Source organism: Sus scrofa, chromosome 1 (assembly GCF_000003025.6).
Source record: "Sus scrofa isolate TJ Tabasco breed Duroc chromosome 1, Sscrofa11.1, whole genome shotgun sequence".
NCBI lineage: Eukaryota > Metazoa > Chordata > Mammalia > Artiodactyla > Suidae > Sus > Sus scrofa.
This window is the reverse complement of record NC_010443.5, coordinates 74,131,572-74,203,660: the sequence shown is the minus strand read 5'-3', so window position 1 is coordinate 74,203,660 and position 72,089 is coordinate 74,131,572. Positions and strand designations below refer to the sequence as shown.

At 38.4% G+C, this 72,089-nt stretch overlaps 1 protein-coding gene across 1 annotated transcript; it reads left to right on the top strand.

The window, feature by feature from the left end:
* OSTM1 (osteopetrosis associated transmembrane protein 1) lies at positions 22,496-64,335 on the top strand. The gene is made up of 6 exons (XM_001927476.5): positions 22,496-23,045; positions 32,133-32,247; positions 47,423-47,520; positions 55,680-55,847; positions 58,330-58,495; positions 62,056-64,335. The coding sequence occupies exons 1-6, from the start codon at positions 22,641-22,643 to the stop codon at positions 62,109-62,111; spliced, it is 1,008 nt and encodes a 335-aa protein (XP_001927511.1). The 5' UTR covers positions 22,496-22,640; the 3' UTR covers positions 62,112-64,335.

The following is a 72,089-nucleotide window of genomic DNA, read 5'->3' as shown; positions in this document are numbered from 1 at the left end:
CTGTATAGAAATAGCATTTTACTGATTTATCTAGCAATCTGTGTATCAGGAAATTAAATGGATAACAAACAATAAATAATAAAACATATTTTAAAATTGTTAAGAGATACAGAAAACCTATAGTATATGGTTATCAAAAGAACTGAATGATTAACAAGATTTTAAAAATAGTGCAATCATTTTTCTACTTATAATTAAGGTATCCGTATTAGGGTTCTCTAGAGAAATGGAACCAATTGGAGATGCAATATAGATATAGATCTGTAGACACAGATATACACAGTTGGGGAGAGAGGGATATTTATTATGAGGAATTGCCTCACATGATTATGGAAGCTGAGAAGTGTTAAGATCTGCAGTGGGCAAGCTGGACACTAGGAGAATGGATTTGCAGTTACGGCCTGAGTCAGTGGTGAAAGTTCCAGTTTGAAAGCTGGCAGGCTCAAGACCCAAGAGGGGGATGTTGCAGTTCAAGTCCAGAGGCAGGAAAAAAGGTCAATGTCCTAGCTCAAAGCAGTGAGGCAGGAGGCATCCCCTCTTAACTTAGGCTTTTGTTTTATTTAGGTCTTCAACTGATTGGATGAGGCCTACACACTCTGGGAAGAGCAATGTGCTTTACTCAGTATATTCATTCAAACGTTAGCTTATCCAGAAATACCCTCACAGACACACCCTGAATAATGTTTGTCCAAATGCTAGGCACCCCATGGCCCAGTCAAGGTGCCACATAAAATTAACCACCATAAGTATACCTCTCGTCAACATGGCACCCATGCGCATCTCCTTAAAGCAAATTTAATCTCTAAAGATACAACAAGGTCATAATTCTCCCTATCATGATACAAATAACCTGCATACTGCCAAAAACACCCTAACCACTTCTGCAGAAGAGGAGGTAAAGTCCTGGAGTCATGTTTACTTTGTTCCTTGATATCCCGTAACTTAAATTCTATGATGTAAAATCAACAATACTTAAATTCTTTGACATAAAGCCAATATGTCTTATTTTTACATGATAAAGGAATAAGAAAACAAAGCTATATGAGATACACACATATTTATAACAAAATAAGGAAGACTATTCATGACAATTACAACCTCATTTCTATAACTAGTTACATGACCATAGCTGGTATTTATTAACTACCTTCCTCTAATACCAATTCTGTATTCCTTTTGTCTTCAGCAAGTACCTTAGTTGATCATGGTTTCTTTACCTGGTGGACTGACCCAAATCTTCATTCCTGAAGGGTCTGAGCCATTAGTAATCCTGTCGAGTGGGTTGGTGTTTTCCATTGGCCTTAATCACAGGGCATGGTGATAGTAAGCAATCTCCCATATTCCAGATATACTCTTCCTTATCTCCACTGTGAAGCAGTAGGCCAATTTTCCCTTGGTTATCAGGATCAATCACCCCGGCCACACCATAACTCCCTTCTTTGCTTATTAAGATGTATGAGGCACCCAAAGTGGCCAGGCAGTAGTCTTAAACCCCAGTTCAATGGAATAATTCTTGTGATTCCTGGTGGTAAGACCTCTAGGCCAGCAGAACATAAGGTCACAAAGACAGGAAGCAAAAATTTTGCTAGAAGGTCAGTAGGGGTAATAGTGAGTAGTGACAGTCCCATTTCTACCCCTTGATTCCTGGACCTGTGAATCCCAGCAATGGGAGAAATAGCATCATATGTTAGGTATCTGATTAACATAAGATTTTCCTACTATATTAGGAAATGGATTCAGTGATCAGAATTTGGCCAGATAATATAAAAATACAGAAGCACACATATCCATGTGTATTTCTATTCATTTCTTCATTGAGGTAATATTTATTTAAAAATATATTGACACAAACATAAAGTTCTAATAAGATCCATCTCTTAGAAATATATATTTACAACCAGTCTATAAAGTAAATGTGATTAAATGTCACTGTTTTAAAAATATCTTCTAATGCAGATGCTATAAAATATTCTATTTAGAGGTGGGAGATTTGGAAATGAGACTGGCCACCAGAATGAGTACATGAGACTCTTCACAAAGTGTCATGAATAAACATGATTTATGTGTTCCATGTGTTCAGGTCATTCTAGTCAGAATGCATACCGCATTTCTGCATATTAAAGAATTAGGAAAATAGAAGTGTAAGTTTCTACCGATGTATCAAAGGAAAAAGCATTTAAAATAGATGTGCATTTGCATTACATGAATTCAGTGTAACAAATGTACTGAGTACCTACTAAAGCTAGCTACTTCTAAGTATACAAATCTAAATAGGACACAGTTCACATCCTCCATGAGGTTATCATCTCATGGGAATGTCGGGGGTGGGGCATAAGAGATACCCTCTAATTACTTTAATGAAGAGTGAGCTAAAACACAGGAAACTGCCATTTAAGATAGCATGTTGAATGCATGATTAGATCTGTTCCTTCCTGAAATCCCACCAGAATGACAGTCAAAGGACTTTTTAAAAGACACACAAAGACATAGAGAACAAAAGGAAAGAAAACAAAATAAGAATACTGGTAGCTAGAAAGCAGATAGACTAAGGTGACTTAGCAGAACCAGGAAAGTTGAATCTTAAGCCTGCAGTCTGGGGGAAAAAAAAATCAAGTGAATTATATTATAGAACTCTCAACCCAGGAAGTGAAGGACCTCTAAAAATTCAGGTGGGGGAACTAAAAAGAAGATGATTGTTTGAAAGTCTGTTTATAATGCCCTCCTTACAACTCTGCCTCACTTTGATTCCCACAGAATACATTGGAATTCTGATCTCTGGAGAAGGTGAAACAGAGGGAGTCTGGACCAAGAAGTACAAGCATATTTGAGGGAAGGAGCATTTTACTAAAAATAAGGTAATTAAATAAATTAAATTAAGACTCACTAACAGACTGAGAAGACTGATCATCTTATTTTCACTGCTAGAATCTTAGAATGCTGGCAGCCAGATATCATCATACTGGCAGAGTCTTCTCTGAAGAGTATGATCTGTCCAAGAGAAAATATCTAAATAATTTGATGTTTTCAATACTTTATTTTGGTTGACCATTCTACGCATTGTAATATGTTTAGTGGCCTTCCTGGTCTCTACACACTAGAGACCAGCAGCACCCCTCCTCCCACTGTTTAAAACCAAAAATGTCTCTAAACATTGCCCATGTCCCAAGTAGAGAAGGAAAAATTGCCCCCAGTTGATTACCACTGGTCTATAGTGATCCTTACAAACAGCCTTATCCATGAGCTTCCATTTAGTACCTCTCTCTTAAATATATGCAGAAAGCCAAAGTTCACCAGGCATCCAAGGAAAAATGAAGAAAAAAGTAATTTGGAGGAACAGGCTATGAGGAAGAAGAACAAGAGGATGTATCAGCTACAAAACAAGAATTACTGGAAATTTATAATGTAGAAGCAGAAATGAAAAACTTAGAACTACTGGAGAACAAAGTTAATGAAATCTCCATCAAATTGGGTAAAAAGACACAGAGAAAGAAAAATAAGAAAGGGCATAGAAGATGAGAAAATTATAATAAGAGCCTAGGAGGACTATATTAAGAAGCAGCTTAAGTTGTCATAACAAAGAGACTCCAAAATATAGTGGCTTAAATAGCAAATAAGTTATTTCTCTGTAGCAGGTAGATGGCTTCACCTTATGACCAGCTGGCTCTGTCATGTTAAACATGCTGCATCCATATTCGTCCCTCATATCCAGGGCTGTTGTTTCAATTGTTAACATTCCCTAACCAGCAGGAAGGAGATAAATAAAAGTCACAGCTTAAAGGTCTGACTCATAAGGTACATGCATTACTTCTGTTTACATCTAGCTACAAGGGAGGCTGGGGATGTAGTCTGCCTATGTGGTCACATGCTCAGCTAAAACTCAAGAGAGAATTATTAAAAGGAAGAAGAGAAAGGATATTGAAGAAAGCTGAGCAGTTTCCATGATACATACAAATAAAAGGAGATCTGGGAGTCCCCTTGTCATGTAGTGGGTTAAGGATCTGGCACTGTCACTGTGGTGGCTTGGGCTGCTGCTATGGCACAGGTTTTATCCCTGGCCAGAGAACCTCCACATGCCATGGCCAAAACCCCCCAAAAACGAACAAACAAAAACAAATAAAAAGAGACGCAAAGAGAGACAGCCAGAGAAAATAATAGGGAAGAAAACAGAAAATATGTATTAGGGTGACTAGGTTTTATGCGGTAACAATCTCAATCTCAGTAGATCATAAAATAAAAACAAAGGTTTATTTCTTTTTCTTTCCCCCTTGGCCCCACCTGAGGGATACAGGCCAGAGATCAAACCTAAGCCACAGCAATAACCTAAGCCACAGCAGTGATAACTGCCAAGTTCTTAACCACTGGTCCATCAGGAACTCCAATTTCTTGTTCAAGTTGCACACCCATCACAAGTCACTCAGCTGGGAGTTCTGTGCCATGTTTTCTCACTTAGGCCCATAAAACTTCCATCATTTAGAAAAGTGTTAGTTATTGATGAGTTGGGTGGGTGGGAGGGACACCTGGGTAATCATACATACATCTTTAAAGCTTCCACCTGACATTTTTGCTGACATTTCACTGGCCAAATTAAGTCAAAAGGGTAACCTAACTTTAAGCCAGGGCAAACTTCAAGGGCACTACAAACTGCAATCCTATTATGTGCACAGCAGAAAAACTTAGTTACATGACTACCATAGGTCACCTAAATATTTGGTTCACTCTTCTTCCTGCAGGCAAAATATCCTTATCCCCCACCCCTCCCACGGGAGACTACCCTAAATGTCCCATATTCTCATTATATAAGTGAGTCTAGACTCACTTCTTTAGGTGACATGTGGCAATCTCCACAACAGGTTCAAATTTGGCTCTTTTTGGTCCAGAGACTTATGAGCTAAAAAGTTAAAATATCCTCATATACCAATACATGGTAGTGGAACAGGATCAATATAAGCTCAGAAACAAGAAGAATGGAGACACATAGTAGACAGTAGCCCACTGCAAAAACATAATAAAACAGTGGTTTCCAAACTATTTTTCCCCCAGTAGAAATTTTAAAAACAATATTATGGGAATTAAGTAGATCAAAATAAATTGCTCTCTTAGAGAATAGAATGCTGCCTGATTTTCATTTACCCTCAACTAGGGCTGCTTTTGATGAAGCCTCATGAAACCTTTAGAGGTCATGAAGCATAGTGGAAATGAAGTCACCTAGATTTTGTTAGTGCGAAGAGGAAAAGAGGATACTAAGGGAAAGGGAGATTATGGACAAGAGACTGTGACTTCCAAAGGACTGAGCAGAATAATTTGGGAAGGTGGGAAGGCAAGGGAAACTGGGTCAGGTGAGGAGATGTATGAAGTAGAATGCGCTCTGTCCTTTCATCATCCTGGTTTAAACAATGCCCCAACAATTTTAAGCTCAACCTTTAGGCTGCTCTATGCTTTCACCTGAACAGCTGATCACTGCTGAAGAGAACACATAATTAGGCCAACTGGTCAGATCTTAAAATTGCATCCATAAATCTCAAATAAGTATTTAACATTGCCTGGCAATCTTGTTACACTTACCTAATATGTTCACTTTCTCACTATTTAGGACAATGATTTTACCTTCTGTTCATGCCTCAAGTTTCATGTACTCCAGTCTCTCTAAATGAGATCATCTTTCAATAAATATTTACTGAACATCTATTAAGTGCCAAGCACTGTTCTAAGAACTAGAGATAGTGGACAAAACAGCTAGTCTTTGCTCTCAAGCAAAACAAACACAAACAAAAAACAAAATCAGTGGGGGATTAAGATAGCAGAATAGAAGGACTGGAGCTCAACTTCTCTTCTAAAAACAACAAAATTTACAACCAAATGCTGAGCAATCTCCAACAAAATGGACTGCAAATTTTCAAAAAGATATCCTACTCCAGATGACAAAGAGGAGGCCACATCAAGAGGTAGGAGGGGTGATTATACCATGTAAGCAACCTCATACCTGCCAGGTGGGAAGCCCCACAGACTGGAAAGTAACTTTTAACAGAGACTCACTTACAAGAGTGAGAGTTCTGAGCCCTACATCAAACTCCCATGCATGGGGATCTGGCACTGGGAGAAAGAGCCCCTGGAGCATCTGGCATTGAAGGCCAGTGTGGCTTGTGTGCAGGAACTCCATTGGACTGGGGGAAATGGAGATCCCATTCTTTTTTTTTTTTTTCTTTTTTTTTCTTTTTTTGTCTTTTTGTCTTTTGTCTTTTGTCGTTGTTGTTGTTGTTGTTGCTATTTCTTGGGCCGCTCCCGCGGCATATGGAGGTTCCCAGGCTAGGAGTTGAATCGGAGCTGTAGCCACCGGCCTACGCCAGAGCCACAGCAACACGGGATCCAAGCCGCATCTGCAACCTACACCACAGCTCACGGCAACGCCGGATCATTAACCCACTGAGCAAGGGCAGGGACCGAACCCACAACCTCATGGTTGCTAGTCGGATTCGATAACCACTGCGCCACGACGGGAACTCCGGAGATCCCATTCTTAAAAGGTGCACACAGACTTTCACGTGCACTGGGTCCCAGGGCAAAGCAAAATCTCCAAAGGAATCTGGGTCAAACCTGACTGCAGTTCTTAGAGGACCTCCTGGGAAAACAGGTGAATGTGGTTTGTTGTGGGGGAAGGACATTGGAGGCAAAGCCCTTGGGAATATTCAGCAGCATGCCTTTCTCTGGAGGTGGCCATTTTGGGAAAATCTGGCCCCACCCATCAGCGCTGAGAAGCCCCAGGCCAAGCAATACTCCACGTGGGAACACAGCCCCATCCCGCAGTAAACAGGATGCCTAAAGACCTCCCAAGGCACACATCCACCTCTAATCTCATACAGAGACAAAGCCCCACCCACCAGAGGGATAGGAATCAACTTCACCTACCAGTGGGCAGGCATCAGTCCCTTCCATCAGGAAGCCTACAGCAAGCCCCCATAACAACTTCAGGCACAAGGGGGGCAGACACCAGAAGTAACAGAGGCTACAACTCTATTATCTGTAAAAAGGTCACCGCACCAAAAACCTACAAAAATGAAAAGACAGAGAACTATAACTCAGATGAGGGAGAAAGAAAAAAACCCCAGAAAATCAGCTAAGTGAACAGGAGATTCTCAGCCTCCAGGAAAAAGACTTTAGACTGTTGATGTTCAGCATGATGATGCAAGACACTGGAAATAAACTGGAGGCAAAGATGGATAACTTACAGGAAACGCTGAGCAAAGAGATACAAGATGTAAAACTTAAACGAGATGCAAAATACAATAACTGAAATAAAAAATTCACTAGAAGCAGCTAATAGCAGAACACAGGAGGCAGAAGAATGAATAAGCGAGGTGGAGGACAGATAGTAGAAATTATGGATGCAGAACAGAAAAGAGAAAAAAGATTGAAAACAAATGAAGAGAGTCTCAGAGAACTCTGGGAAAACGTTAAATGCACCAACATCTTTATTACAGGGGTGCCAGAAAGAAAAGAGAGAGAGAAGGGGACAGAAAAAATATTCAAAGAGATAATAGCTGAAAACTCCCCTAACATGGGAAAGGAACCACTCACTTGAATCCAGGAAGTGCAAAGAGTACCATATAAAATAAACCCAAGGAGGAATACCCCAAGACACATTAATCAAACTGACCAAAATTAGAGACAAAGAGAAAATATTGAAAGCAGCTAGGGAAAAGAAACAAATAACATACAAGGGAACCCTGACAAGGTATCAGCAGATTTTTCAGCAGAAACTCTGCAGGCCACAAGGGAGTGGCATGATATACTTAACGTGATGAAAGGAAAAAACCTCCAACCAAGATTACTTTACCCAGCAAGGCTCTCATTCAGATGTGAAGGACAAAATCAAAAGCTTCACAGATAAGCAAAAGCTGAGAGAATTCAGCAACACTAAAACAGCCTTACAACAAATACTAAAGGAACGTCTCTAGGCAGAAAAGAAAAGGCCACAACCAGAAACAAAAATACCACAAATGACAAGGCTCGCCAGTAAAGGTATATATACAGTAAATATATAAAATCATCCATGTACAATTATGCCACCAAAATCAGAAATCATGAGAAGAGGTGGGTACAAATGCAGGACACTGGAGATGCACTTGCAATTAAGAGACCAACAACTTAAAACAATCTCATATATATATAGACTCCTATATCAAAACTTCAGAATAATAGCAAGCCAAAAATCTACAATTGATACACAAACAAATTAGAAAATTCAACTCAAATACAACAACTAATGATAGTCATCAAAACAGAAGAGGCGAGAGCAAGGGAAAAAAAAGAGCAACAAAAACAAATCCAAAGCAATTAAGAAAACGGCAATAAGAACATACACATCAATAATTACCTTAAATGTTAATGGACTAAATGCCCCAAGCAAAAGACACAGACTGGCTGAATGGATACAGAAATAAGATCCATATATAGGCTGTCTTCAAGAGACCCACTTCACTTCTAGGGACACATACAAATTGAAAGTGAAGGATGGAAGAAAATATTCCATGCAAACGGGGAACAAAAGAAAGCTGGAGTAGCAAGACTCCTATCAGACAAAATAGACTTTAAAATGAAGAATATTTTAAGGGACAAGGAAGGTCACTATCTAATGATCAAAGGATGAATCCAAGAAGAAGATAGAACAATTTCAAATATCTAGGCACCCAACACAGGTTCACCACAATATATAAGACAAATGCTAACAACCTTAAAAGGACAAATCGACAATAACACAATCATAGTGGGGGCTTTAACACCCCACTTACAGCAATGGACAGATCATCCAGACAGAAAACCAATAAGGAAACACAGGCCCTGAATGAAGCATTACAGCAGATGGACCTAATGGATATTATTAGGACATTCCATCCAAAAGCAACAGAATACACATTCTTCTCAAGTGCACATGGAGCATTCTCTAAGATTGATCACATCCTGGGCTACAAATCCAACCTCGGTAACTTTAAGAAAATGGAAATCATATCAAGCATCTTTTCTGACCACAACACTATACGACTGGAAATCAACAAGGAAAAAACTGCAAAAAACACAAACATGTGGAGACTAAACAACATGCTACTAAACGACCAATGGATCACTGAAGAAATCAAAGAGGAAATTAAAAAATACCTAGAAGCAAAGGCCAACAAAGATACGACACTCCAAAGCCAATGAGATACAGCAAAAGATGTTCTAAGAGGAAAGTTTATAGCAATACAGGCCCACCTCAGGAAACAAGAAAAAGCTCAAAGAAACAAGCTAACTTTACTTTTAAAACAGCTCGATAGAGAAGAACAGACAAGACCTAAAGTTAGTAGAAGGAAAGAAATCATAAAGATCAGAGTAGAAATCAATGAATCAGAAATGAAGGCAACCATAGAAAGGATCAATGAAACTAAAACCTGGTTCTTTGAAAAGATCAACAAAATTGATAAACCCTCAGCCAGACTTCTCAAGAAAAAAAGAGAGAGGACTCAAATCAATAAAATTAGAAATGAAAAAGGAGAAGTAACAACAGACATCACAGAAATACAAAGGATCATAAGAGACTACTCTATACAGCTATATGCCAATAAAATGGAAAACCCAGAAGAAATGGACAAATTCTTAGAAAAGTACAATCTTCCAAGACTAAACCAAGATGAAATAGAAAAGATGAATAGACCAATCACAAGAACTGAAATTGAAATGGTGGTTAAAAAACTTCCAACAGGAGTTCCCGTCGTGGCGCAGTGGTTAACGAATCCGACTAGGAACCATGAGGTTGCGGGTTCGGTCCCTGCCCTTGCTCAGTGGGTTAACGATCCGGCGTTGCCATGAGCTGTGGTGTAGGTTGCAGACAAGGCTCGGATCCCGCGTTGCTGTGGCTCTGGCGTAGGCTGGCGGCTACAGCTCCGATTCGACCCCTAGCCTGGGAACGTCCATATGCCGCAGGAGCGGCCCAAGAAATGGCAAAAAGACAAAAAAAAAAAAAAAAAAAAAAAAAAAAAACTTCCACCAAACAAAAGCCCAAGACCAGATGGCTTCACAGGCTTCGTATTTAGTGAAGAGCTAACACTTATCCTTCTGAAACTACTCCAAAAAAAAAGCAGAGGAAGGAACATTGCCTAACTCATTCTATGAGGCCACCATCACCCTGATACCAAAACTAGACAAAGATACCACAAAAAAAGAAAACTACAGGCCAATTTCACTGATGAACATCAATGCAAAAATCCTCAACAAAATACTAGCAAACTGCATCCAACAATACATTAAAAGGATTGTACATCATGATCAAGTGGGATTTATCCCAGGGATGCAAGAATTCTTCAATATCTGCAAATCCATCAGTGTGATACACCACATTAACAAACTGAAGAATAAAAACCATATGATCCTCTCAATAGACGAGGAAAAAGCCTTTGACAAAATCCAACACCCATTTCTGATAAAAACCCTTCAGAAAGTGAGCATAGTGGGAACCTACCTCAACATAATAAAGGCCATATGTAACAAACCTACAGCTAACATCATTCTCAATGGTGAAAAGCTGAAAGAATGCCTGCCGAGATCAGGAACAAGACAAGGATGTCCACTCTCACCACTACTCTTCAACATAGTTTTGGAAGTCCTAGCCATAGCAATCAGAGAAGAAAAAGAGATAAAAGGAATCCAAATTGGAAAGGAAGAAGTGAAACTATCACTATTTGCAGATGACATGATACTATACCTAGAGAATCCTAAAGACTCTACCAGAAAACTGTTAGAGCTCATCCATGAATTTGGCAAAGTTGCAGGATACAAAATTAATACACAGAAATCGATGGCATTTCTATACACTAACAATGAAAGATCAGAAAGAGAAATTAGGGAAGCAATCCCACTTACCATTGCATCCAAAAGAATAACATACCTAGCAGTAAACCTACCTAAAGAGGCAAAAGACCTGTACTCTGAAAACTACAAGCCACTGATGAAAGAAATCAAAGATGACACAAATAGATGGAAAGACATACCACACTCTTGGATTGGAAGAGTTAATATTATCAAAATGACTACACTACCCAAGATAATCTACAAATTCAATGCAATCTCTATCGAATTACCAAGGACATTTTTCACAGAACTCGAACAAAACATGTTAAAGTTTGTTTGGAAGCACCAAAACACCCAGACTAGCCAAAGATATCCTGAAAAAGAAAAATGGAGCTGGAGGAATCAGGCTCCCTGACTTCAGACTACACCACAAAGCAACAACCGTCAAAACCGTATGGTACTGGCACAAAGACAGAAACATAGATCAGTGGAACAGGACAGAAAGCCCAGAATTAAACCCACGCACCTACAGCCCACTAATCTATGACAAAGGAGGCAAGAATCTATAATGGAGAAAAGACAAACCCTCCCCATTCAATAAGTGGTGCTGGGAAAACTGGACAGCCACATGTAAAAGAATGAAATTAGAACACTCCCTAACTCCCTACACAAAAATAAACTCAAAATGGATTAAAGACCTAGATATAAGACCAGACAGTATCAATCTCTTGGAGTAAAACATAGGCCAAACATTCGCCAACATATACGAGAGCAGCATCTTCTCAGATCCACCTCTTAAGAGTAATGATGGTAAAAACAAAAATAAACAAATGGGACTTAAATATAAGAGTTTTTGCACAGGAAGGGAAACCCTAAACAAAATTAAAAGACAACCCACCGAATGGGAGAAAATCTGCAAATGAATTGACTGACAAGAGATTCATCTCCAAAATTCATAAATACCGCCTACCACTCAATACCAAAAAAACAAACAACCCCATCCAAAAAATGGGCAGAAGATCTAAACAGACAGTTCTCCAAAGAAGACATACAGATGGCCAAAAAACACATGCAAAGATGTTCAACATCACTCATTATTAGAGAGATACACATCAAAACCACTATGAGGTACCACCTTACACCAGCCAGAATGGCCATCATCCAAAAGTCTACAAACAATAAGTGTGAGAGAGGGTGTGGAGAAAAAGGAACCCTAGTACACTGTTGGTGGGATTGTAAATTGGTGCCACCACTGTGGAAAACAGTATGGAGACTCCTCAGAAAACTAAACATAGAACTACCATTTCATCCTGCAGTCCCACTCCTGGGCATCTATCCAGAGAAAACCATGACTCACAAAGACACATGTACTCCAATGTTCGTTGCAAAACTATTTGCAATAGCCAAGACATGGAAACAACCTAAATGTCCATCGACAGAGGAATGCATCAAGAAGATGTCATATCTACACACAATGGAATATTACTCAGTCACTAAAAGGAACAAAATCAGCATTTTTAGCAACACAAATGGACCTAGAAATGATCATGCTAAGTGAAACCAGCCATACAATGAGACACCAACATCAAATGCTTTCACTGACATGTGGAATCTGAAAAAAGGACAGACTGAACTTCTTTGCAGAACAGATACTGACTCACAGACTTTGAAAAACTTATGGTCTCCAGTGGAGACAATTTGGGGGGTAGGGGGATGCACTGGGGTTGTGGGATGGAAATCCTATAAGATTGGATTGTGATGTCATTGTACAACTATATATGTAATAAAGTCATTGAGTAATAAAAAAATCAGCAGAAGGAGACTAACTAACTAAATAAATAAATAGGATTTTGTATGGTGTTAAGTTCTATGGAGAAGAATAAAGTTGGTTGGGGAAAAGAGCATGCTGTTGGGAGTGGCACTATCCTTCTAGGACATATTGAAGATTTGGCCTTTAACTTTGAGTGAGATGTGTGGCCGCTGGTGGTGTCAGAGAATAAAGGATGATATAAACCAATTTAGGCTTTGAAAAGGTCACTCTGTCTGTTAATGGTGAGAGTAGACCAGCAGGGACACTGGTTATTAGCCTTGGTTTCTGAGCTCTTCTGATTATTTTGATTATCTTCTTGGCTTATATTCTTAGTTTCCCCCATTCCAAATGTTTTGAAGGAAAGAGCTGTCAACGTACAGTTTTCAAAAAGCTAAAAATATGACTCTCATAAAAATATACAATAAAAATCTGTCAAATATTTATTAACTCATTAATGTCTCGCAAACTGGATAAAGGCACTTGAAAAAAAGAAATAGTAATAGAATTAGGTGCTTGGTTAGATACAAAATGTGTTAATGTTCCTTAGAGCATCAAACTATAACATTTGGGATTATCTTTCATAGCAGAGAGAAATCTACACATTAACACAAAACTTCATAGTGTCTGAGCTCTAATTAAAAGTAAAGAGCTAAAGACAGGTTTATTCTGCTAGACTTGAAAATAAAAGAATTCCCATCATGGCTCAGCGGTAACAACAATGACTAGTATCCATGAGGATGCATGTTCGATCCCTGGCCTCACTCAGTGGGTTAAGGATCTGATGTTGCTGTGAAACTGTGGTGTAGGTCGAAGACAGGCTCAGGTCTTGCATGGCCATAGCTGAGGCATAAGCCGGCAGCTATAGCTCAGATTCACCCCCTGGCCTGGGAGCTTCCATATGCCACCAGTGTGGTTCTAAAATGACAAAAAAAAGAAAGGAAGGAAGGAAAGAAGGCAGGAAGGAAGAAAATTAAGTAATCTTTGCTTGGGCCTATTAAAAATGCCCCAGCATACCAACTCTCTTTTGCTTTACTTGCAAATTTTGGGTAAAGCTTCTTCAGAAATTTCCATGAAAACAAGTTTTTGAAAAGTCTCATAAATAGTCTTGATTCATGTTTTCAATGTCCTAGAGGAATCTGAGATGGTGCTATGGTCAATTTCTCTTCCTCTTCTCTGGGACTCTTGCCTTTTTTCTTTGATTTCACTCCTTTACTGTTCCAATAGGGTAGGGATGAGATGCAAAGATGCATTTAGGCCATGGCATTACTTTAGTTATTAGGTTTATACTCAAAGCAAAACTCTTCCTTGATCATATTCTTATATTCCAGGGATACTATGTATATCATCCATGAAAATAACCTTCTTTTTTTTTAATAATTTTTTTTTATTTTCCCACTGTACAGCAAGGGGGTCAGGTTATCCTTACATGTATACATTGCAATTACAGTTTTCCCCCCACCCTTTCTTCTGTTGCAACATGAGTATCTAGACAAAGTTCTCAATGCTATTCAGCAGGATCTCCTTGTAAATCTATTCTGAGTTGTGTCTGATAAGCCCAAACTCCCCATCCCTCCCACTCCCTCCCCCTTCCATCAGGCAGCCACAAGTCTCTTCTCCAAGTCCATGATTTTCTTTTCTGAGGAGATGTTCATTTGTGCTGGATATTAGATTCCAGTTATAAGTGATATCATATGGTATTTGTCTTTGTCTTTCTGACTCATTTCACTCAGGATGAGATTCTCTAGTTCCATCCATGTTGCTGCAAATGGCATTATGTCATTCTTTTTTATGGCTGAGTAGTATGCCATTGTGTATATATACCACCTCTTCCGAATCCAATCCTCTGTCGATGGACATTTGGGTTGTTTCCATGTCCTGGCTATTGTGAATAGTGCTGCAATGAACATGCGGGTGCACGTGTCTCTTTTAAGTAGAGTTTTGTCCGGATAGATGCCCAAGAGTGGGGTTGCAGGGTCATATGGAAGTTCTATGTATAGATTTCTAAGGTATCTCCAAACTGTTCTCCATAGTGGCTGTACCAGTTTACCTTCTCACCAACAGTGCAGGAGGGTTCCCTTTTCTCCACACCCCCCTCCGGCACTTGTGATTTGTGGATTTATTAATGATGGCCATTCTGACCGGTGTGAGGTGGTATCTCATGGTAGTTTTGATTTGCATTTCTCTTATAATCAGCAATGTTGAGCATTTTTTCATGTGTTTGTTGGCCATCTGTATATCTTCTTTGGAGAAATGTCTATTCAGGTCTTTTGCCCATTTTTCCATTGATTGATTGGTTTTTTTGCTGTTGGGTTGTATAAGTTGTTTATATATTCTAGAGATTAAGCCCTTGTCAGTTGCATCATTTGAAACTATTTTCTCCCATTCTGTAAGTTGTCTTTTTGTTTTCTTTTGGGTTTCCTTTGCTGTGCAAAAGCTTTTCAGTTTGATGAGGTTCCATGGGTTTATTTTTGCTCTAATTTCTATTGCTTTGGGAGACTGACCTGAGAAAATATTCATGATGTTGATGTCAGAGAGTGTTTTGCCTCTGTTTTCTTCTAGGAGTTTGATGGTGTCCTGTCGTATATTTAAGTCTTTCAGCCATTTTGAATTTATTTTTGTGCATGGTGTGAGGGTGTGTTCTAGTTTCATTGTTTTGCATGCAGCTGTCCAGGTTTCCCAGCAATGCTTGCTGAATAGACTTTCTTTTTCCCATTTTATGTTCTTGCCTCCCTTGTCAAAGATTAATTGACCATAGGTGTCAGGGTTTATTTCTGGGTTCTCTATTCTGTTCCATTGGTCTGTCTGTCTGTTTTGATACCAGTACCACACTGTTTTGATGACTGTGGCTTTGTAGTATTTCTTGAAGTCTGGGAGAGTTATGCCTCCTGCTTGGTTTTTGTTTCTCAGGATTGCTTTGGCGATTCTGGGTCTTTTGTGGTTCCATATAAATGTTTGGATTGTTTGTTCTAGTTCTGTGAAAAATATCATGGGTAATTGGATAGGGATTGCATTGAATCTGTAGATTGCTTTGGGTAGTATGACCATTTTTACAATATTGATTTTCCCAATCCAGGAACATGGAATATCTTTCCATTTCTTTACATCTTCTTTGATTTCTTTGATTAAAGTTTTATAGTTCTCGGCATATAGGTCCTTTACCTCCTTGGTCAGGTATATTCCGAGGTATTTGATTTTGTGAGGTGCAATTTTAAAAGGTATCGTTGAAAATAACCTTCTTTAACAATTATTACTCAGTGTCTCAATCTCCAGGCGACTTATTTTTGCCTCCAGGAACTCAATTTACAAATCTCTAACCCTGGCTACTCTACCATATACCAGATCTATAATTTAAAATGCTCCCTGAGCGTCTCTATCCAAAGCACCCTGAATTGACAATTCCAGTTGAATTAATTTTTTTTCTGTTTTAGTCCAAATGTATTCCACTCTTCCAATATTCCTATTCTAGTTCTGTCCATGGCAGCATCATTTACTCAGTTATATAAATTTGCAATCTTTGAGTCATCACTGGTTCACATTCCATATCTACATAACTGTCAATTCTTGTTCTTCTCTATCATAACTATCTCTTTAATCTAATCCCTCTTCTCTCCCACTTTCACCATAGTCTCCTTTAGGTCTTTACTGTCTTTAGTTATGCTTTATTCTCAGTACTGCAAAAAAAAAAAAAAATTCTCCATTACTGTGAGCCTTCTCTTCCTAAAATGCCTATATGATTATATCATCCTGCTTAAATCTTTTTTTTTAATGGTTCCCTATTGCCTACAGGATACAACTTAAGCTTTTTAGCATAGTAAATACCAAGTGGGTAGATTGCTTTTAGCACTATCCCCATAATATCCATCAGTAACCCTAATGAACATAAGCTGTAGGTAAAAATAGTGCGCTTGCCATGCAGATGCCACTGTAAGACAAGTTCTCCAGTCCTTCCTCCTATCTAGACTGCTGCCTCTAACTCCTTTGATAGAGACATTCTGGGATGCCACTAGGTGAATTCCTACTCATTCTATAAAACCCCACCACTCAAAAGTCACCTCCTCTTTTGAAAAAGTTTTTTTTTTTTGCTATTATAGGGCTGCACCCTCAGCATATGGAGGTTCCCAGGCTAGGGGTCGAATCAGAGCTATAGCTGCCAGCCTATACCATGGCCACAGCAATGCAGGATCCGAGCCTTGTCTGTGACCTATATCACAATTCACGGCAATGCCAGATTGCTCACCCACTGAGTGAGGCCAGAGATCAAACCCGCATCCTCATGGATCCTAGTTGGGTTCGCTAACCGCTGAGCCAAGAAGGGAACTCCTGAAAAGGTTTCTGTCTCTTCTCCAAATGCATAGGCAGTTAATTCAGTATTTAATGCTTCTAAAACATGTCCACATTACCTCCGTTAACATCTAATTTTATTGTACACATTTAATTTTATGTCTTACTTATTCTTTGAGAGCACAATGGTGTTCTAGTAATCTTTGTTTATTCTGGTGCCTACCTACCACAATGGATCACTGTTTTTTGTTTTGCTTTGTTGTTTGTCACATATCCAAAGATATGTGAGATAAAAAGCAAATTTAATATAACTCTTAAACTTGGAGGAAGGAATTTTATTTGGGTTTATTTTAAATCTATAGTTCTTAATCTTTTGGATCACAGAACCCCTATTAAAAACTATGATGAAAAAATGAAAAAAAATTAAATTAAATTTAAAAAATTTAAAAAGGAGTTCCCGTCATGGCTCAGTAGGAACGAATCTGACTAGGATCCATGAGGATACAGGTTCAATCCGTGGCCTCGCTCAGTGGGTTAAGGATTTGGCGTTGCCATGAGCTGTGGTACATGTTGCAGATGCGGCTCGGATCTGGCATTGCTCTGGCTGTGGTATAGGCTAGGAGCTGCAGCTCCAGTTGGACACATAGCGTGGGAACCTCCATATGCTGTGGGTGCAGCCCTAAAAAGACAAACAAAAAACAAAAAACAAAAAAACCTATGATGAAAGTTATGACATTCTTCTCAAAAAGACATATATACATACAAAATTCCACGAAAAAGTTTTGGAGGATTCACAAACGCCGTGATCCCACTGAGAGCTGACAAGTTAGGAAACTATTCTTTCATTCTTGTTAGGTTTTTTGTTTGTTTGTTTGTTTGCCTTTTCTAGGGCTGCTTCCGCAGCATGTGGAGGTTCCCAGGCTTGGGATCTAATTGGAGCTGTAGCCGCTGGCTTACCCCAGAGGCACAGTAATGCCAGAGCCACAGTTACGCCAGATCTGAGCCTCGTCTGCAACCTACACCACAGCTCACAGCAACACCGGATCCTTAACCCACTGAGCAAGGCCAGTGATCCAACCCGCAACCTCATGGTTCTAGTCGGATTTGTTAACCACTGAGCCACGAAAGGAACTCCAGTTTTTTTTTGAGTAAGAAGAATATTCACATGGAACAAAAATTTTAAAGCTCTATAGTTTACAATAAACAGTGTCACCTCTAGCTCTGTTTCCACTCTACTCAATTCAATTCCTCTTCTATCAAAATAATCAGACTTTGTGTATCCTTCTGGAGACATTCTATACATATGCATGCATGAACTTAAAAAATTCTTTTTTTGACACCTGCATTTTTCCATTTATGTTAGCAATTGTTCTACATTGAATATATAAGATTTCAAATTCACAGAATTCTACTGCATTGCTGTACCCATTGTAATTTTTCTACAACATATTTGAAGATTTTGAAACAATTTCAAGCTTACAAAAAAGTTGTTAAGCACAGTACAAATCATTTCTTTCCTGAACTGAATGTAAGTTGCTGAATCAAAGCCACAATGAGGTATCACATAATGGCTGTCATCAAAAAGTCTATGTATGAATAGAAGTTCCCATTGTGGCTCAGTGGTAATGAACCCAACTAGTATCCATGAGGATGTGGGTTCGATCCCTGGCCTTGCTCAGTGGGTTAAGGATCCAGCATTGCTGTGAGCTGTGGTGTAGGCCAGAAGCTACAGCACCAATTCAACCCCTAGCATGAGAACTTCCATATGCTGCAGGTGCATCTCTAAAAAAAAAAAGAAAAAGAAAAAAAGAAAAAAAAAGTCTACAAATAATATATGCTGGAGAGGGTGTGGATAAAAGAGAACTCCTCTACATTGTTGGTAGGAAGGTACATCAGCACAGCCACTATGGAAAACAGTATGGAGGTTCCTTAAAAAAACTAAAAATAGAGCTACCACGTGATCCAGCAAACCCACTCATGGGAATATATCTAGAAAAGATGAAAAACTCTATTTCGAAAAGATTACATGCACCCCAATGTCCACTGCAGCACTATTTACAATAGCCAAGACATGGAAGCAACCCAAGTGTCCATAGAGAGATGAATGGATAAAAATGATGTGTCATACACACACTGAAATACTACTCAGCTGTGAAAAAGAATGAAATAATGCCATTTTCAGCAATATGGTTGAACTTAGAGAATATCATACTAAGTGAAGTAAAGTCAGATAGAAAAAGACAAATATTATATGATATCACTTATATGTGGAATCTGAAAAATAATATAAGTGAATATATACACAAAACAGAGACAGACTCACAGACATAAAAAACAAACTTATGGTTACTTAAAGGGTTCAAGGATGGGGAGAGGGGTAAATTAGGAGTATGGGATTAACAGATACACACTACTATATATAAAATACATAGCCAACAAGGGTATACTGTGTAACAGAAAACAATATTCAATATATTCTAATAGCCTATAATGGAAAATAATCTGAAATACGTACATACATACAGACAGACAGATGTATAGATAGATAAGATAGTATACTTAAAGCTAACACAGTATCGCAAATCAACTATACCTCAAACAAAAAAGTAAGTTGCTGAACTGATGTCCTACACCCTTGAATGCTTTCCTGTGTATTTTATACAAATAAAAAAATCCTCTTACATAACCACAATACAGCTGTCAAAATCAGGAAATTAACATTATATATTACTACCATCTAATTTTCAGACCCCATTCAAATATCACTAGTTGTCTCAATAACGTCCATTGTATCAGGTGGAATTCCTTAATATTTTGACTCTTATAGACATAATATTATAGATTACAGGCTAAATATTTTGCAGAATGAAACTAATTTGACTTGTGTGATACTTTCTCACATCTAGAACCAGGTTATGCATCTTTGCTAGGAGTATAACAGAATTGGTGCTGTGTCTTTCTAACTGCATTCTATAGGTGGCATACAATTTCTATTTATCCCATTATGATGATGTTCATGTTGATCATTTGATTAACATGGGGTCTGACAGACTTCTCTACTATAAATTCACTCACTTTTTCCATTTATAATTAATTGTATTTTGGAGTTGAGGTGACTTCGAAAATATGTAAAATCTTAATCTTCATGAAAACATTCATCTTATTCATATATTTAAATATATCTCTACAGGTTTGTGGGTTCCATTTTATTCAATGTGTTATGACCCACTAACCATCATTATTTATTTTGATGCTCAAATTGTCTCAGACTTGGCCAGTGGGAGCCCAGTTAAGCTGGCTTCTGTGTGTTCTTGACACATTCCCATCATTCTTTGAGTACTTCCTTATTTTCTGGTACCTTTTGATCCAGGCTAAACTTGTGCTTTTCCTGTCCCAGTGCTAGAATAGCTATTTCTCCAAGGTTTCTTGATTCCTTTTAGTGAAGAATGATATTTGGAAGCCAAAATATGGGTACTATGTGTGCTCACTATTATTGAGGTATTTCTGCAACTAGGCCTTCTCAGTGGATGGAGCCAGGAAAACATACACACACACATATACTTTTATTATCTATATTTATTTCTATATCTACATGTATTTCCAGCCACTGATATTACTAATTCTAATACAATGCTACAGAGTTTATTCTACTTTTCTCTCCCTTCCCTGACAGTGAGAAACCAGACTCCCATTATCCTCAATATATTTACTTATTTGATCAATTCTTCTGAATGTAAGCAAACTTCTAGCCACTGCTATCCTCTTCTTAGCATGGGCGCTCTTCTTACCCAACTGAGGATCCAATACCCGGCATCCCTCCTACCACACCATGTCCTCCTTTTCTTACCTGTGCTTGTATACCCCTGTCTGGACCTCTGTCACCCCCACTCCACCAAGCATAGATGCCTATCTAACTGTTCTTGATCCAATGGCTTTGGGAGGGAACTGTTTTAGAAAGGGAAGGGAAAGGATGGTAAATCTGGAATTGAGCGGTTTGTCCTGGATTTTATAGGCTTTTGTACTGGATGCAGGTTTGGGCTGCACCCCAGGAACCCCTTCAGTCCCAAGCAAACCTAGACATTAGCCACCCCAGGAAAATAAGTTGTCTTGACTTTCTCAAATGTCATCCGGTAACTTTTTGGTCTTCCTATGTATTAGAGTTACCATTCTTAAGAGTTCTTTAGGCACCATTATGAGTAAATTGTTAAACCTACATGGAAAGTAATGTAGCACAATCAACATCACAAATGAACATACTCTCTGACCAGCAAGTCTACTTCTAGGAATTTATCTTAAATACATACTAACCTTGTGTAGATACAAGTATTACCTGCAATATTGTTTGTACTAGAACAATAAAAAATTATTTTATTCTTGTAAAAGAATAAATTAAAGGGACATGTTAAAGAAATGATAGATCCTTTCCCCTTCCCATTAGGAACACAAAACAATAATCAAACAGAGTGGCTAGAAAAGTAACTCTAACAACGCTCAGAAACATGAATTAGCACCATAATATGAACAGGAATTAGTACAGTAGCCCTGCAATTTACAAGGCAAAAATGAAAACAAGATGACATGAAACAGCAAGGAAATAATTTTTCTAACAAATCTGCTTATCAGATACTCCTCAGAAAACCGTTTTCCAGGTCATTAGCTTAAATTCTTTTTACAGCCCAGTAGTGGTATCAGGACGCTTTTCAGGGAAGGTCCCCGCAGCAACTGCCTTGGGCATGTCAGAAACTGGACGCGAGTTTCAAGTCCAGGGGTCTGCCCAGGATTTTCCAGGATTTCGCACTGGATGCACGTTTATGATGCACCCAGGAACCCCTTCAGTCGCAAGGAAACCTGGATATTTGCCATCCTAGGCCCAGGCTGCACAGTGGGTGAGAGAACTAAGACCTGCGCTGTCCAACGCAGCACAGCTAGTCAGCTGCGCTATTTAACATTCAAATTAAATAAAGTTTAACAATTCAGTTCCCTGGTCGCAGTAGCCACATTACAAGTGATCAGCAGCCACAAGTGGTTAGTGGCTACCACATTAGCCCAGATAGAGAATCTTTCCATCACCCTAGGAAGTCAATGGGTCAGCGCTGACACAGTTCGGAGTTAACAATGAGCTCGAAAGCCACTAAGCTCCACAACCAAAAATAAACAACCGCAATAAACTTTCCACATAGTTTGAGGGGGAAGTTATGCTAAGAAACGCCAAGGAAAAAACCTGCAAAGGCACCTGCCAGCAGGCTTTCTCAGAGAACTCACTCGTAATTCCCACGGCGGAGGCCGTCGGTCTTTCTGTGGTACCTAACTCCTCAGACTTCGAGAACGGATTGAACTTCCAAAGCGATGGGCAGCCGAGGGCAAGACCCCCGAGATTTAACTGCTCAACGGCAGACGCCAGTATTCACAGGGCGGGCGAGTCTTTGCTCGGTGTTTCACAGCCGGACGCCAGCGGGTCTCGCGCGCCCCTCTGTCAGGTGCTGGACACCCGCCGGGCACAAGCAGCCGCTAGTGTGTGCGCGCTCCCGCACGCGCGCTCGCCCGGCGGCGCGAGAGGCTCTCGGCAGCCAATGGGGCGGGGCGTCGCGCGCCGGGGGCGGGGCGGTGACGCGCGCACCTCGTGACCCGGCTCGCGGCCTGCGCCCAAGGAAGCCGGAAGCGGCGGCTGTCCAAAGGACCGACTCCGGGCAGAGAGGCGGAGGTCTGCGCCCTGGGGTTTGTGAACCCCGCGATGGACCCGGACGGGACAGTCGCGCGGCAGAGGTCATCGCTGCTGCTGCCGCGGCTGCTACTGGTGGCGTTGCTGTGGTCGGGGCTGGCTCTAGGCACCTTCTCCTTGGGCAGCAGTCCGCACCAGGTTCTCCACGACCTCTTGTCGGAGCAGCAGTTGCTGGAGGTGGAGGACTTGTCCCTTGCTCTGTTGCAGGGCGGAAGGTTGGGACCACTGTCACTACCCCCAGACTTGCCGGATCTGGATCCCGAGTGCCGAGAGCTGCTGCTGGACTTCGCACACAGCAGCTCAGAGCTGACTGGGTGTCTAGTGCGCAGCGCCCGGCCGGTGCGCCTCTGTCAGACCTGCTACCTCCTCTTCCAACAGGTCGCCAACAAGATGGACAACATCACCCGAGCCGTGGGGGTGGGTAGAAGAATACACCCGTGACCTCTGGCGTGGATGGTTGGGAAGGGAGGAGGATGTAATGATGGTTACCTCTGGGGCCTCAGTTTCCCCATCTGTGAGACAAAGGGGTTGATTAGAACTGTGGAGTTAGGGGCATCAAAAAAGTGGGTGGTATTTTAGAGCATGGCGTTTGGATTTTTGCCTCCCTGGTTCCTTTTGTGCATCTTCTTGGTACATGTTTGCAGATAGGAATGATTAGTTTTCTTGGGGCTTCTGCTCCCCAACCCTACCTTTTCTTCCCACTTTGCTACAGCTTGTTCCCATCTCCACCTGGAGTTCCCAGGAAGGACTCTTTCCTTTTGCAGTCCCAATTCAAGTGGGGAAACTACAGTGTGATGTTGGTTAGGAGCTTGAGCTTTGTAGCTAAACATTTTCAGATCACCACTTTCTCTCAGTTTGACTTTGGATTAATTATCTTGGAGTCTTAGTTTCCTCCTTTGTAAAATGGAGGAAAAACAGCTGCCCCATGTGACTGTTAAAAGAATTAAAAGAGATAATGCATCAAAGTTCATTTTAGTGATTTAGACTGTCTGGAGCTGGAGTTCCCATCGTGGCTCAGCAGTATCGAACCCAACTAGTAGTCCATGAGGACACAGGGTTTCATCCTTGGCCCCACTCAGTGTTGCAGTGAGCTGTGGTGTAGGCCAGCAGCTGCAGCTCTGATTTGACCCCTAGCCTGGGAACTTCCATATGCTGTGGGTGCAGCCCTTAAAAAAAACAAACAAAAAAACCCAAAAAAACCCCAAAAGAGTCAGTCTGGAGCCATTCTTCCAGACCACTTCTTTTCTGCTTATTAATGCTGTTCTCTGGGTAAGTTATTCTCTGTGCCTGTTTTCTCATCTGTTAGTGGGGGATGAAAGGAACTCTTAGAAAACTGGCACATAGTAATAATTCTCAGTAAATAGGAGCTAACATTTTACAAAACGGTAAATCTGCCCTCCATTCTTGATTATCTTTGAGCTCTTCTGGTCATGTGGTAAGTGCTGTGAGAGACAATTAAAAGGAAGAAGGAAAGAAAGAAAGAAAGGCACAGAGACATGCTCCTGTTCCTAAGAACCTTATAGAGTCCAGAGTAGGAAAGGATTAGTGTCAGGGCTGGTGGGAGTCATGAGATGTGGGCTGGATATGCCTTATAAAAGAAGAACCTCAGGAATAGACATTGGGATTATGGAGTGGAAAGTTCCTCTTGTATTGAGAAAAAAGTCGTGAAAATGTGGTTGGAATTATTTCAACAATCGTAAGTTGATTTGACAAAATATAAACATATATAGTTGCATCCTACTTTAAATCAGCCTGATGTTAATTGATATAAATATATTTTTTTCCATAAATAGAGGATTTATTTGCATTAAATAAATTCTGTGGTCAGGAGTTCCCGTCGTGGTTCAGTGGTTAACGAATCTGACTAGGAACCATGAGGTTGCGGGTTCGATCCCTGGCCTTGCTCAGTGGGTTAAAGATCCGGAGTTGCCGTGAGCTGTGGTGTAGGTTGCAGACACGGCTCGGATCCTGCGTTGCTGTGGCTCTGGCGTAGGCCGGTGGCTACAGCTCCGATTGGACCCCTAGCCTGGGAACCTCCATATGCCACTGGAGCAGCCCTAGAAATGGCAAAAAGACAAAAAAAAAAAAAAGCTATCATTTAAAAAAAAAAAATTCTGTGGTCAGTCTTTCTGTAATGAGCTAGTTTTCAGTGTAGTTTAAGTAAATTTAGGCTGATATGTAATATTTTTCAGGCATACTTCTGCTTTACTTTAAAATCATAGTGATTTATATAAAATAATCACTGATTTTAAAGTAAGGCACCTAAGGAGTTCCTGCTCTGGCCCAGCTGGCTCAGCTCCCTCTCCATAGTGCCCGAATGCAGGTTTGATCCCCAGGCTGGCCCAGTGAGTTAAAGGTTTCAGCGTTGCAGGTCAGACCCAGGAACTGTATAGCCAAAAATAAAGTAAAGCACCTAAGACTTGTCCCTGTCAACTACAGCAAGGTATGATATGGCCTCATATTCTGTTATAAGCAATTAGGTAAGTTATTCCATAGCCAGAATGATCATGAATAATGATGCAATCATGGATCTTTTGAGGAAGCAAATACTTTCCTTATTTGTGTAGTTACTGAGGAATTAAGAAGAAGTTTAAAAATTACCCCAGACTTGGGAGTTCCCGTTGTGGCTCAGTGGTAATGAACCAGATTAGTATCCATGAGGATGCAGTTTCGATCCCTGGCCGTGCTCAATGGATTAAGGATCTGGCGTTGTTGTGAGCTGTGGTATTGGTCACAGAGGGGGCTCAGATCCTGTGTTGCTATGGCTGTGCTATAGGCCGGCAGCTGTAGCTCCAATTCAGCCCCTAGCTGGAAACTTCCATACGCCTTGGGTGTGGCGCTTAAAAAAAAAAAGACCAAAAAAAAAAAAAAAATCACCCGAGACTTAGTAGTACAGTATTATGGGCATCTGTGGGCCAGTAATGGGCCAATTTGTGTATGAATTTCCACATAAATTCCCCACTGTCCATAGGAGACTTCCCAGTGTGGAGGTGGCAGAAACTTGCTTCCTCTGCTTTGTTTCAGATTCTACCAATGACCCTGGGCACCTGGCTCACTTCACTGTTGTGTGAAAGGAACAAGAGATAAAAAGAGGGAGAAAAACCCTTTTCCCATCTATATTTCTTCTCCAACTCATCCTAGACCTTGTTCCTCCCACCCCTTTCCTCAGAAGAGCTGGGTATGGTAGCTCAAAACCATGATTTCTCCAGTTCTTGGTACTTCATGGATTTAATAGCTTCTTCAGATTGGTTTGGGAATTGAACTATTTTGCGTAATAATCAACCTATGAAAAATGTGTCTGAGTTTCTTAGGAGTGAACTTGAAGGAATCAGTTGTCCTTTGTGTACGTGTGACTGGGAGTTGTTTCTGGAGAGTACTCTGTTTCCTTTGACTCACATAGACTCAGTCTTTCATTTAAATTAGTTTAATTAGCAAGAACATGCTACTCTTAAATATTGGGCTGGTAAAAGGATATAGAAGGAAAAGGAGGATAAAGTCCAGACCTCAAACTGTCAGTGTAATTGGAGAAATAAAATAAATATGTATTGAGAAAAACAAAAAAAGGAAAAAATGATCAATGTGAAATTTTATAATTGTACAATAGAATTTTAGAACAAAAGAATGAAGGAGATGCTGAATTCAAGGAGAGAACAGGTCAAGGAAGCGTTAATCAGAGAAAACCTACAAGTGGAATTATGAACAAGACATCCTTTCTCACCTCTTTAGGGTGAATCCATGTCCATGGGTTGATTGAGAGAGGAGAGGAGTATAAGGAAGAGAAAAAGATCAAATGTAGAAATCGGCAAGCTATTTCTGTGGCACAGCAAGGTGATTCATTTAACTGTAATAGTTAATCTGATGAGAATTCTATTTTCTAGTCACTTCCTCTTGGGATTACAGGGTCAAGCACTCCATATAGTTTTATTATCTCAAGGTAAAGAATAAAGTGATTTGTGAAAACGGAATAGTGGAATTAGCAGATTCCCTCTTACTTAAGAGTCATACTTTCTTCTTTTAGTTTAAACTGATAGGGATGTGGTTTCACTCAGCATTAGCAGAGCGGTTGCTAGACTGCTTTTCCCCTCCCCCAACACCCTCAAATTCAGATCACTAATCTCTATCTTATTCTACTTGATTTATTTAAAATTTATATAGGTAGATAGGTAGACATATAGATATTTATATGTTTTTTGAAGATGTGAGTGATTGGGGGTATGTATCTAGAGGTGTTCAACATAGTTTTAGCATAGATTAATAAATTCTGAGGAATATAGGGATAATGTTGGAACATAGCATGACATAATCTGTATCTTTCATTAGAGATCATAAAATATAATGCTTCTTATTCAGAAAAATTATTGAGTACCTATTAGGTGCAGGGTAATGGTAGTTACTAGGGATATAACTGAATGAGCAGAGCTTGTGGTCTGGTCGGGAGAACAGTCATTAAACATGTAGTTATATCAATATTTATTTAATTCAGTTGTGCTAAGTATTGCACACACAAAAAAATCCTAGATGCTATATAACAAGGGAGCTGATCTTGACTAGGGTTGGAAATATATAGAAGTGGTCAGTGACTAAAGCTGACACCTAAAATTTGAGACAGTGTTGGGGAGGGGAGAGAATGTACGCACATAAAGAAAGAGCAGGTGTGAAGACTCTGAGAGGGGAGTCTGGTGCTTTTGAGGACTAGAAAGAACTCAAAGCACTGTGAGCCAGGAGGAGACTGGTGATCTGAGCCTGAAGAAATGAGCAGGCGCCAGTCATATGGGCCTTGTAGGGTATGTTAAGGATTTTAGACTGATTTTAAAGCAGGGTGATGTTACTAAAAGGTTTAATTCTATGGAGTGACATGATCAGATTTGTACTTTTAAAGGGTCATTATGACTGTGTGAGAGAAAATGGAAGGGACAGGGACTGAGGAGATTAAGGGAAGAGTATGTTTAGGGAAATGAGTTAAGGGACTCTTGCAGTGATGTGAGAGATGGTGGTGGCTAGGCTACGTGGATTCCATTGTGATGAGGAGAAATGGATAGATTTCAGAGATATTTAGGAGGTAGAATTGACAAGACTTGGTAGTTAATTGAATATGAAGAGTGAAGGAAAGGAATAATGATTTCCAGGGTTTTAATAAGATCAGCTTAGTGAGTAAAGTTGCTATATACTAAGATGGAAGGAGTAACCTGTTTAGTGGCAGAAGGTCATGAACTTGATTTTTGAACTCGTTGATATTGAGATGTCTATGAGACATCTAAGTGGAGATATTGACGTGATTGAATATGTTTGTCTAGAGATGTGTATTGGAGATAATAGGTTTGGGAGTAGTTGGCTTAAAAGTAGTGTTTGAAGCCATGGCATAATGAGTTTGAGTAATAAATGAGAATGAATAAGAAATGCAGAAAGTCAAAGATTTACATAGAGGATAAAGTATCAAAGGAGACTGAGAAGGAAGCGTCACAGAAATTAAAAAGCAGAAGAGTGCACTGTCCTGTAAATAAAGGGGAAAGGAATGGGTGGTTATTTGTGTCAGATCCTGCTGAGAGCACCAGGAGGGCATCTGTGAACATTGGCTTCTTGGTGCCATAACAAGAGTGGTTTAGAGGGAGGGAGTGCTTGGTGGTGAGACTATGATTAAAGTGGATTAAATAGTGAATGGAAGATGAGGCAGTGGGAAGCGTGATCCTGCACAACTAAGAGTTTGGTCTTGAGGAAAAGATAAGGAGAGATCACTAAAGAGGAACTGAGACTCAGGGGTTTTCTTTTCATTTCTTTCTGTTCTTTTGTCCCTGCATTCCTCTGTCTCCTTTCCTTCTTTCTTTCTTTCCATGCTTAAATGCTGTTGGGAAAGATCCTGTAGGGAGTTGTGAAGATACAGGAAACAGTGGGAAAGTAAACAAGGTCAGTTTCCTGAGAAGGCAGAGCAAATGAGATCTAAGGCATCCACAGAGTAAGAGAGATGAGCCTTTGACAGGACGAGGCATTCTGTACTCTAACAGGAGGGTAGCAGGAGAGGTTGGGTGTAGAGGCAGGCAGGTCAGAGTTTCAGCTTGATAGCCTCTGTTTTCACTGTCAGATAGGAGGCTAGATCTTCACTTGAGAGTAAAGGGTGAGAGGATAGCAGAGATTCAGGGGGAGTTAAGAAGATCACAATAGTGCTTTTAAAGAGGGTAGAATGAATGAGCAGACAGGAAAGTGAGGAGTACCGTTTGGGATTATAATAGGCTTGGTTGTTTGCTTTTTTGCCAAACAGCCATAATGAAAGTGAATGGTTGGATTTATTGTGGTTAGGGTTCTGCTAAGTGGTTATGACAGATTTTAATATTAAGAGTTCTAAATATAAACCAAGGGCCAATGTATTTTTGTTGCATGCTGTGTGTTGCGAATACAAAGGTAAAAGACCAAGCTTACGTCCTAAAGGAACTTTTGTTCAGATGAGGAACCTAGACATATATAGGTGGATATAATGCTTTAAGAAACTGAGCTTCAGAGTGAGCTACTCACTCTGGGTAAGTTACTTGGGTAAGGCCATGCTTTGAAAAAAGCTGGGTTTGAATCCAGAAGTATATTACGATGTATTTCAGAGAGTTGCTATGAGGATGAAATGGGTTATACTTTTACAACATTTGGAACCAATAGGTATTATTATTTTCATCATTGGGATTATTCATCCCTTCCATTCTCACCATTGCCACTGTCTTCTCATCATACCTGAACTATGGAAAGAGTCTAATTAGTCTCCCTACCTCCTACATACTGTAACGTACATACTGTAACCTAGGCCTATGCTCTCCAAACTCTGCTTTCCAGGTCACTTTCATCAAAAATCTTAAAAAGTTTCCCACCGTCTGGCTGTCAGTAACACTCAAGACCCTTCAGGCTTTGCCCCAACTTCTCCTTCTACCACATCTACTTTCATAGGGAAACTTCCATTGGCCTCCTGAATACTCCCTGAATACCACATAATCTTTCCTGCTTTCACCTCTTGATCATTCTGTTTACTTCATTTCAGAACCTTCTTCCCTTTCTCAGTACAGGACTTAGTTCAAATCTTGCTTTCTCTATAAACTTTTACCTAATTCCCAGCAACTACACTGATGTCTTCCTCAATTAAACAGTTCCGCACATTAGCCACTCATACAGGCTGTTCTGTATTGATTTTTAAAATAGCTAATCATTCACTTAGGAAGATTCAACTTATATAACTTGTTACATTTAGTCAGCTCCGCCCACTTAGGGTACTTCCTGTTGGCAGCAGGTAGCTGGGTGAAATAGCATGTATCAATTACTTACTAGGTGCCAGATATTGTGCTAAGTGATTAATGTATAGTATTTCATTTAATAAAGTACCTGTTTAACTCGTGATTATGGAAACTGAGCCTCAGCTGCCCAAGATTACCAGCTGGTAGTAAACCAGGCTTATCTGGTTCTTTAGGCCCCACTCTGTTTTAAACCTGGTGACTAAATTATCACAAAACATTTTTTCATCTTCTATGAAATTTTCTTCTATGGTTGATAATTGCTCTAAAAGCAATTCCAAGAAAGGGACTTTTAAAATGTTTTGTTCAATTCACTGTTTTAAAAACAATCATTCAGGAGTTCCCGTCGTGGCGCCGTGGTTAACGAATCCGACTAGGAACCATGAGGTTGCGGGTTCGGTCCCTGCCCTTGTTCAGTGGGTTAATGATCCGGCGTTGCCGTGAGCTGTGGTGTAGGTTGCAGACGTGGCTCGGATCCCGCGTTGCTGTGGCTCTGGTGTAGGCCGGTGGCTACAGCCCCGATTCAACACCTAGCCTGGGAACCTCCATATGCCGCGGGAGCGGCCCAAGAAATAGCAACAACAACAACAACAACAACAATAATGCCGCAGGAGCGGCCCAAGAAATAGCAACAACAACAACAATAACAACAACAACAAAAGACAAAACAAAAAAAAAAACAATCATTCATTTGGTTGCATCTTTAATGAGGTAACCAAACTAAGCCCAGAAAGGGTAACCATCTTAAAATGTTCTTCAGAGATATTTTAAAGCAAGAATTAATTCTGCTGTTAAGCTCTCCTTCCATCTTTTCTTTTTGCCTTTTCGAGGGCCACTCCCATGGCACGTGGAGTTTCCCAGGCTATGGGTCTAATCAGAGCTGTAGCTGCCAGCCTACGCCAGAGCCACAGCAATGCGGGATCCAAGCCGTGTCTGTGACCTACACCACAGCAACGCCAGATCCTTAACCCACTGATCGAGGCCAGGGATCGAACGTGCAACCTCATGGTTCCTGGTTGGATTCGTTAGCCACTGAGCCACTACTGGAACTCTGATCAGTACTTTTCTTAAGTGATCTCTCTCTCTCTTTTTTATTACTCATCACACTATTTAATTCCTTATCTGTATGTCTCTGGGGAGGTTCTTGAAGCCCCGTTGTTGATGATATTCCCTTACACCCTTTGTATACTCAAGACTCTAGGATTCTTAAAGTGCCTGCTAAATGGTAGGAATTAAATAACCTTGAAAGAATGAAGGATCAGCAGGACTTAGTTCCTTGTTTGCGGTGGGAAGGAAATAGATAAGGATCCAATAATTTAGGAACCTGAATTTATTATTTCATAGTGTGAGTTTCGTTATTAACATTATTTGTGGAAAGCATATTCTTCTATGTGGGTACAAACTGGATGTGTCACATTTTCTTATGGATTTTAAGATTTTGAGCCAAAAATTGCCCAGGAGATGAAACAATGTTTGTGGTCATTTATCCACCAGATTTTATTTTATTTTATTTTATTTGTCTTTTTAGGGCCACACCGCCAGCACATGGAAGTTCCTAGGCTCAGGGTCAAATCAGAGCTATAGCTGCCGGCCTACGCCACAGCCACAACAATGCAGGATCCGAGCCATATCTCGACCTACACCACAGCTCATGGCAACACCAGATCCTCAACCCACTGAGTGAGGCCAGGGATCGAACTCGCGTCCTCATGGATATTAGTTGGGTTCGTTAACCACTGAGCTACGATGGGAACTCCGCCACCAGATTTTTAAAAAATTTGTAAATAGTATATATTCATTGTAGAAAAATTTAAACAATATAAAAGAGGCAAAAAAAAAAGAAATTTGCTCTATTTCCATTATTCAAGGATAACTACTGCTATATTTTGGTGAATAGCTTTCCAGAATTTTTTCATATGCATACAAAGTAAGAAATATTACATGTGAGCCCAAGTAGTTGAGATTGTACCATAGAAGCAAGTACTTATTTATTGAAGAAGAAAGTTTTTTTCCCTTGCAAGTGAACCTAGTACCAGTATTTGTTAGCTGCTATTGTTTTATTACAGTTGTTATTATTAATGACAGCCTTATTTGATTATATCAAACAAAATGTTAAAATGCTTATAATAAATATCAATTATTTTAAAAGTTTTTTTTCCTTTGCCTCAAGTTGTTGTTTGGGAAATCTAAAAATACTCAGATTGAATATTTTTATCTCCCTTTTCTCTCTCTTTTTTTGTTACAGAATTCTTCAGAGAGTCATGGTTGTGCCAGAAGCCTCTTAATGGCAGATAGAATGCAAATAGTTGTGATTCTCTCTGAGTTTTTCAATTCCACTTGGCAGAAGGCAAATTGTGCAAGTAAGTAATTCTTTCATTTTCATGTTGCAGTTATGGCTCAGACTGTATAGGTGTCAGATTTTATTTTCGTGAACTCTGAACTCTAAAAATTTTAAATACATTTTATTACTAAGTTTAAATAAACTGTGGTTTGCATCATGGTTTATTAGTGAGAACTACTTGGGCAAATACTGAAAGGCACAAAAGTGTAGCAGTTAATGGTGTGCTTTGCAGTCAGACAAATCTGAGTTTTATTCTAAGCTTTGTCATCTATTAGGCTACTGTTGTCAGATTTTAGATATGTAACTGGCTCTTGGAGCTTCAGTTTCCTCATCTGTAAATTGGTGGTAATAATGGAACTCACCTTGTTTTGAGGATTAAATGAAATAAATTATATAGTGTTAATTGTTTAATAGAAAAGTAATGTTTTTAAAAGTCTGTCAACTGGTGGTGGAGGAAGATGATAACATCTGTTATACTAGTTTTGCACTTATCTGTATTTGTATAATGAAATGAGATCTGTTTGCATGCATTCTTTGGAAAAATTAAAATCACTATCTCAATAAGTGTTTTGAATGCCGACTGTGTGCTAGGAAATTCTCATTTTCCATGCCTTATAATTTAGTGAGGAAGAAAGTTACAGTTAAAATATAACCTAAGGGAGTTCCCGTCATGGCTCAGTGGTTAAGGAATCCGACTAGGAACCATGAGGTTGTGGGTTCGATCCCTGGCCTTGCTCAGTGGGTTAAGGATCCGGTGTTGCCGTGAGCTGCAGTGTAGGTTGCAGACTTGACTTGGATCCTGCATTGCTGTGGCTCTGGCGTAGGCCCGTCAGCTACAGCTCTGATTCGACCCCTAGCCTGGGAACCTCCATATGCCGTGGGAGTGGCCCAAGAAAATGGCAAAAAGACAAAAAAAAAAATATATATATATATATAAAACCTAAGGCAGACAAATAAATGCTATAATAGGGATAGAGTCCTTGGGGAAGCTGAAAATAAATCAAATTGGAGAGAATTTGTAATGACTTCCTGGAGGAGTTACCTTTGATGCTACACCTTTATGGCCAGGTATGATTTCAGTGAGTGGAGATGAGAAGAAGGACATTACAGATAGAAATGCATCATGGACATAGAGATATAAAAGTGTAGTAGATGTTACAGAATCCTGGAAGTGCAGTGGGAGATAAAGTTGGAAAGAAAAGTAGGCCCCTGACCTATATGGTAGTTTATCATTTATGCCAACATTTTTCCTAGTGCTTAGAACACCATCATAGTATTGAGAAATGTTATGTACTATAATATCTTGGGAATTTACAATACACATGGAACATCAAAGGCAGTGAGAAGTACTACATGTTGAATTATTTATTTATTTATTTATTTTAGGCTGAACTCAAGGCATGTGGAAGTTCCTGGCCCAGGGATTGAACCCACACGGCAGTTGCAACCTGCGCCATAGCTATAGCAATGTGGGATCCTTAACCCTCTATGCCACTCAGGAACTTCCTATTTATTTAATTTTTTGGCCACGCCTGCTGCATGCAGAAGTTTCAAGGCCAGGGATCAAACCCAAGCCACAGCAGTGACAATGCAGAATCCTTAACCACTAGGCCGCTAGGGTACTCCTAAGAAACTTTTTAAACATCATTAACCCAGCAGTTTCTGAGCTTTTTTTTTTTTTTAACTACCAAGACCTTTTTTTTTTTTTCATGGAACCCCATTGGAAGAGGAAGAGAGAGACTGGTGAGAAAATCATTATACTGGTTTAGGCAAGAAGCAAAGAAAATATGAAGTAGGACATGGGCTGTGGAAGTGAAAAGGATAGAATAAATTAAAAATCCCTGTACATGTTAAGTCATTAAAGAGCTTATTTTTTCTGGAGTTCCCGTTGTCGTGGCTCAGTGGTTAACGAATCTGACTAGGAACCATGAGGTTGCGGGTTCGATCCCTGGCCTTGCTCAGTGGGTTGAGGATCCTTTTATTTTATTTTTTGTCTTTTTAGGACTGCACCCATGACATAAGAAAGTTCCCAGGCTAGGGGTCAAATTGGAGCTGCAGCTGTTGGCCTATGCCACAGCAACATGGGATCCAAGTTGTGTCTGTGACCTATACCACAGCTCACAGCAAAGTCAGATCCCCAACCTGCTGAACTAGGCCGGGGATCACACCCGCAATCTCATGAACACTAGCTGGATTCATTTCCACAGCACCACAATGGAAAATCCTGTTTTTAAGTATTCTTAGCCTTTAGAGAAATCCATTAATATAGTAAAAAATATGTTAACTGCAAATTATGTAAAATCATTTGTTTAGAATTTGTGGGGTATGTATTAGAGCTGACTTTTTTTTTTTTGCCATGCTGTGTCACGTGGCATGTGGAAGTTCCCAGGCCAGGGACCGAACCCACCTGTGCCACAGCTGCAGCAATGCCAGATCCTTTACCCATTGCTCCATAAGGGAACTTCCTTTTGAGGCAGGGGGAGGACTCTTTTCTTTTGACTAATATGCCTTAATTTATACACTTGAGGTATATATACTTGAGGTATACACACACACACACACACACACACACACACACACACACATACTTTTGAGGTATTTTAAGGTATTTATATACTTGAGGTATTTTGTAATGCATTTAGTAGTTCAAAGTAGCATTCTTCTCCAGTTAGTTTTGAAAAAATAAAGAAATAAAACATTTTGCTGCATATCTACTCAGTATAATAGGTATAAAACTCTTTAGAATAAATTCTTAGGTTACCTTTGTTTTCCCGTGAGGTATCCTATCTTGAAAATATTTCTTTAAAAAATTTTTTTATTAAACTATAGTTGAGTTACAATGTTTCTTCAACTTCTGTTGTACAGAAAAGTGACCCAATTACACACAGTTCCCTGTGCTGTATAGTAGAACCACATTGCTCATCCATTCCAAATGTTACAGTTTGCATCCACCAACTCCAAATATCCCATCCATCCCACTCCTCTCCCCTTCCCCCTGGCAACTACAAGTCTGCTCTCTAAGTCCATGATCTTTTTTGGTTTTGTAGATAGAATCATCTGTGCTATATTTTAGATGCCACATATAAGTGATATCATATGTTATTTGTCTTTTTCTGACTTAGTTCACTTAATATGAGAATCTCTAGTTGCATCTGTGTTGCTGCAAATGGCATTATTTTGTCTTTTTTATGTCTGAGTAGTATTCCATTGTGTGTATGTGTGTGTGTGTGTGTGTGTTTGTGTGTGTACATACATACCACATCTTAATCTATTCATCTGTTGATGGACATTTAGGTTGTTTCCATGTCTTGGCTATTGTGAATGGTGCTGCTCTTAACATAGGGGTGCATGTATTTTTTTTGAATGAAAGTTTTGTATGGATATATGCCCAGGAGTGGGATTGCTGAATCATATAGTAGTTCTATATTTAGTTTTCTGAGAAACAGTCATGCTGTTCTTCATAGTGGCTATACCAATTTATATTCCCACCAACAGTGAAGGAGGGTACCCTTTCCTCCAACCCTCTCCAGCATTTGTTATTTGTTGACTTGTTAATGATGGCCATTCTGACTGGTGTGAGGTGGTACCTCATAGTTTTGATTTGCATTCTCTAATAATTAGTGATGTTGAGCATTTTTTCATGGGCCTGTTGGCCATCTTTATATCTTCTTCAGGGAAATGTCTGTTTGGGTCTTCTGCCCATTTTTAAAATGGGTTATTTGTTTTTTTGTTGTTGAGTTGTATGAGTTGTTTATATATTTTGGAGATTGGGCCCTTGTCTATTGTATCATTTGCAAAGATCTTTTTCCCATTCTATGGGTTATCTTTTTGTTTCTTTTTTTGTTTGTTTTTTGTCTTTTCTAGGGCCACACCTGCAGCATGTGGAGGTTCCCAGGCTAGGGGTCTAAACAGATCTGTTGCTGACAGCCTACATCAGAGCCACAGCAACTTGGGATCTGAGCCACGTCTGTGACCTACACCACAGCTCACAGCAACACCGGATCCTTAACCCACTGAGTGAGGCCAGGGATCGAACCTACAACCTAGTCAGATTTGTTAATCACTGAGCCATGACCGGAACTCATCTTTTTGTTTCTTTAATAGTTGGCTGTGCAAAAGCTTTTGAGTTTAATTAGGTCCCATTAGTTTATGTTTGTTTTTATTGACCTTATTCTAGGAGGTGGATCAAACAAGATGTCGCTGTGATTTATGTCAAAGAGCATCCTGCCTGTGTTTTCCTCTAGGAGTTTTATAGTATCTGGCCTTATGCTTAGGTCTTTAATCCATTTTGAATTTATTTTTGTGTATAGAGTTAAAGAGTGTTCTCATTTCATTCTTTTACATGTAGCTTTCCCGTTTTCCCAGCACCACTTATTGAAGAGACTCTCTTCCACTGTATGTTCTTACCTCCTTTATCATAGATTAGTTGACCATAGGCGCTTGGGTTATTTCTGGGCTTCTATCTTGTTCCATTGATCTATGTTTCTGTTTTTGTGTCAGAACCATGCTGTTTTGGTAACTGTAGACTTGTAGTATTGTCTGAAGTCAGGGAACCTGATTACTCCATTTCTGTTTTTCTTTTCAATATCACTTTGGCTGTTCGGGGTCTTTTGTGTTTCCATACAAATTTTAAAATATTCTGTTTTAGTTCTGTGAGGAATGTCCTTGGTAATTTTATAGGAATTGAATTGAATCTGTAGATTGCCTTGAGTAGTATAGACAATATTGATCCTTCCAATCTAAGAGCATTATACATCTTTTCATCTGTTTGTGTCGTCTTTGATTTCTTTCATCATCGTCTTATAGTTTTCAGAGTATAGGTCTCTTTTTTCTTATTTTTTTAAAATTAAAAAATTTTTTTTTCCTTTTTAGGGCCTCACCCGCAGCATATGGAGGTTCCCGGGCTAGGGGTCAAATTGGAGCTACAGCTGCCAGCCTATGCCACAGCCACAGCAACTTCAGATCCGAGTCACATCCGCGACCTACACCACAGTTCGTGGTAATGCCAGATCCTTAACCCACTGAGTGAGGCCAAGGATCAAACTCGCAACCTCACGGTTTCTAGTTGGATTCGTTTCTGCTGCACCATGACGAGAACTCTGGTCTTTCGTCTCTTTAGGTAGGTTTATCCCTAGGTATTTTATTCTCTTTGATGTGATGGTAAATGGGATGGTTTCTCTGATTTCTCTTTCTAAACTTTCATTGTTAGCATAAATAAATGCAATAGGTTTCTGTGTATTAATTTTGCATCCTGCAACTTTGCAAATTCATTGATGAGTTCTAACACTTTTCTGGATTTTCTAGGTATAGCACCTTCTCATCTGCAAACAGTGATAGTTTTACTTCTTCTGTTCCAATTTGGATTCCTTTTATTTCTTTTTCTTCTCTGATTGCCATTGCTAGGACTTCCAAAACAATTGAATAGTAAAAATGGTAAAAGTGGACATTCCTGTCTTGATTGAACTTCTTTTGAAGACCAAATGAAATATTTATTTCCCAATTAAAATTAATTTGGAGAGTTCCGTGGTGGCCTAGTGTTTAAGGACCAGCATTGTCACTGCTGTGGCTCTGGTTCCATTCCTGACCCAGGAACTTGCAAATGCCTTGGCTGTGGCCAAAAAAAAAAAAAAAAAAAAAAAAAAAATTTTTTTAATTTGGCCAAAACAGATGGCCAAGCAAAGTACAAAAGTATGGCATCTTTTGGGGAATTAGATAGATGAGTGGGAAGGAAAGAAATGAAAATTTAGCTTTTCATTCTACTGACATTTGTACCCTTAGGACTGTATACCCTATGCATTTAATACCAATTCAAAAATACATGCAATTTTTAAAAATTTGACAAAATGTCCAGATCTGCAGTGAGTATTTATATGTTAGATGTAGTCAGAGAGATTGGCTGTTTTCTTTAACCAGATTATGCATTAAAAAAATTAGCTCCCACTCATTGTTTCATTCACATTTTAAATTGTTTCATTATTTATATTCTGTATTTTATACATAAATTAAATAGTTTTATGAATTTATACCCAGCTGTTTTCCCTTGGGCACTCTAAAATAATCATTTTACCTAGGAATGAATAATCTTTACCAAATTACTCGGAAACACTTGTAATTATGTTCTCTGCAAATCTATTTAATAAAGGTAATATGAACATTTTGTGAAAAATTTAAAGAATTATTTATAAAACTTTCCCATTTTTGCCAAAATTTAATAAAGCATTGTTACTTGAACAATCCTAATTTTCTCTTCAAAGTAGTGAAAAATTTGAAGGAAGGAAAAAAAAATGATCTAAAGAAGGTGAGTAACAAGTCGGCAATTAAATTAAATAATATTTCTCAATTTCATGACCCTTGGCTCATTTGAGCTTCACAGTAAGCCTTATGAGGTAGAATGAGGACCCAGAGAATATAAATGAACTGAAAATCAAAAGTCTAGAACTAAATTCAAAAGGCTTCAAGATTGTTCATCTGAATAGGCAGTGTTCATGTGTTAAGGGCTAATTTTGTTTTTAAAGTTCTGTTTGATAAATCCATTGCACAGTCTCCATTTTAAGGAACATAAATGCACTTTAATTAGCCCTACAAAGTTTAATATTTATGCTGTATGTTTGATATTATGGAAAACCTAGTCTTTTTCTAAAAATATAAATATAAAATATTCTCTTTTTATTGTAAAGACCTATCAGCACTACATATAAGTTGAAACTAGATAATGTGCAAAAAAAAGTTTTCAATAGAGTTGCATATTTTTAATGTTAACCCTCGACAATGATTAGGAATCAGGCATCAGGTCCTAAGACAGTCTCATCTCTAGCAACCAGATCTATTAAACCACTGATTTCATGGGATCCTTACTCTTTTATTTTCTTAATAAATGATGCTAAAGTGTACTCTTTACCTTGTGCTTAAAAGAAAATTCATTTCTTACCTATCCAGGCATTGTTTTTTTAAATCCTTGGCCTTTAGAAATAGGTAAAATAATGAATACAAAGGATATGTACTCTTTTAATAAAATGGAAGAAGGCAGTTATATCACACTACAATTTTTATTTTATTTTTTTAAATCTTTTTTTTTTTAGGGCCACACCTGCAGCATATGGAAGTAGCCAGGCTAGGGGTCCAATCGGAGCTGTAGCTGCTGGCCTTACACCACAGCCAGAGCAATGCAGGATCTGAGCCGAGTCTGCAACCTGCACCACAGCTCATGGCAATCCTGGATCCTTAACCCACTGAGCGGGGTCGGGGATCAAACCTGCATCCTCACGGATACTGGTTGGGTTCGTTACTCCTGGGCCACAATGGGAACTCCTCACACTACAATTCTAAATGAATTTGTGTCTGATCAGAAGTTTGCCTAGGATGTTGTCATTTTGTATTGCAGGAGACTAGAATGTGCCATCCCAAAATATCCCTCTTTGGCATAAGGATTATTTTAAGCTGATTATTTTGAGAAACAGCAGACACAAGAGAAGATCTGAAAACAAAGTAGGAATAACCATTTTTTTTAAGGGAAATTTGTCCCTTAAATTTGTAAGAGTGTCTCCCTTTCTGTACCAGGAAGAAAAATTTCTAAATTACAAAAGAACACAGGAACATAATGCTGTATAACCTTACACATGTTTACCTTGATTTTCCTGATCACTTCCCCATAGCTGATCTTCTCTACACCCTTCTTTCTTTGTTTTTAGCTAAAGATGATATTTAAGCCTGAATCCTAGGCCATTTCTTTGAGTTACTCAATTTCCCTTTGTCTTCCATGTATACACAACACACACAAGTTAATAAACTTCTGTTTTTCTCCTCTTGATCTGTCTTTTGTTACAGGTGCCTTAGCTGAGAACTTAGCAGAGTAGAGGGAAAATTATTACCGCCCCTCTGTTATATACATGAAAATCACAATATAAACATTAAGAAAAATTTGGATTATCTGCCTTTTTATTTAAACATGAAAAAGACTGATCAGGGGAGTTCCCTAGTGGCCTAGGGGTTCAGGATCCAGCTCAGGCCACTGTTGTGGCGTGGGTTTGATCACTGTCCCCCCCCCCAAAAAAAGGCTAGTTTGTTGTCTCAGAACTTGTTTAAAATTGTTAAATAACAAGCCACAAAGTCTTTGGTCTCAATTAACATTTTTTTTTTTTCTCCATCTACCTGCCCTTTCTTGAGCCACTCCCGCAGCACAGGCAGGTTCCCAGGCTAGGGATCCAATCGGAGCTACACCAGAGCCACAGCAACGCAGGATCTGAGCCGAGTCTGTGACCCACACCACAGCCCACGGCAACGCCAGATCCCCAACCAACTGAGCAAGGCCAGGGATCGAACCCGGAACCCCATGGTTCCCAGTCGGACTCATCAACCACTGAGCCACGACGGGAACTCCTCAATTAACTTTTTATGGTGATCTAGTTATTAAATTTGCAAATACAGAGCTGATAGGTGATGTCAGCAATATAGATAGAGTGTATTCAGTATAGTACCTAAAAGATAAAATGGGAAGGAGAAAAATCATGAAGGAAGAACAAAAACTACTGATGCATTTTAAAAATGTGTTTTTAGGAGTTCCCGTCGTGGCGCAGTGGTTAACGAATCCGACTAGGAACCATGAGGTTGCGGGTTCGGTCCCTGCCCTTGCTCAGTGGGTTAACGATTGCCGTGAGCTGTGGTGTAGGTTGCAGACGTGGCTCGGATCCCGCGTTGCTGTGGCTCTGGCGTAGGCCGGTGGCTACAGCTCCGATTCAACCCCTAGCCTGGGAACCTCCATATGCCGTGGGAGCGGCCCAAGAAATAGCAACAACAACAACAAAAAGACAAAAAAAAAAAAAAATGTGTTTTTAACTTGAGCCTTAAACCAATATATGATCCATTTTGTAAGAACATATCTCTTGATTTAAAATGACTATTCCTTTTTCATCCTCTGTGTTAGAAAATGTAAAACTGTAAACATATAGGTTAAAAATCTTTTAAAGTGATTTTAAGGAACTATTAAAATTTTTAAAATAATATTTAAAATATAAAACATGTAAAATATAAAAGCTAAAATACTGTTTAAAGAATATTATTAAAGTTAATACATTGCCAGAGTTCCCTGGTGGCCTTGTGGTTGAGGACTTGATGTTCACTGCTGTGGTATAGGTTTGATCCCTGACCCAGGAACTTCTTCATGGTGTGGGCATGGCCAAAAAAAATCAATACACTGCCAAAAATCACCTTTCTTTCTATTTGATCTAGCTGTGGGTTGGTACCTAGTCTTTGCCATTATTACTTGATGAAAGGAAGGCTAGAAATTCAATTAAAGAGAGTGCCATCCATTACCACTAACATATATTTTATCTTTAGACTTCCTAAGTTTTTGAATGATACTAGTCTTCTTAGAAAATGAGTTTTTGGAATCTGATTTAAACTCAAAAGGCGTGTTAAGAACACAACTTGTCCGGAGTTCTCATTGTGGCTCAGCAGTAACAAACCTGATTATTATCCTGAGGATGCAGGTTCGATCCCTGGCTTTGCTCAGGGGGTTAAGGATCCAGTGTTGCAATGAGCTCTGGTGTAGGTCCCAGACTTGGCTTGGATCTTGCCTGTTGTGGCTGTGGCGTAGGTTGGCGGCTACAGCTCTGATTCAACACCTAGCCTGGGAACTTCCATATGCCATGGGTGTGGCCCTAAAAAAGGCATACACACAAAGAAGAACACAACTCATCCAATTCATATCACAAATAACATGGAAACTGTGGAGAATGAGTGCTAAGAAATAAAGAATATATATTAACGGTTTTTCTTGTACACATATTTAAAGCTGTTATCTGAAGTGTATTGCTGACACAGGGATAGCCTGGTTATTGAGATGCTCTTGGTTTTTTTAGGCATATGACTGTTGACTGTTGAGTGACCAGATTAGATGAGACCATGAATTATTTTATGGCAAAGTGTTTTGGTTTTTTGTTTTTGATTTTTTTCTTTTTCAACCTTATTGAGATATAATTGGCATGTAACATTGTTTAAAGTGTACAGTATGTTTATTGGATATACTTCTGTATTGCAGAATGATTACCACCATAGAGTTAGGTAACACCTCCATCTTATCACATAATTACCACTGTGTGTGTGTGTGTGTGTGTGTGTGTGTGTGTGTGTGTAGAACATTTAAGGCTTATTCTCTTACCAACTTTCAACCATATCATAGTATTGCTAACTAAAATCACCATACTGTACATTAGATCTCCAGAACTTACTCATCTTACAACTGGTGGTTTATACCCTTTGACCAACATCTCTCCATATCCCTCCACCTTTGGCAATCACTGTTCTGCTCTCTGTTTCTTTGAGTTCAGCTCATAGTTTGCTGTATACGCAGGAATTTATTTCTGGACTCTCCATTCTGTTTGATTGGTCTCCGATCCTCCAATAGGATAAAATCACCCTTAGTTGATGAAACTCCTAGAGAAGAGATTTATGACAATTGAGTTTATTTTGGAGGATCTGTCTCCAGGCAGATAAGGGGAATTCACAGAAAGATTCTCTCTGCATTTGCCATTTTCCAAGTGTCTTCAGTTTAAAATAATCCTTATGGCAGAGAAGCCTATTTGGAAAGGCACATTCTGCCATTCTTCACCTATGTTTTGATTCTTGAAAAATCAATAATAAAATTTAATCATTAATCAGAAGATCAATTAATCAGAACTCATCCTTCCCATATTTTATCTAAATGGTAGCATACTTTGTTAGACCTACTTATTTATATCTTATAACTGAAAATGTCCTAGTTTTCATACTTATTAAACTTAATTATGTTGTTTAGATACAAAGTTCTGATGGTTTGTGCTAAATTTTCTGAAGCTTGACCTATTTTTCAGAAATTGGTGATTGTCTCTGTGGTTTTCTATAAAACTAGTTTTGAAAACCAGCGGAGATCTTTATACAGACTCCTAGTAGATGCCAAATACTTTATCTAAAGATGCATGATTCCTGTTATGATATTTTGTTGGTTACTGTGTAAAGTCTTAACTTGAATCCTTAACACCTTTAAAAATGCCTCTTGAGCTGATTCTTGAGTCCTCACTGAGAAAGAAGCTATGCTAATCTGTCCTTGATGAGGCTGCATTGATTATGTGAGATGAGAAAAATTCATAATGACCACTTCACTTAGTGCTTATAGAGAGCTTTATTATTACTAATATTTCTGAACTTACTAATTTCTAAAATATATAGCTTCTTACTATTATAACTTTATGCTCTCAATTCCTGCGCCAAGGATAAAAGAGGAATTTTATAGGAGTTCCTTTGTTTTAAATCAGAAAGTCAGGGATCTTTAATAATGAAGACATTTTAAATCCCATTGTATAAGTGAACTCCTTTGTGCTTTATAATATCACTGTCTAATGATCATTGAAAAAATTTTGATAGTTCTGTATTATGCAGTACTTAATAAGATGACCAGTCTATATTAGCTTTTGATTTAATTTTTAAATTATTCCAAGTGAAAAGGAATGGTTGTTATTAAAAGAGATTAAGTTCTTTGTTCAGAGACACTTCCTTCATAAATTATTTTTTCCTTTTGTTTTTATTTATCTTTTGTTATTCTATAAATTACTTTTTTACCAAGAAATTATTTTGGGAGTTCCCGTCATGGCTTAGCAATAACGAACCCAAGCAGGATCCATGAGGAGGCAGGTTTGATCCCTGATCTTGATCAGTGGGTTAAGGATCCAGCATTGCCATGAGCTGTAGGTCGCAGACGCAGTTTGGATCTGGTGTCACTGTGGCTGTGGTGTAGGCCAGTGGCCCCAGCTCCAATTAGACCCCTAGCCTAGGAACCTCCATATGCTGTGTGTGGCCCTAAAAAGACAAAAAATATATATTTCAGTTATGTACTTCATATGCAAGAAATTGCCATTGCTCTCTCATATTCATGCTTTATCCTATTTTGTAGGCAATACAGGGACACACATACCCCCATATTGTGTATGTCAATTGCCATGACATGGCTCATTTTAACACAGATGTACAATTGCTATGGATTAAATTGTATTCCCTCTACTCTCCTGCAAAATGTCAACTACAAAAACTGAAAACCTGTTCAATCTTGTTAGCCCAGTATGCTAATATTATACATATTTGTAGCTGTGTTTGTTTTTATTTGTGTATACTCTACCACATGTAAGGAGATTCAAGGCTACTTTGTGATGATGTTAAACCAGGATTATGAGAGGCTTATGTTTTGTTTTTTAAGAATTTAGTGTGAACTTTTTGAAAGAAGACAGAAAGAGTAACATTTTTAAATAGTAAAGAAAGATGGTATATTTAAGACAATATTTAATTGAGAGCCTGGAAAATATATTTTGTATTTCAGTGTCTTACTAACTTAATGTTTGATCATCAGTGTATCACTTTATTTTTCTGGCTATCTTCTAATTTGTGACGTGATCCCTCAGATTTTTAAGTGATAAGGTGGTCAGAACAGGACTTACATGCTTGAGAAGATAGAGCTGCGGAGAATGTAGAGTACATAAGTTCAGAGGGGGAAAGACTCTTGGAACAGGTTTGTCAGCAGGGCCCCAGGAATACCAGGTGCAGACTAAATCCTACACTAGGGGCCCGTCAGGGAGTGAATGGGGTTGAATTTCAGCTCAGGTTCTGGAGGTAAAAGTGCTTTTTGTAAAGACATCTATCCAGAGGGCACATCTTTTTCTAGTTTGCACAAAGGCATCTTAAGGTGCTAGTTGCTGCCGGTTCAATAGTTTTAGGCTTCATCTCAGCTGCCAGCACTGGTTAGTTAGTAGCTACTGTGTGCATTCCTGCCTGGTGTAAGGAATCTATGGGTTGAGGGAGGAGCAGTGGCAGGTATTTATTGACTCCCAGTATTGAACTTTAATTGATTGAAGTGTATATGCGAATATTGTGTTTATTTTGCAGTGTTTGAAAGTGCAACCTCATGAATCAGATTGAGTAGAAATTCCACAGTTTTAATTACCAGTTTTGTGACCTTGGGCAACTTGCTTAATTCCTCTCAACCTCTATTCCTTATTTAGAAAGTAGCGATAATGATAGTTCTTGCCTCATAGGATTTCTATTAAGAGTTGAGTAAATGTGTTTAAAGTACATACATAGCACATGAAACATAGCAACTGCTCACTTAAGGTTAGCTGTCATTGTGGTGATTGTTGTATATCTTAGAGTGTGTAGTATCCTAGTGTCTACTGTAGGGAAGGGGAAAAAAGTCTTTTTCCTCTGCCCACTTTAGGTTCTCTGTCTGGGACTCTCTAATTGGCAAAAGACCGAGTAACAAGAGAAAGCAGAAGTTTATTAACATGTACATTGTGCATGTGTATATGGGAGAACCCAGTGATGAGCAGCCCACAGGGATGGTTAGAATTTGGGTTTATGTACCGTTTAAGGCTAATAGGAGGAAAAGAGTTTTGGGTATCCTGGGTGGAGGAAACAGTGACAGAAAGGTGGCCAGGAAAAGTATGATAAACAGAATTGTTTAGTGATGTTGGTTATGTATATTTAAGTTAGAGCCTTCTGTACCGGTAAGAGTTAGTTGTTAAAGAATCCCTCTTTTTCTTTTACTTCAGAGAGAGATTATCATTTACAAATGGAAATTTCCTTTAGCAGTGGAAATTTTATTTACAAAATAAAAACTTGTGCCCTGTTTTTACAGTTTTTCCTAAAAGCTCTAAAAAGGGCTTTTAGCTCAAAATAATCCATATGCCAAAGAGGCATGTTTTGGGTTGGCATATTCTGGTACTCTTCGCTGCCTATTCAGTCTCTTATCCATTGATTTCTGATTTCTTTCTGTTTGCATTGCCACCTTTCTTCTCGATAATTACAATAGCCTTCTATCCTGTCTCTGCACTCCCAGTTGAGAGAGATCATACTAAATGGCCCTGAGTGAATATAATATACAGATATCATTATAGCTATCATTATAGTTGAAATTAAGAGAGACAGCAGTATGGTTGAGTACTAGAGAATAGAAAATATTTTGAACATTCCTTGTGGAGTAACTGGTAGGCATCTACATTGTTTTGTGACCCTGAAATTAGTTTGAATCAAGTCCCCTCATTGCAACTTTTGAAGTTTTTGTAATATTGAGCTACAACCAGAATTGGTAGTAGAGAAAGTCAGTGAAGGCTGTCCAAGGTTGAAGATATTTGTGAGCATGTGAAATGTAAAGAGAGCAGAGAGTTAGATTGAAATGGCTGACCAGGAGTTCCAGAATGTGAAGCCAGGTACTTGAACCCAGGTCCCAGAGTAAGCTGAGAGCACAAGAAGTAAAAGCAAATGAGGATAGGGTTGTCCAATAAGGGTGAATAAATAACTTAGTGGTGCTGTGTTCTTACATAGAAAACAATTCAAAGAAATGAACTTGAACTCATGCTAGGCAAGAGTAGCAAGTTACAGGAGATTTCATTTATGTAAGATTTTTAGAAAGATGTAAAACAATTGTATTTATTTTCAGATTTTACTTGAAGCCCTTTTATTGCAGGTTTGTTGTTGTTGTAGTTGTTGTTTTTTCCACTCCTGTAGCATGTGGAACGTCCTGAGCCAGAGATCAAACTCGAGCCATGGCAGCAACTTGAGCCACTGCAGTGACAGCGCCAGAGCCTTAACCTGCTGCTCCACAAGGGAACTCCCCTTTATCAGTATTTTAGGCAGAATTCTCACCAGCTTGTTTCCCTGGTCTCCCAGCTCACAATAGCTTAGAAAGAGCAGATTTAAAAGATTACACTCTTGGATGCAGTAACTGACCCACTAGTGAAAATGGAAGAGATCCAGAACCACTAAATTTAACAGAAAGGAATCAAAAAGTATGTGAATTTAGCTGAAATTCATGCAGGATAAATTGTCATTCCTAAACAGCACTTAGTGTACCCCTATTAAGGCAACATTTGATAACCAATATTCATGATTAAGACTTTGTACTGTCAAAAAATCAATTTAAACTTTATTTGGTATATTGTTTTTACAAAGACACAAGAGTATATGTTTATTTTGAGATTTTATGAAACCAGTTATGATGTAAACCAGTTGGAACTTAAGGGGTAAGCTTCATATATATGGAAAATTCTCTTGATGTGGGACACATGCTTGTTTGAATAAATGATTACGACAAACAGAAGATAACAGCTTGAGAGATAAATAACAATATATAATTGTTGCTTGATATATATTTATTTACTTTTTTGGTTCCTTAACAGATTGTTTAACGAACAAAAGTGAAGAATTATCAAATAGCACGGTGTACTTCCTCAATCTATTTAATGACACCTTGACCTGCTTTGAGAATAACCTTCAGGTATTTTATATATAATACTAGAAATTAAAATGCTGCTTTGTCCAAATGAATAATAAATAATTATAATTTTTATAGCATTGATTGTTGATATTTATTTATATACACAAGGTAGAGGTAGACCTGGATTTCTGCTTAGTTCTTCTATTACTAGCCCTTAGGCAAGTCATCAAAACTTCATTTTTCTATTTATAGGATGGGACTAGTAAAATCTACCCTGACTTTTTCCACTTTGAGGTTATTTTAAAATTTTCTTTTATTCTTTCATTACTTTTATGGTTTCGTATATTTAAACATCTTTTATCTATCTGAAATTTATTTTGGTGTAAGAAGTAAATTTTAGCTCCTACGTTTTTTTCCTGGTGGCTTTTTGACTGTTAAAATGTGACTTACCTTGAGGTGCAGTGGGTTAAGGATCCGGGGTTGTCACTGCAGCATCTTGGGTTGCTGCTGTGGCATGGGTTCGATCCCTATCCCAGGAGCTTTCACATGCCATGGCATGGCCAAAAAGCGAAAACAAAAACAAACATGACTTACTAAATAAATCCATGAAATGAATTTAAGAATCAAGTTTTTAAAAAATCAATCATTTTCATATTACAATTGCATTACATTTTAGATTCATCATTTGGGGGAAATTGACATGTCATATATGATATTGAGCTTTCCTATCTAGGAATATGATATATTCACCTTTTTTTTTTTTTTTTTTTTTTTTTTTAGGGCCACACATGTGGCATATGGAAGTTTTCAGGTTAGGGGTCCAATCGGAGCTGCAGCTACCAGCCTACTCCCCAGCCACAACAACACAGGATCTGAGCCAAGTCTGTGACCTGCATCACAGCTCATAGCAATACTGGATACTTAACCCCCTGAGTGAGGCCAGGGATCCAATCCACTCTTCATGGATACTAGTCGCGTTCATTACCACTGAGCCACAATGGGAACTCCCTCACTATCTTTTTTATTGCAATGAAATAGACAGAATTCCTGCTGTGGTGCAGTGAATTAAGGATCCAGTGCTGTCTCTGTGGTAGCACAGGTTTGATCCCTGGCCCACTAAGTGTTTTAAGGATCTGGTATTGCTGCAGCTGTGGCATAGGTTGCAGCTGAGGCTTGGATTTGACCCCTGGTCTGGGAACTTCCACATGCTGTGGGTGCATCCATAAAAAGAAAAAATAAATAGAATATAAAATTTACCACATTACGATTTTGAAGTGTACAGCTCGGTGGCAGTGAGTATACTCACATAGTTGTGCAACTCTAGCACCATCTATCTCCAGAATTTTTTCACCTTCTCAAACCGAAACTCTGTACACATTAAACGATAACTTCCCATTTCCTTCTTCCCAAACCCCTGGCAACCACCATTATTCTTTATTTTTAAATGTTCTCTAGCACAATTTTACTTATTTAAATTTCATATAGGTTTATACCTTTCCTAAGTTAATTTCAAGGTATTATATAGTATTTGGTGCCCTTATTGATGATATCCTTTCTTCCCCTATTACAGATTTTAACTGGCTATTTTCTTTCTTTCTTTTTTTAAATTGTAGTTGATTTATACTGCTGTGCCAATTTCTGCTGTATAACAAAGTGACTCAGTTTTACATATATATACATTCTTTTTTTATATTATTTTCCATCATGTTCTGTCCCAGGAGATTAGATATAGTTCCCTGTGGCTGTTTTCTTTTTAAATGTTTTGTTTTGGAATAATTTTAGATTTATAGAAAAGTTGCAAAGGTAATACAGAGAATTCCTATATATCCCTGGCCTAGTTTTGCCTAGTTTTCACCTTATGTTTCCATGGTACATTTGTCAAAAATAAGAAATCAACACTGGTATGTAGCTGTTAACTAAGTGCCAGATTTTATTCTGATTTCACTAGTTTTTCTACTAATGTCCTTTTTCTGTTTCAGGATTCATTCCAGGATAATGCATTGCATTTAGTAACTGGTTACTCTTTGACATTTCTGTCATATGTGTAGCTGCATTTCCTTTCTTATTCCAAATGCTGTATTTGTGAGTCTTTTTTTTCTCTTGAATTTTCTTCAGGCTTGTTAAAGGTCCATTTGTTTTTATTGACCTTTTTGAAAACCTACATTTGGCTGTATTTATTAGTTTCTGTTTTATTTTTCCTAATGTGTTATCTGCACTTTTACTTTTATTAATTCCTACTATATTCTTTTGATTTTGTCATTTTCTAGTTCCTTGAATTGAATGGTTAATTTATTTTCAACCTTTCTTGCTCAAAAATGACATAATTCTCAAACTCTAAATTTATAACATTGGCCTTTCCAATAGTAGATTCTGATATAAAGGGGTTGTATTTAATTTATTTCTAAATAAGTTTTCATTTTAATTTTGATTTGTTCTTTGAAAGATTTAAGAGTTTTTTGAAAGTTTATTTTTTATATGAGTGACATAATTTTTTTTTCTTTTTCTTTTTTTTTTTTTTCTTTTTAGGGCGGCACCTGCCCTAAGTTCCCAGGCTAGGGGTTGAATTAGAGCTGCAGCTGCCAGCCTACCCCACAGCCACAGCAACACAGGATTCAAGCCAAATCTGTGACCTATGCCACAGATCGTGGCAATGCCAGATCCTTAACTCACTGAGAGAGACCAGGGATTGAACTCTTGTGGATACTAGTTGGGCTTGCTACCGCTGAGCCACAATGGGAACTTCCGCATATATGTGCTTTTTATTTTTCTTGCTGAAGCATTTGAAAGTAAGTTGTAGATATTATGACATAATGCTCATTTAATTAAAAATTTTAGATTTGTGTTAGATTTATAGCAAAATTGCCAAGTTAGTACAAAAATTTCCCATATATCCCTCATCTAGTTTCCCCTAAGTTAACATTTTTTATTACTATGTACATTTATCACAACTGAGAAACCAACGTCGGTACATTAGTATTAACTAAACTCCAGAGGTGATTCATATTCGTTAGTTTTTCCAGGAAAGTCCTTCTTTCTCCATCCAGGTTACTGCATTGCATGTCGTCGTGTTTCCTTAGTGAGCTGGTTTACTCATAACACTTTGGACACCACGTATGTGAAGGTTTCTCACACCAACAATCAGATTTCTGGTTCTCTGACACCAACTAGTTGTCCTACAATTCCTTTCAATTCTGACACTAACTACCTGGAATTAGCATCAGACTCCACAGACTCCACAAGCCAGTCCTCATTTCAGATGCATCACAGCTTACCTACACTTGTGTCCAACTTGGCTGCAAAGTCAAGAGGTTCCCACAGTTCACTCCCTTTCAGGTTCAATAATTTGCTGGAATGACTCACAGAACTCAGGTACACGCTTTACTTGTATGTACTGGTTTATTATAAAGGATGCAATTCAGGAGCAGCCAAATGAAAGAGATGCAGGGGAGAAAGTATCAGGGAGAGTGTGTGTGCAGAGCTTCCATACCCTCTCTGGGTGCCTCACCCTCCCAGCACATCAGTGTGTTCACCAACCTGAAAGCAAGCTCTCCAGGCATTTAGGGTTTTTTATGAAAGTCTCATTACTTAGGCATGATTGATTAAATCACTGGCAATTGGTGATTACCTCTATCTCTAGCTCATTTTCCCTCCTTAGATGTCAGGGGTAGGGCTGAAAGTTCTCTGATCATCTCCTGGTCTTTCTTTGCCCAGTCATCATCCTGAAGCTATCTAGGGGTCCCCAGCCTCCAGTTATCTCATTCACATGCAGAAGACTGTGTGTTTTGGAGTACTCCTACACTCTGAGTAAGGTTTTAGGAGCTGTGAGCTAGGAACCAGGGACAAAGACCAAATACTTATTTCCCACTGTGCCACACTTAGTCTTTTCTGGTCTGTGACAGTTTTTCAGGCTTACCTTGGTTTTTCATGACTTTGACAATTTTGAGGAGTACTGGTCAAGTATTTTGTAGACTGTCCCTCAATTTGGGTTTGCCGAATGTTTTTCTCATGATTACACTGAGGCTATGCATTTGGGGGAAGAACACCACAGAAATGAAGTACATTTCTCATCAAATCCTGTCAGAGATACATGCTATCAACATGATTTATCCCTGATGATGTTAATCTTGATCATGAGCAAGGTAGTATTTTCCAGGTTTCTTTAATGTAGAGATACCTTTTTCTTCCTCTTTTCATGTTCTATTCTTTGGAAACAAGTCATTAAATAATCAGAAGTAGGGGTGGGGAAATTAAGCTCCAAGTCCCAGAGGGGTGTTTACTTAATTCATTTAGAAATCTTCTGAAAGGAAGATTTGTCACTTCTTCCACATTTATTTATTTATTCATTTACCTAGATCAATATGGATTCATGGATATTTATTTCATGCTTGGGCTATAATTAATTTTTTAAAGTTCTCTCCTATTTGCTAAATGAATTATTGTCCATTAGGGCATTTGCCCTGATTGGGTTTAATCTGTCTTTCCTTCAGTCATTTTGTTTGTTTGTTTTTTCTTTTTATGTCCATTGTTAGGCTCATCTCACTTTCTTTTGTGCTCTTGCAGTCAATGTGATAGAAATTAGTATACCAGGCTGGGGTTGGGGGGAGCAGGGCGACGAGCAGCTAAAAAAAAAAATCTCTCTCTTTATATGTAGTTTGGTTTCTATAGCTTGGCTTTCAAAAGTTCCCTCCAACATTTAGTCATTCAACAAATATTTATTGGGCACCCATTATATACCAGGCAGCGTTCTGGGCACTGAGGATAGAGCCCAGGCAGATAAGATTCTTGTTCCTGCGAACATATTTCCTAGTACGGGTGAGACTAATAACAAAGAAATGAGCTAACTAAGCGTAATGAGTCCAGGTTTTTTTGTTTTTTTGTTTTTTTTTTTTTTTAATATGTTAGAGGTGAAGTTAGATAAATCATAAAGATGTGCCAGAAAGAAATTTACAGGGAAAAGAATTTTTATATCGTAGATTTCTAGATTAGGAATCCCCACTTTAGTTAGGGTGGGCAGGGACTACCTCTCTGAGCAGGTGAATTTTGAAATGATCTAAAGTGTGAGATAGAGTCAGCCACGGAAAGAATGTTTCCCACATAGCAAGGACAAGAGGCCTTGGGGGAGAGAATGAGCTTGATACTGTGCAAGGAATAGGAATAAGGCCAGTTTGGCTAGAGCACAGTAAGCAAATATGAATGAGATGTGGGGAGACAGGCAGAGGCCAAATCATGCAGAGCCCTGTAGAACAAAGGAAGCAGTATGGATTGAATTCTAAGCACACGGGGAAGCCATTGAAGATAGGAATGTGACTTGATGTGATATACATGTTAAAAAATCACTCTGGCTGCCCTGTGGAAAAATTCAATGGGACATAGGCAAGAGTGAAGTAAGGAACCTAATTAGGAGGCCGTCACAGGAGAGGGATGGTGTAGAGAGGGTATTGGATGCAAAGTGGAGAAATGCAGACAAATTCATTCCAGGAGTATATCTAGCAGACCTTGCTGATAGGTTGGAGAGTGCTTGTGGCTGATCAGAGAAAGAAGAAGAATCAGGATGACCCTAGGCTTTTGTCCCTGAGTACCTGAGAGGATGATGGGGCCATGGTGAAGGCTGGTTATAGGAGGTAGGGATTAAAAGTTCTGTTTTGAACAGGTTAAGTATGAAATTCCTATTCAGTATCCAGGTTGAGATGTCAAATGGTCAATGTTATAAAGGAGATTGGAGCTCAGGGGAGAGGTGTGAGCTGGAACTATAGACTTGAGAGTTGGTCAGGCACAGATGGTATCAACTATGGAGACTTGGATGTGAGTGAATAGAGATGGGAAAGAGGCCCCAAGAACTGAGAGTCCTGAGCAATACCAGTGTTTTGTAGGGGTGTGTGTGTGTGTGTGTGTGTGTGTGTGTGTGTGAGTGAGTGGAGGGGAGCCAGCTAAAGAAAGAGGTGGCAGCAATAAAATTGGTAGTACTGGCTGTGGTGGTGGCTTCTGGCTCAGTGATGGGACAGGAATGTGGTTGAGTTCCAGACCAGATCCACCTTAGGACATTTTTGCAGGTGGCTTCTCTGGGAACTTGAACTGTCTTGCTGGCTGTAGAGACTGCTTTTTGTGGGTTGCTTAACAGGCAGAGTGGGGCTATTATTCTATCTTCTCACATTTCTAGAGGACAGTGTGGGTGGTTGCAGGAGGAGAGGTTCACTAGAAACTGTGGTTCTGGCTAGTTTCTCTAGGACTGGTGTGAGAGCTGTAATACAACTTGCCTGAGTGGAATGCGCATGTCACACTGTAATTTACAGTGCTATTTAAGGGCCTGGTTTACCCTTCTGTTTTTGAATCTCTGCAGAAAAGAAATCAGGAAACAGGCATATGCTAATGTCTTTATCTTCCCAGAATCCTACTTCCTCATTTGTTTTAAACACTGCAGGGCTTTTTATTGTTTGTCTATGCCACCATTTAGTCAGTCGGTCCCTATATTGCTGGAGATTTTTGTTTGGTTCAGTGTTTCACTGTTGCAAACAGGGACAGTCTTTTGGAGGTATTGGTATGAGTCTGTTTGGTAGATTCCTAGAAGTGAAATTGCAATGCCAAAAGATATGTGCATTTTAAGTTTTAATATAAATGACTAAATTATACTTTTCCAACAAGGTACTGTGCTCATTTTTTTCTTGCACACATTTAGTTAAATGTACGATTGTTCTGTGAAAAACAGTCAATTTCTTGTGGCAGAACTAAAGGGAGACTGAGTTTCTCTGTCAAATAAATGGTGAGGATAATGTTGTAGAGCCTACATCAGCTTAATTCCTTTAATTTTTCCTTTTCTCTTTCATTCCGATATTCAGTTAATGTTATTTCTGCAGACTGCACAGTAGAGAATAAAGGAAATAGAAAACAAAAGTGTGAACTGACTGTTTAGCAAACCTGTTCTTGAAATACAAATGTCAGCCCCAGAAGTGGAAAAGATTGAGATTCATATGTTATAGCCACTAGCTTCCTTTTAGATTATACGATTCTTCTGTATTAGTCCCTTTTTGCTGACTAGAAATGCCTGGATTGCAAGCCTTGGGGTAAGAGGGTTGAAGAGGGGATGTGGTTTGGGCGCCTTTTCCTTTCCTGTTGATAAAGTCTTCTCTGTCTCAATAAGGCAGGCTACAGTGTTGAAGTCAGCACAGGCAAAGGCATACTCTATTTATTCAGGGAAAATTGGATAGATAAGAGCAGATATATAAATGACAAAATAACTTATGACATTTTTGTTTTGTTTTGTTTTCATGTTCATGGATAAGAAGACTTAAATTTGTTTATTACCCAATGAATTTATTACATTTATAGTTGTACAACGATCATCACGATCCAGTTTTATAGGATTTCCATCCCACAACCCCAGCGCATCCCCCCACCCCCCACACTGTCTCCTTTGGAGACCATAAGTTTTTCAAAGTCTGTGAGTTAGTATCTGTTCTGCAAAGAAGTTCATTCTGTCCTTTTTTCAGATTAGGACATTTTTGTTATTTAGGTATCAGTAACTTAGCATATAAGCTAGTGTGCTCAATTGACAGTGGATAGTGCAGTGGTGTTCAAAATTCAGGGGCAATTATAAAGAGCTACATATTTTGCTCAGACTTTATATACCAGTCTCTCATCCTTGGAACTTGTAATACAGGTGAGGGTATCCCTGTTTTATGGAGTGCGTTAGCAACCTGCCCAACATCACAGCTCAGCACTTTAACATACCGTACTATTGCCGATCCTTTAGAAAGACAATAGCTTAAGTTAAAAAGATTTAGGGAGGAGTTTCCTTTGTGGCTCAGCAGTTAACGAACCTGACTAGGATCCATGAGGATGTGGGTTTGATCCTTGGCCTCACTCAGTGGGTTAAGGATCCAGGGTTGCTGTGAGCTGTGGTGTAGGTTGCAGACGTGGCTCAGATCCTATATTGCTGTGACTATGGCATAGGCCAGCAACCGTAGCTCTGATTCTGCTCCTAGCCTGGGAACTTCCATATGCCACAAGTGTGGCCCTAAAAAGAAAAAAAAAATATAGGGAGTTCCCACTGTGGTGCAGTGGGTTAAGGATCTGGTGTTGCTACAGCTGTGGCATAGGTTGCAGCTGCAGCTTGGATTCGATCCCTAGTCTGGGAACTTCCATATGCTGTGGGTGCACCCAAAAAAGAAAAAAAAAAAAAAGATGTAATGTTTATTGTATTATATGTGCCTTTGACATTTTAGGGGAGCACACACAGTGTTCTACAGTTAAGAAATTATTCAGAAGTGTGTGAAAAATGTCGTGAAAAGTACAAAACTCTGAGTAGTCTGTACAGTGAAATGCAGAAAATGAATGAACTTGAAAATAAGGCCGAATCTGGAACACATTTATGTATTGACGTGGAAGATGCAGTAAGTACTTTGCTTCTGAATGATACATATTTTGTGGTGTTGTTGAATATGCCTTCAGTATTATCCTTTGTAGAGGTATATTGGAATATGCAGAAGCCATCTTTAACCAGGAATAACTAGTTATAAAGTAGTAAAGTCACAGAATGTCCCAATCTATGAAACTAAAATGGATATTAACCAGGTACTTTGTAAGCCAGTGAATAATTTGGTGCATTTTTATTATGGTTGATTTATAATATTAAATTAGTTTCAGATGTACAACATAGTGATTGAATGTTTTTATAAGTATACTCTATACATTTTGTTTTTTAAATTTAATGTGTGTCATTTTCAGGGTGTGCTTGGTGTGAAATGTTTGCATTTCAGTTTCTCATGCACTTGTTGCTAGTTCAGGAATTCTCTAGGTTTTGCTGCCGTGTTTCTGAAGTTGTCCCTCAGTCATTTCCTATTCCATTGCTTTATTCCTTTATATCTATTACCATCAGAAAAATTTTGTTTATAATCTGTCTCCCCTTAATAAATATAAGCCACATGAGGACAAGGACTTCATATCCTTTTTTGTTTGCTGTTCAGTATCTAGAACAGCGCCTGGAAAACAGCTGGCCCTTAAGTAACATGTGTTGATTACATGAGTGGTTTAAAAAAAAACCCCTTTTTTCCTCCATTGAATAGCTTGTCTTTACATGGGGCACCACTAGATGGCGATCATACCTTTTTGTGGGAATAGGCTGCCTGTTTTGAGGCATTAGAGGAAACTGAGAAATTGATGGCTAAAAGCAGAGAATTTGCAGTCAAAATTGCTAAACCTAATGGTTGAGAATGATAGGTGTGAATTATAGCAGCTCAGAGTGAATTACAGTGGATCAGTAATATTCAGGATGGTAAAAAAAACCACTTCAAACGGATGCACCGTGGGGATTTTTGTTACTGTTGTGCTCCTAATATCTAGAATAGTACCTGGTTCTCAATAAATAATAAGTATATATTTAAAGTAATAGTCTCTTTCATTATTTTGTTTTGTCGTCTTTTTAGGGCCACACTCGAGGCATATGGAGATTCCCAGGCTAGGGGTTGAATTGGAGCTACAGCTGCCGGCCTGCATCACAGCCACATCAACACAGGATCTGAGCGGAGGCTGCAACCCACGGCAGTGCTGGATCCCTAACCCACTGAGCAAGACCAGGGATCGAACCCTCATCCTCATGGGTGCTAGTCAGATTTGTTTCCACTGAGCCATGCCGGGAACTCCTATTTCGTTGCTTTTAAAACAAAGAAGAAAAATGATTGTTGGTTGTATAAGTTGGATTGCATAGGAAATCAACAAGACAAGCTATTTTAGAACATCCATCTTGCAATAAGCAAAAAATACAATGCACACTTGCAAACCATATCTCAATTAAGCAAAATCCATGCAAGAACAGCTTTCTACATTAAATTTGATAGTTTCCTTACATCACTTAGTCTTTTTGACAGAAACCATGAGCTCAAGGAAAGTGAGGTACTGCTGTCCCTAAATGTATTTCTAAAGTATGCTGCTAAATAAGATATGATGTTATTTAATAAAGTTTCCATGACTCATTAGATAATTATGTACTTAAACATATACTTGCCACAAGTAAGAATTTTTCATACCTTAGCTAAGATGTTAAACATTTCATAGATGTTTGAGAAGCCCTATAAAGTTGATATTTTAATTTCCATTCTAAAACTATTGCAAGAAGCCCAGTGAGATTATATATGTAACATATGAAAAAAAATTGTTTTTGCAAGCCCTCTCCACTAGTTTTATTAAGATATAATTGACAAGTAAAACTGTAATATATTTAAAGTGTACAATATGATGATTTGATATACATATACATTGTGAAAGGATTCCCACAGTCAAGTTAATTAACATCCATCACCTCACATACTCTTTTACATCTTTTTTTTTTTTTTTTTCCATCTTTTTGCCATTTCTTGGGCCGCTCCTGTGGCATATGGAGGTTCCCAGGCTAGGGGTCTATTGGAGCTGTAGCTGCCAGCCTACGCCAGAGCCACAGCAACACCAGATCTGAGCCATGTCTGCGACCTACACCACAGCTCACGGCAACGCCAGATCCTTAACCCACTGAGCAAGGCCAGGGATCAAACCTACAACCTTGTGGTCCCTAGTTGGATTCATTAACCACTGAGCCACAACGGGAACTCCTCTTTTACGTCTTTTTTAATGAATGAAGTACAGTCTAACTTTATTCCTGTTGATACAAGTTCTTGCTTTGAAGTCTATGAAAAGTTGACATTCTTTGGACAGTATTATACAGTGACTAATTGTGAACCAGCCTATTTCCCTGGCAGAAGAAATTGTCCTCATCTATCAATAGATTTTTTAGGGATGTATATTTAGTCTAAATTCTAGGTTCCTGTTCTTAAAAAAATAATTGTAAGAAATTGAAGACAAATTCAATATAAAATTGAGTAACATTATGTGTTATTGTTCCAGATGAATATTACCCGAAAACTTTGGAGTCGAACTTTCAACTGTTCAGTCCCTTGTAGTGACACAGTGCCTGTAATTGCTGTTTCGGTGTTCATTCTCTTTCTACCTGTTGTCTTCTACCTTAGTAGCTTTCTTCACTCAGAGCAAAAGAAACGCAAACTCATTCTACGTAAGTTTCTTTTTACAGTTGTTCACTTATTTAGATAAAAAATCTGAATTTTAAAAAATTTAAGCCTGTTTTAGAAATGATGTATATTCTGAGAACTTAAGCTCTATTAGCCTAAAACAGCTGTCAGATTTTCAACTGCACTAATGGGAGAGAAGTGTAAGTTTATAAGTGACTTTAATAATCAAACATTAACATACAGTATCCTTCAGATGCTTTCATTGAGAAAGCTAGATTCCCTGGAATAGGGTTGACAACAACAGAGGAATAACTACAAAGGCTTTGAAGACCTGAAATGGCCATAATAGGGAAATATATAGTAGGGGGGTCTTAGGTCTATTGGAGCCATGGTGGAACCACCCAGTGAGCAGCAGGCAGGGAGAAATTGTAGCTTACACACAGACAACTTGTTTATGAACAAATTGGAATTGTAGTTGCAAGAGAGTTACTTGACATATAGCACATGCTCAATATGTATTAATTCCTTTCCTTTCTCCCCCATCAAATAGGACAGACCAGAAAAAGGGCTAACTAGAAGGTCCCAGCCAGCCAAAGAAAAGTGGTTTCTAAATCTCATAGGTTTCTTGTTTATTATTGGAATCAAAGTATGGGCCTATCCCTTAGTAATTTTAGTTTTTTAAAAAGAGAATATTTTCTGAAGGAAAAAAATTAAGCTTTTTTTCTTTCAAATATTATTCCTAATCTAGGAATCTATGATATAAAAATTCTTTTCCCTGTAAATTTCATTCTGGCACCTCTTTATGATTTATCTAACTTCACCTCTAATATATCTAACCTTAAAAAAAAAACAAACAGAATACTTGTAGATCTGAATTTGTAATGTCTCATTATCTCAAAAAGCTGGCTACTAGAGGGGAGAAACATTATGAGGCGTGTATTTAGTAAAGTATTTTAAATATTGTCGATATTCTCTAAATATGTAATAACTCAGTCCTAACAGTATACATTTAGAATAATAAAAAAATCTTGTAAGGACCTCACTTTTGAGATACTTTATTTTTCAGGGCTTGATGTACTTTTAAAGTTTAGCATCTTATTTGCTTTGCAAATCTGCCTAGCTCCATTTCCAATCAGTGTTTTTTGATTGTTTCCATGGAAGTCACTACTGTCCCTCTGCTTGTACAAGCCACGAATCTTGTTTTCTTTTAATTTCTTTTTAATATCTTTTAGTTTCTTTATTCCTTTTCTTTTATTTCCACATTCCCACCCCTTTTCAATTCATCTTCAAGTACTGCCAGTACTATTTCCAAAAATATATCCTAAATGATCTTTTCTGTATCTCCACCAGTAATGCCTTATCCCCAGCCATCATCATCTCTTATCTGCACCAAGGCAGGGGGTCCCTTCACTGGTACACCTGCTTCCATTTCTTGACCCACTACAATTCATTCTCCACATAGTGGCTAGAGTAGATTTTTAAACACAAATTTAAAACAAAGTGCTCTTCTCCCATTTGAAATCCTTCCTGTGTACCCATTGCACGTAGAGTAAAATACAAACTTATTCAAAGGTCTGCTGTCCAAGTTGCATGTGACCTGGCCCCCATCTGCCTTCCTAAACTCCTAGTATCCACCTCTCTCCTTGTCCATGATGCTGTATGTAAGCAGTCTGGCCTTCTTCTTGCTCGTCTCAAACACCAAGCTCATTCACACTGCGCTCTTTCCATGGCTCTTGTATTTGCCCTCCCTACTTTCCTTGACTAGCTCCTTGTCACCCAGGTCTTAGGTAAAAGGTTACTTAGGCAAAGAGACCTTTAATGACCCCCTGACCTAAGAATATACCCTTCTTCTAATTCTGTATCATCTTTCTTTAATAACACTTAATTGCTAAATTAAGTTTTCCACTTATTTTCTGCCTTTTTTGTCTACCCTGCCTCAACTGTAAGTTCCAACAGAAAAAGGATTTTGTTTATCTTGCTCACCACTATATCACCAGCATCTAGAAAGTACCTGGCCCATGGCAAGTGCTCAGGAATATTTGTTGAATAAAAGAACATTATACTTAATGTTAGCAGTTCCTAGAGTGTGCTCCTCAAAATATTAGTCCTGTGAGATTCCTTCTCGTGAGCTTCATAATTACCTGAATATAAATTAAGGCCTTGGAGATTATATTCCCAAAACTTGACAATGGGACCTTTCCATAATACCTATTAATGTTTCACAGAAGCACTATTTATGAATTAAATGATGAATTTAAGGAAATGCTAGAGTAAGCAAACAGTTCTTATGCTGTTATCTCATGGAAATTTTAATTTACTTTTCTTTATGCCGCCACTCATCAAGTCCTATAGTATGAATTAAGGATTCAAAAAAAGGAACAAGGCACAATAGACGCCCTCAAAGAACATACTGACCATAGTCCAATCATTACAGTAAATGTAATAGAGGTATATACAATATGGTCAGACCACAGAAGAGGGTAGGATGCATTTGAGGTGTTGGGATTCACCAGGAGACGATCCCTGGGGTTTAATTTTGAAGGATGTAGGGATTTATCAGATAGAGAATAAAGAAGCAAGGAAGTTGTGGGTTTATGTACTCCCTAGTATTGCTACCTGGTTAGTTTAATGAATTTAGTAATTAATTAGAAGCTAGATTACTTTTTTTTTCATTTAAAAAATTTTTTTTAAAAATTACTCAATGAATTTATTACATTTATAGTTGTATAGTGATCATCACAATCCAGTTTTATAGGATTTCCATCCCACACCCCCAGCACATCCTCCCACCCCTCAACCTCTCTCCTCCAGAGACCAGAAGTTTTTCAAAGTCTGTGAGTTAGTATCTGTTCTGCAAAGAAGTTCATTGTGTCCTTTTTTCAGATTCCACATGTCAGTGGAAGCATTTGATGTCAGTGTCTCATTGTCTGACTGACTTCACTTAGCATGATAATTTCTAGGTCCATCCATGTTGCTAAAAATGCCAGTATTTCGTTCCTTTTAATGGCTGAGTAATATTCCATTGTGTGTAGGAACCACATCTTCTTGATCCATTCCTCTGTCAATGGACATTTAGGTTGCTTCCATGTCTTGGCTATTGGAAATAGTGCTGCAATGAACATGGGGGTACATGTGTTTGTGTACATGTGTTTGTGTACAAGTATAAAGTACAGCTCACTTTTCTTTATAAGCCATTTAAATGTTTTAACAGTGCAGAGTTTTTTCACTGAATTATCTTAAGAGCAATTTAGACTTGGATTTCTAGGTTAGACTTTTAATATAATTTTATTATTATACCTTATAGCACCTCCATTTTTTAAATAGAGTACTTTCACTTATATTACATGTTTAAGGTTGTGATGTTCAAGATGATGTAAACTCTGTCTCTTTTACTTGGTACTACTAACAAAGTCATGTGCAGCTTCTAGCAAAGTTATGTTTCTTGAGCTTGGTAGAAAAAAAATAGATTTAGGTTTTTAAGTCTTATAAGATTGAATATATTTAGAGTCAAACATAGAATTAAAAAGTGAATACTGTATTTTACATAAAAATAATGAATAATCATGTTTAGAAAATTAAGTTATAATGCTTTTTATTTATTTAGCCAAACGTCTCAAGTCCAGTACCAGCTTTGCAAACATTCAAGAAAATTCAAACTGACATCTGCAGAATGGAGACTTAACATTGTATTCCATGGATGAATAGTGGAAGACACAGCTTGGTCCAAAAGAAGATAAATCATGATTTGACAAGTCAACTTCTTAAGAACTGCAAGGACTTCAGATTTATTTTTAAATAATAATTCTCAATTTTTCTTTCCTTTTCCAGCCCCTTTTAAAGGGTTTAGGTATTTTTAATTTCCAGGCATAGCAATGTTGTCTATTTTAAAGTGTATTTGTTGTAATAACAAAAGATGCAAGAACAATCTTTGTTTTATTTTGTAGTGACATTGTTACTCTTTGAGACTCGTGATATCTCTTTAGTGATACAGAAACAAGCAGCAAAGTTTTTGAAAACTGACATTTAAAAATTAATCAGTTATAGCAGAATTTGAAAAAAAAATTACTTGCCAAAAAGTAACAGGTCCAAAGAGTAATTTAAGTTTCTCACCACTGCAGTATTATTATCACATAGGTATTTAATATGTCATATGTTATAAATAATATGTAATTCAGTCTCTATCTTCCTCAAAGTCATTTTTGAAACCACTAATTATAAACCTCCCAAATGATTTTTAGAAGTGGGAAGGCACATTACATTTATCCTTGTAAAAAGATTTATGGTACCTGGTTTCTTACTTGACTTTTATAAATAGTATTTTACACCTTTTTTTGCCTTTATTTCATGAGTAATTTGAAATCACTGGACTGCTTTATTATAATCAGGGCAAGATGGATTCTTTTTATACTGGGGATTTGCATTGTGATTAATTAAGTTATTTGGCAATTTATAATTTATTACTACTTTAAATCAAATGTAGCATTGTCACACTGTATTTAAATTGTGATTTTTTTTTTAATAGAGATTTTTCTCTTGGAATACTTGGGGAGTTTAGGAGAGAAGAAAAAGGAGTAAAAAAAGCTTAAGGTTCAGAAAATAGACAGGGACCTGAGGGGATGCTTACTCTAAGACTGTGGAGTGGTTTATATGGGGACATGAATCAGATTGAGACTGATACAGAAAGCAGTTCAGTTAGGATGATGCTTATTTTTTTCTAAATTCTTTAAATTAGATAAAAGTGATATATGATTGAAATGAAGTCAGATATCTCACGCTCAGAAAACAAATTCTGTTTTGGAATGTTTGTATCAACCCTTCAAAAAAAGTTTTTTTCCCCTCAGGTTCACATTTTTTCCCCTCAGGTTTTTAGTGTTAGGTGTTTCATTTGCTAATTCCATCTCTCTGTCTTGGTGGAAATAGGCATTGTTTTAAATATTGAAAATATAATGCCTGTTCTATATAGAAACAAGAGTTTGGCTTAATTGGTATAAGAATCTGAATCCCAGAGTGTCTGTTGTGTCTCATCTGGATTGGTGGCATGTGTGCAGAGCCAGGACACAGGTTCAGTCCCTGGCCTGACACAGTAGGTTTAAGGATCTGGGATTGCCACAGCTTCAGCATGGATCGAAGTTTTGTGGCTGGGATCTGGCTCAGGATCCCAGACTCAGGAAATCCATATGCCACAGAATGGCCAAAAAAGGAAAAAAAAAAAAATCTAAATCCAAATCATACACTGTAAAATGCTATCAAAGAGGGACAAGAAAGTGTTTTTTATTGCTTTAAAAAATGTTTACCATATATGCAGTTTAAAAGAGAAGGCTCATCCTTGGATATGTAACATATCCAAAAGTTGTTACAGTTTTCTAGTCTGCTGTGATCCATTTAAAATGTGCTGGGGTTTGTTCTGCTGTTACTACTGTTCACGCTGCTGATGCTAATAGTTCTATCTTGATTTGAAGAATATTGTTGAGGGCCATTGAAAACGGTCTTTCATTAATGCAGATAAAATCAGTTTACATGTGCAAAGTTACAAAATGGCGTATGTGATTCTGTAAGTAGTGACTCCTTGATCACCTTTTTAATATTATGTATTTCTAAAAACCATTGCTTTTGGATATGGTTGACATTAAGCACTTTACAAAAGAAAAGGCAGCCTTTACTATTTTTCTGGTTGAGTCATTGCTTTCTAGAAGTAGCATCAGCAATAGATTTAAAAAATAAGTATTAAGCACTACACTAAAGTGTGTAAATGTTTCATTTTTTAAAGTCATATTGAAAAATTCTTTGCATAGTTCCAGATTCTTCAACTCATAGCATATGTGTGTGCACAAGAACATCTTTAGTTTTTCGACATTTTGAAATAAAGGAAGTAGCTTAAGGAAAATGCTGTGCTGTCTTTGATTTTTTAATACATCTTTAAAACTTGAGGGAGCTCCCTGGTGGCCTAGCGGGATAAGGATCCAGCATTGTCATTGCTGGGGCTTGGACTACTGTGGCTGGATTCCATCCCTGGCTTGGGAACTTCTGCATGTGGTGGGCATAGCCAAAAACAGACAAACAAACAAACAAAAAAACCAGATGTAATTGAACATCGCATTTCAGTTTTTCATGTATTGAGTTTAAATGCCTACTTTAAAAGCACTGCCTTGGAGTTCCCGTTGTGGCTCAGTGGTTAACGAATTCAACTAGGAACCATGAGGTGGCGGGTTGGATCCCTGACCTTGCTCAGTGGGTTAAGGATCCAGCGTTGCTGTGAGCTGTGGTGTAGGTTGTAGGCGCGGCTTGGATCCCATATTGTCGTGGCTCTGGTGTAGGCTGGTGGCTACAGTTCCAATTCGACCCCTAGGCTGGGAACCTCCATGTGCCTCAGGAGTGGCCTAAGAAATGGCAAACACACACATACACACACACACACAAAGGTAACTACCTTATAATTTTGCTGCAAATAGAAATGTACTTTCGAATTTTTTATATTATTGTATATTTGAGAGGTAGAAATAGTATCAGCTGTCTTAAAGGCTAACTCTAAAGGAATGAGTAACACCAGAGTTTAGTTGGTAAATGTTACTTTGTGGGACAGTATTCTCTAATGTTTCACGGATGGGCTCTAAATTTTACTACAATGTACTCCTATACAGTGAAATTTTTTTCCCAGAATGACATTGTAGTTGGGGTTACATTTCTAACTAAAGACTTGACTGACATCATGTAAATAATAGACATCACCACCAATGAGTTGTGGAAGCAAAACTATACTTGTAACCTATGTAACAATTTAAAATGGGAAAAAATATGTTCTATGTTCATATTCTGTACTTTCGTATACTCTCTCTTCCTTTTTTTTTTCTTTTTAGGGCCATACCTGTGGCATATGGAAGCTCCTAGGCTAGTGGTCAAATTGGAGCTGCAGCTACTGGCCTACGCCACAGCCATAGCAATGCCAGATCCGAGCTGCATCTGTGACCTACACCACAGCTCATGGCAACACTGGATCAGTAACCCTCTGAGTGATGCCAGGGATCGAACCCAAGTCCTCATGGATACTAGTCGGGTTCATTACCACTGAGCCACAATGGGAACTCCCTAAGTATATATACTTTCTGAGCTAGAAGAAACCTTAGAGGTCATTTGGTCACAGAATCCCAGAGCTGGATGAGGCCCTAAAAATTACTTAATCCAGCCATACATGACTAATTCTGCGTGATTTAATCACTGCATGCGATCCACTGCATGAATTCCTTCAAAGTATATCAGTTACTTCCTTTCTTCTTCACTAAAGGAAGTAGAACATCATAGAACTCCTTGCTTATGACTGAGCTGTTATTGGATAGTCAACTCTAAAGCTGAGGCTTGAGATCCCTAATCAAATGTTTTTCTACTGTTCCACTCTGCTTATCATGTAAAAGTTCCATAAAAATGACCACATTGATTATAAAAAGGGCTTTGATGGCCTATGCTGAATTATACATGTAGCACATAGAAGCCACAACTCTGCCAAGTTTGCTTGTTCTAAAGTATTACATTGGGTAATAACAAATATTTGTCATAAATATAACATATTTAATGACTAGTTATTTTCGTTGTCTCCTTGGAACTAAAGAGAGCTTTTAAAAGATAATAGACTGATTTGTGCTCTTAAAGCATGGAGATTTTCAATAATGGTTTATAAAGTCTGATTTTCCTAAGATAAACAGGTATTTTTCAAAAACCCATCCCCATATCAAAATGCAATCAAAATATTTCAAACCTTTAAGAGAAATGAGAAGCCCATTTTAGGTAGATGTTATAGTAATTCCTCCATTTTCTTACTTAAATATCAGGATTGTGTCCAAAAGATTTGTCCAATAACACTGAAAGTGAAAGGCAATTCAACAGTTGTAAATTTTGGAATTATTGTGGACAACTAGAGTGTAGGTAGGCAGGACTGAACATTTTTAGCTTATCCTGTCTGACTTCTGAAACAGAAGAGTATTGAGAAGTAAGGAGAAGGTCTTTACTCACTGTAATTGTGTATGTTTTGAGGCAAGGGCTCACAATAGAAAGCCTTGCAGTCATTTCTATTTCCAGAGACCAGAGTTATTTCTTCCCTTTTCTTTCTTTTCGTTTTCTATATTTATTTTTAGTGCTATTGCCAGTAATGTAATAAGAGCTAAGATACAAAAGGTTTGACTTTGGCTTTTTAAAATCCTCTTTATATCTTGCCTGTTTGGCACAAAATAAGATGCTATTGGAGTTCCCATCGTGGCTCAGTGGTTAACGAATCTGGCTAGCATCCATGAGGACACAGGTTCAATCCCTGACCTTGCTCAGTGGGTTAAGGATCTGGTGTTGCTGTGAGCTGTGGTGTAGGTTGCGACATGGCTCAGGGCCTGCATTGCTGTGGAGTAGGCCGGCAGCTGCAGCGCCTATTCGACCCTTAGCCTGGGAACCTCCATATGCCGTGGGGCAGCCCTCAAAAGCAAAAAAAAAAAAAAAAAAAAAAGACTATTTTTTTGTACAACTCAAGGACTTTTACCAGTCAAAATTCAGCATTTCCTAACACATAACATGCTTTCTCTCACTGCATTACTCCTGTGGGCTTAGAGCAGTAATTATGGTATAATGTACAGGTATAATTTATGTACAGGTATCATGATTCATGCACTGGTAAGGAAGAATCAGCAATATGATTGCTTTATGGTAGGCTAGCCCATACACTAATAAGTGAATTGTTATAAAAAAGTTTATGGCATACAGTATTATGTCATATACTTAATATGGTATTGGAAACATCATTATATTTTTTTAAAAAACCACTTACTTGTGATGATAGGCTGATACAGTTTCTTCAGTTACAAAAAAGAGGCATACTGTATGGTAATGTAATTCTTTGAAAGCAAAGTTATAAAACAGTAAGAAAACTAACATCACTAATTTTAAATTAAGGATACCTATGTAAGGAAAAACTGTCCACTTCAGTACAGTTCTTGTACACAATGTTCTACATACATATTTTTGTATATTTATTGAAAAAAATCTGTGTATAAGTGGGCACACAGGGCTCCACATGTATTTTTTTGTATATTTATTGAGAAAAATCTGTGTATAAGTGGGCCTGCATAGTTCAAACTCCCATTGTTCAAGGGTCAACTGTACTTTATTTTATTTTATTATCATTATTATTATTTTTTGCTTTTTCAGGGCCACACCTGCAGCATATGGAAGTTCTCAAGTTAGGGGTTGAATTGGAGCCGTGGCTCCTGGCCTATGCCTCATCCACAGCAACATGGGATCCCCAACCCACTGAGCAAGGCCAGGGATTGAACCTACATCCTCATGGATACTAGTTGGATTTGTTTCTGCTGTGCCATGAAGAAAACTCCTCAACTATACTTTAAAAAAAATCACTCCATTGCCTTCTGGCTTTCAGAGTTCCTGATGAGAGTTCTGCTATAATTCTCATATATTTTCTGTATGTAATATTTTTATTTATTTTCTGGTTGCCTTTAAGATTTCCTCTTAATTTCCAATTTTCAGTATTTTACTGTGAGGATTCTAGGTGTGTTTGTTTTTATTCTGCTTGGAATTCTCTGAGCCTCTTGAATTTTTTTGTCTTTAATTTTATAAAATTCTTAGCTACTATACCATCAAACAATCTTCTGCCCTGTTTTCTCTCTCTCTCCTCCCTCTGGGACTACAATTAGATTTATGTTAGACCATTTGATATTGTCCCACGGCTCTGCTGATGCATTCATCTGTTTTATTCACTCTCTTTTTCTCTTTTTGTTTCAGTCTGGATCACTTTATGGACCTACTTCAGGTTCATTGATTCTTTCTTATGCTGTGTCCTGTCTGCTGCTAAGCTTATTGAAGTGATTCTTCATCTCTCGACATTATGTTTTTATTTTTAGCATTTCCATTTAACTCTACTATAGTTTCTATCTATTCTGCTGAAATTCTCCATTTGTTTCTGAATATTGTCCACTCATTCCACTAGATCCCTTAGCACTTTAATTACAATTATTTTAAAATTCCTTTTGGATAGTATCAATATGTGGGTCATCTCTGGATCTAGCTCTGTTGACTATTTTAGCTCTTGACAATGGGTCATTGTCACTTTTGTCTCTTGCCTTTTAATGTCTTAAAATTTTTTTACTGAATGTCAGACATTGTATGTAAAATAATAGTAGAAACTGAGATAAATAGTATTTATACCTGCAATGGGAAAACCTCTCCTATCAGCCCATTAGTGTGGGAGAACCAAGAAATGCCCATCAGTAGTTGATCTGTGTTTGAGATTTATTGTTGATATCGTTACCTTCAGTACACCACAGATTTCAAATTCTTCCAGTAGTGGACCACTTCTACTTTGTATTTAGTGTGTGGCATAGAATGTCAGAGAGTTTATCTCAGTGTCCCTGCTTTTAGCAGACTACACATCTGTACTGCAAGTGGAATCTTTCTCTGTGGTCCTGCCCTTCCCTCAGCTGTAGAGATCTGTTGCTTGTTTCTTTGTGCAAAGCTTGTGGTTGTTGCAGACAGTGTTTCTCCCCCTCTAGCCTTAGTCTCATGCAGGCTTTGGGCTTGAGTTTTAGGGGTGCATCTCCCTCTCCCCATGACAGTCACACTCAGTATTGTAATGGGAGGCAGTCTTAAATGAGAGCAAGTTTTCCATCATACTAGCAGCATACCTCTGCTGTGTATTAGGGCAGGATCCTGGTCACAAATGGGTTTCCTGCCCCTCGTCAGCATCTGAAGGTTCTCCCTTTAAGTACCCTACTATAGCCAACCTTTTCCTGTGACCAGGGGACAGGAGGTTTTTTTTTGTTTTTGTTTTTGTTTTTTTTTTAACCACTCCATTAGTGGCAGATGGTTTTTCCTTTGTATGAAAGAACATGGGTTTCATGCTTCCTCCCAGTGCCCCCCAGTGGTAGGTGGTTGTCTTCCTCATGCCTGTGTCACCAAAGGGAGGGTCTTTGAGTTTTCCTGACATGTTCCCAGTTTTTCTTATGAGTACCAGTGGAGGCTTATGGAAAAGAGCTGACAAGTGAGAGCAGACTCATCTTGTATCTGTGGCTTCCAGAGTTTCTAAGCTATCACATAGCCCATATGTGGTTCTTAAGAATTTGTTAAAATTTCAGGTTTTTTCCTCTTACTGTTTTGGCTCCCACTCTTCCTCTTGTACTCGCCCGAAGCAAAAGTGTTTGTAGGGGCAGTACTTCTTGGCTTTCTGTATCCTAAGTGGGACTGGAACTCACTGGTTGCTTCTTGTTGTCAACTGCCAGAGTCCAGCTCCAGCAGCTAGGGTGTCCCTACGGGGATAGACAGTGTCGGCAATGCACATGGAGACAGCCTCTTTGTCCCTTCTTTCAGGGCACTGGACTGCTCAAATTTTATTATCATAAGTAGCAGTTTATATAGACAGCTTAATTGTAACTTACATTACAGTGCTTAGGTCATATTTTTAAAGGTTAAACTTTTAGATTACATGGTACAGTAGATATACATTGTATTCTAAGGATTTTAATTAAAACCAATGGATACGATACATCATGTAAAAGTATAATGGGTACAAAACATCATGCAGAAAAAAAAACATTAGGTAAAAATAAGTTTTGGTACAAAGCATCTTGTGGTTACTACCTATTATTACGTTAAGCTAATCATTAACAGCCAGAAAGGTCACAGGCATAAGAATCTGACATTAACAAAGTTCATTTTTAGATTAAAACCTAGAGTAAAAAACTTCAAAGCGTTATGGTCAGGGGACAGTATGAGAAAATATTTTTTATATCAAAGCAACTTAATTTCCTAAAACTTAAAAGCTTTTTACAAAATTCATTAAAAGCAAGATTATTATTATGTTTTTCCATGTATGTCTAACCTATTCTTAACCTATTATACATAGCACAATTACCTAACTCTAAAATCTATTCTTACTTGTAACAAACTAATGAATACTTTGTTTTTACCTACGTTGGCTCTGAATAGGGGAAATTCAACCAAAGTGAAGTTCTTATTATTTTATTACTGTTCCAATTTTTTGTTGTTCCAATTTTATTGAGTCACAAAATAATATAGGAAAATAACAGAAAATAACAAACAAATAACAGGAAAAGACTGAATAATAAGTAAATAACAGAAAAGACTGATTTTTCCAAGAAGCGATTTTATTCTTTTTTTTTTTTTTTTTTTTGTCTTTTTGCTATTTCTTTGGGTGGCTCCCACGGCATATGGAGCTCCCCAGGCTAGGGGTCGAATTGGAGCTGGAGCCACCGGCCTACGCCAGAGCCACAGTAACGCAGGATTCAATCCGCGTCTGCAACCTACACCACAGCTCACAGTAATGCCGGATCCTTAACCCACTGAGCAAGGGCAGGGACAGAACCCGCAACCTCATGGTTCCTAGTCGGATTCGTTAACCACTGCGCCACGATGGGAACTCCAAGAAGAGATTTTATTCTTGCACTGTTGTGCAAAGCCTTCATTTTGTTATTGTTGCCGTTGTTGTCGGGTTAGCAGGTGAGCCTCAATGTTTTTAGAACTTGCCCTCAGAACTGTGCCGCCGGGTAAGCCCTTTTCCCTATTTTTAAAACCTGCCCTTGGAACTGTGCTGGCGGGTAGGCTTTTTTTCCTCGGTTAGGAACCCTGCCTTCGGAACTGTGCCTTCAGGCTAGTTCCCTTCCTCGGCCTCCTGCATCTCCTCGGCTCTCCGCAGTCAACTTTAAGTTTTTACTTGACATCAGATTATTCTGCAATTTGTTTACTAGGTTAAGAGATAAAACAAAAAACAAGATTGATAATGATGGAAACCATAAAAAGGAAACAAATCTCAAATCAAAAAATATAGTAGCTGAAATTAACTCACTGGAAGGTTTTTATAGCAAATAAGACATAGTTGAAGAGATAATTAAGAATATATTAGAAGACTATCTCCAGAAGGAAACATGGAAAGAAGTTTAGAAATACAGATGAGGAGTAAGAGATACAGGGGATGTGATGAGAAAATTTAATATAAATGTATTTAGAGTGTCTGAAGCAAAGGAAAAAGAAAATGGAACAGAAACAAATTTTGAAAAGGTAATAGCTGAGTGCATTCTCAAACTGATAGAAAATATTGTCACAAATTGAGAAGCCAAAACAGAATTTAAAACAAACCCAAAAACCTAGTCAATTCATAGTAAATGAAAACCAAGGAGAAAATCACATGTACATACAGATAGAGGAAAAAAAGGCATTACCTTCAAGAGAACAATAATTAAACTTGGTTTCTCAAGAGAAATAATGAAATCCAGAAGATAAATGAAGTATTTTCAAAGTGCTAAAAGAAAGTAATGGACAATATAGAATTCTATGCCCAGCAAAAAAGTGGTCTCCAAAATTAAAAGAGAAATAAGTCATCTTTGGGCATAAAGGCTGAGAGGATTATCACAAGCAGGCCTGCATTAAAAGAAATACCAAAGTCAAGAGGGGATTTTTGTCTTTTTTGTCTTTTTAGGGCCACACCTGTGGCATATGGAGGTTCCCAGGCTAGGGATCTAATCAGAGCTGTTGCTGCCAGCCTATGCCACAGCAACAGCAATGCTGGATTCGGGCTGCATCTGCAAACTATACCACAGCTCACAGCAATGCTGGATCCTTAACCCACTGAGCAAGGCC

What these genes read in the sequence shown, in the direction of transcription:
- OSTM1 (XM_001927476.5), top strand. Translation starts at nt 22,641, where the DNA reads ATGGACCCGGACGGGACAGTCGCGCGGCAGAGGTCATCGCTGCTGCTG. An exon ending in GCAGAAGGCAAATTGTGCAA is followed by an intron (nt 32,248 to 47,422) that starts GTAAGTAATTCT and finishes GTTCCTTAACAG; the next exon opens with ATTGTTTAACGAACAAAAGT. An exon ending in GCTTTGAGAATAACCTTCAG is followed by an intron (nt 47,521 to 55,679) that starts GTATTTTATATA and finishes TTGACATTTTAG; the next exon opens with GGGAGCACACACAGTGTTCT.